Source organism: Nicotiana tabacum, chromosome 10 (assembly GCF_000715075.1).
Source record: "Nicotiana tabacum cultivar K326 chromosome 10, ASM71507v2, whole genome shotgun sequence".
NCBI lineage: Eukaryota > Viridiplantae > Streptophyta > Magnoliopsida > Solanales > Solanaceae > Nicotiana > Nicotiana tabacum.
The window spans coordinates 156,873,805-156,940,545 of NC_134089.1; the positions used below are offsets into that span (position 1 = coordinate 156,873,805).

The 66,741-nt window shown below is 36.9% G+C and overlaps 4 protein-coding genes and 1 non-coding gene across 9 annotated transcripts; 2 read left to right on the top strand and 3 right to left on the bottom strand.

Moving 5' to 3' along the window:
• The first annotated feature begins 12,343 nt into the window (after positions 1-12,343).
• LOC142165696 (small nucleolar RNA R71) lies at positions 12,344-12,450 on the top strand. Its single transcript, XR_012696344.1, has one exon. It is a non-coding gene; the product is annotated as a small nucleolar RNA R71 (small nucleolar RNA).
• A 12,010-nt stretch (positions 12,451-24,460) lies between these two features.
• LOC107807423 (eukaryotic translation initiation factor 1A-like) lies at positions 24,461-24,847 on the bottom strand. The gene has a single exon (XM_016631791.2). The coding sequence runs from the start codon at positions 24,845-24,847 to the stop codon at positions 24,461-24,463; it is 387 nt and encodes a 128-aa protein (XP_016487277.2).
• A 1,664-nt stretch (positions 24,848-26,511) lies between these two features.
• On the top strand, positions 26,512-30,749 carry LOC107807463 (cytochrome b561 domain-containing protein At4g18260). The gene is made up of 4 exons (XM_016631862.2): positions 26,512-26,632; positions 26,829-26,990; positions 28,866-29,014; positions 30,278-30,749. The coding sequence occupies exons 1-4, from the start codon at positions 26,630-26,632 to the stop codon at positions 30,600-30,602; spliced, it is 639 nt and encodes a 212-aa protein (XP_016487348.1). The 5' UTR covers positions 26,512-26,629; the 3' UTR covers positions 30,603-30,749.
• Positions 30,406-36,543, bottom strand: LOC107807435 (putative pentatricopeptide repeat-containing protein At5g09950). 5 transcript variants are annotated; one of them, XM_016631855.2, is made up of 3 exons: positions 32,437-36,543; positions 31,897-32,208; positions 30,406-30,461 (listed from the first exon to the last, which is right to left on the bottom strand). In XM_016631855.2, the coding sequence occupies exon 1, from the start codon at positions 36,402-36,404 to the stop codon at positions 33,225-33,227; it is 3,180 nt and encodes a 1,059-aa protein (XP_016487341.1). In that variant the 5' UTR covers positions 36,405-36,543; the 3' UTR covers positions 30,406-30,461; positions 31,897-32,208; positions 32,437-33,224. The 5 variants fall into 5 exon arrangements, with proteins under 5 accessions (XP_016487341.1, XP_016487332.1, XP_016487325.1 ...); XM_016631846.2 differs by having other exon boundaries at positions 32,433-36,543; XM_016631839.2 differs by having other exon boundaries at positions 32,329-36,543.
• Positions 36,544-46,674: 10,131 nt separating this feature from the next.
• On the bottom strand, positions 46,675-55,204 carry LOC107807432 (phytochrome C). Its single transcript, XM_016631804.2, has 4 exons — positions 52,711-55,204; positions 51,142-51,958; positions 49,780-50,076; positions 46,675-48,270 (listed from the first exon to the last, which is right to left on the bottom strand). The coding sequence occupies exons 1-4, from the start codon at positions 54,749-54,751 to the stop codon at positions 48,060-48,062; spliced, it is 3,366 nt and encodes a 1,121-aa protein (XP_016487290.1). The 5' UTR covers positions 54,752-55,204; the 3' UTR covers positions 46,675-48,059.
• Positions 55,205-66,741: the final 11,537 nt, after the last annotated feature.

A 66,741-nucleotide genomic window follows, 5' to 3' on the forward strand; every position in this document is an offset into this window, starting at 1 on the left:
ATTAAGGCATTTAACAGCTAAAAATATCACATTGCGTGCAATGCACCTAGTAACAATTAATAGTTCTAGAATGACTTCGAGGGTCACAAGGTCACTTGGCATCATCCCAATTTTGTTCATTTCAATCTTCTCTTTTCTTTCTTTTCTAGCACTTTTTGGCTTGCTCATTTTCCTTCCTCTTTTTTGTTCTTCTAATTATCACTCTTTTTTTCCCTCTTACTCCTCACATCCCACAATTCATTCTCTTTTTTTTTCTTTCTCTTTTTTTTCTTTTTTTATCTTTTAATAATAAAAATTCGATCGAACCCTATGTAGGTTGCCTACGTATCATGACGCCGCATGAATCAGATCTTTGCGTAGTTCGGGAAGAACGAAAATAAAGTAAACAAACCAACGGTCTCATTTTCTTTTCTTCGCCTTTTCTTTTTTTTACCTTAATGACTACTCTGATTAGAAAAGAGAAATAAAAGAAGCAGATCCTTTTTTTTTATTTTTCTAGATTAATGTTTTATAACCTATTCTAAGCTCAAGCTTAGTGAGAATATATATATTTTACAAATACTCTATGAGAAATTATTAAAGAAAAATCCTAGAAGAGAAAAATATTTTTTGATTATTTTTTTCTTAGGAAGGAAATCTAAAGAATAAACCAAAGAAAAATATTTTGAATTTTCATTTGATATCCTGCAGAAAGATTTCGACACGAGAGATGAACACAATAAAAAATATTTTTTTGGATTTCAATTTTTGATTACTTAAGGAAGAAACTTTATAGATAAACAAAAGATAAAGTATGTTTTTTTTTCTTCTATGTACAATATCCTAAAGTTCTAGTAGAACTAAAAGAATTTTTTTTTTCATTTTTCGTTAATTTTCCAAAGAAGAACCTCAAAAGAAAATCTTTTTGGATTTTTAGATTTAATATCTTAAAGAAAAATTTTAAAGAGGTACTAAAAGAAAATTCTCTTCTTCTTTTTTTGAATTTTTAGTCTTAATATACTAAAGGAAATATAAAAGTAATTTTTATTTTGAGTTCTAAATATTAACTTCCTAAGGAAAACCACCTCAAAAGAATTATTTTTTTTTTATTTCTAGAATTAGTATTCTAAAGAAAACATCTAACAGAAATATAAAAGCGCAAAATCTCTTTTTTTTTCTTTGATTTTTGATTTATAACACATTTTTTTAAAATACAAAATAGAAAATACAATAACCAAAGACTCGACATTACTGTACAAAACTAGAAGGTAAAAAACGACATAAATGAAAAACAAACTCAAAACATAAAAATAAAATTAAAAAAATCTCCTTAAGCAATTCCTAAATGAGCGATCCTGACTAGATGGTCCCGGGGTGTCTGTCGTGCTCAAACTCCGGTAAGTAGATCCACAACTGTATGAAAAACTTTAACCAACACTATGTGAGACAATAACACTCCCTATTAGACACATGCAAGACATGATTGAGGCTATTTTTGTAAAACGGCTCATGTGGCCAAAAGCTGTGCAAAATTTGGCTAAGACCCCGCAAAGCCAAGAACCTAAGACTTACTAGGAAGACCGGACCCTATGTGGGTTGCCTACGTATCTCGCCCCAAAAGATGAGAATCAGGTAAGTGTAGTTCGGGCATTGGATACGAGCGAGAATTAAAAAAAAATAACTAATTTAGAGAAAATATATTTTTTGTCTTTTTTTTTTTAAAAATGATGAAACATGTAAACTCTTTTTGGATTTTTTTTTCTTTTTCCTATTTTTTGATTTTCTAATTTTCGTAAAATGGTGAAAGAGTGCAAAACCTTTTTTTTTGAATTTTCAAGCTCTCTTTTTTATCTTAACAAAAATGTGACAGAAAACATAATTGGGCCCTACTCACTTTATCTTCACACTTCACCCTCTCTTTTTTTCTTTTTTTTCATTTGCCCTCAGCTTTCATTGGTCCGCCAAACGACCCTTTTACCCTTGAAGATTGCAACATGTAGCACATTAGGATGCATCAGGATGGTCTTTTATTTTTGTGGTATACCTGTCCTAGACGGACCCAACCCCTGTGTTGAGTCCCCAAAGTCAAATGCACGTGATGCAAACAGGCGTTCCTACTCGGGATCCGGCATGAGGCTATGTATACTAGGTTTAAAAACCTGGGTTTATTTGTTCTAGACCTGGCTTACCTGAGCGGACAGCTTGAGCGAGGGGAGGGGCGCGTACCGGGAATACAGAAGCTTCACCGGTTTTGTGACTTGTCCGAATCTCGTTCTAAAATTGGGATATGACTCTAACAGAAGAGAAGCTACATGAAGTGCACCCTTCTCAGATGATTTAGAAGACTCAGAGGGAGGAGGGTTTCGTAACAATTTATATACAGTTCAACAATATCAAAGCGGTAAAAGAGCGGCATTTAGCACATTAGGTTCAAACATATAAAAAATCAGATAATAAATAAAGCTAATTATAACAAATATTCTAAGCTCGAATTCTGAACCCTGAACCAGAAGTTCTGGATTCTTTTCCCCAGCAGAGTCGCCAGAGCTGTCACACCTCCTTTTGCCTACCCCGAAGGGGTATAAGAGTATTTTTTCCAATTTAAGTGACAATCGAAACGGGATTTATTTATTTATTATTCAGAGTCGCCACTTGGGATAATTTATGGTATCCCAAGTCACCGGTTTAAAATCCCGAATGGAGAAAAAATTGACTCTATTTTATAGTCTGCAAACACAGAATTTCGGGTAAGGAATTCTGTTAACCTGGGAGAAGGTGTTAGGCATTACGGGGTTCCGTGGTTCTAGCACGGTCGCTCAACTATTATTATTGACTTAATTATCTGATTAATTACACATATTTAACCTACGTACATTTTTTAACTTTCGAACCGCTTTTATTTGTTTAAGGAATTATTTCAAGGTTATTTAAAACACATCGCAAACCACGCTACATGAAATGCACCCGTGGTCCGCAACACGTTTTATTTTATTTAACAATATTGGAAATTAAAGTCGGGTCACATGAAATACATGCCCGAATTTGGATTTATGTATTATGACCATGCCACGGGAACCGTACTCATGGCCACAATAATTTATTAATCGCGCCTAAAGAAAGCTACGAAAAGCAATTACTGCAACTAAAGAAGAATTATGTCAAACTTGATATAAGTGAACAATTACTGCAAATCCAAACCTGAATAAAGTAAAATCATCATAAGGCAATGCCATGGTTTGTCATTTTTATTAAACCATATGCAAACATTCTGCTAAAAAAGGTATTATGACTACAAAAACTAATTATAAATTTCACCCAAAGTCAAAGAGCACATGACATCGTAGAAAGTTTTTTCTTCGTAGTGTATTTAATATATGTCCAAAATCAGTTGGTTTCTTAATGCATACTTAGCATTGTATCTTTATGATATCAAATATCATCTTACAGATCTTTGCAATTCAAAATTAAAATGGAAATTACCAATTAATTAACAAATCAAACCAGCACTCACCTCGCAAAAAATAAACCGAAAATCCAAAGCAAGGGCAGATTCAAATAGAACCGATTTTGATTTTGGAACTCTACTTGTATGTGCTTTATATAGATGAATTTAATCTAAAATTACATCAACTTGAAGACTATGGAACTTTCAAACAGAAAATTTGCCCTTGACCACGGAGGGGACCTCGCCAGCAACCTCGAAACTCGTCTGAACTTGGGGGCTTTTTTTTATTTGACAGCTGACTTTTGCTACTTTCTTGGCTTGTTTTTGTTGCTGATTTTCAGCTTTTCACGCCAGAAAATGGGCTGGAACTGGGTGGCTTCTTCAGCTACATTTGAGGCTAAATTTTTGGGGTTTGTTTTGGATGGTTTTTCTTTTCTAGCTGGGTTCGAAATGGAGGGGTGTGGGTTGTTCGTGCTTTAGCACTCAAGCAGATGAAGGGTAGGGTCGTTTGTGTTCTGGATGCTGTTTTTGGTCTTTAGTACCAATGGCTGAAGCTTTTCGATGGAGATTTTATGAAGAAGACGACCAGCGGGGGAGGGGGGTTGGGGTCTCTTCTTTGAGAATTGCGGCTCACTCTTTAGGCGTTAGATCCAGCTCTTTTTTTTTTGTATTTTTTTAGCTAATCCTCCCTCTATAGTGTATAGGTTTAGGTTAGTTTTGTAGGATTTTTTAGGTTAAGGGGTATGGACCTAGGAATTATGGGCTTGGAGATTATGGGCTAGGTCCAAAAATTAAGCTTAAAATGGGTTGTTTGAGCCCAAATTTTATTCTTTCTCCGTGAACGAGACTAAAAATACGATCTTATTTATTAATTAATCCTACTTAAGTAAAATAACTATTAAAATAAGACTGACCGTTAAAACAAAACTATTTTTGGTATTTTTTCAAGATTAAAAATGGCTACAAAACATTAATGAAACTATTTTTTTTGTAATTTTCATTTTCTTGTAATTAAATAAAGTAAAAGAGTCAAAATTAGTTGAAATAGCGATATTAGGCCTTAATTAAATATTTGCATGCTAAAATATAAAAAATCTTGGGGAGGATCAAAAATCACATGTCTACAGGTTACTTGGCACAAGTAAATTCATGTCTTGCTTGAGGTCTTACAGGTAGGTTACTTGGTACAAGTGTAATTCATGTCTGGCTTGAGGCCTTACAGATTTAGGCATGCCCGGAGGTCTTATAGCGTCGATGATGCCTCGTGGAGGGCTTATATTGTTGATAATGCCTCATGGAGGGCTTATATTGTTGATAATGCCTCATGGAGGGCTTTTGGGGCTCGAGGTTGCCGCTCGGGGTCTTATGGCCTCAGGTTTTTGATAGCTTGATGAGGCGACAATCGGTGACTGTCCCCGAGTCATCGAAAGTTTTTGGCTCTGGAGCCGTTCTTTGTAAGCTTGATGTTGCCTCAATGAGGACTTACGAGCTCGAATTTTCCGACCCGGAGGTCTTACCACTTCGAAGTAATTGACGTCAGTCCCCGAGTGTTCGGAAAATTTCTGGCCCTAGAGCCATTTCTTGTAAAACTAGCAGACTTCTTTGAAGCACGAAGTGTTTTTGGTGGTGAAAGACACTCCTTTGATTACTTGGTGTAAGTATATATGTTTTCGTCGTCAAGGGTTCAATTGTTCTTTGCGGACACGGTTCTTTCGATTGTTTGGCTCGATACATCATTTTCCTATTGAGACCCTCTTTGGCTCGTCTTGATTTCTTCGGGGAGATGGTCTCCCGGGGGGGATGCCCCCAGTATTCGAGGTTGATTGAAGAGAAACCTTGAATACTTGTTGAGTTCTCCTTAGGTAGCATATAGATGTTGCCTCGTTAAAAACCTTATCGATAAAACCCTTCTTGGGATAAAATCCGATTGAAGGAAAAAAGTGCAATGCATGCTTTAAAACCTAAGGTCTTCAAGCTGGAAGGAGCTTCGATTCTTCTTAACCGGACGCCTGCGTAAAGGTTAGTATAAAACGTAAATAAAAGGGGAGACGGTTATACCTTAACTGTGATGGCGCTCGAGCCTCGATGTGCTTCAACCGCTCTCTTCGAGGATGTGGTACGGTCCCTTGTTTGTTCATCTGGTGCAGCCGAGGATGTAGCTTGTGATTGCTACTTCGTTTTTTGCTTATCCTTTGGCTCCTTCGATGTAGAAGGCACGATGTCAGTTCCACATCGTACACTACGAACATCTCTCTTGCAGTATGTTGCTCGTCGTATACCATTTTTACTCCATCCTTTGTTGGGAACTTCATCATTTGATGAAGGGTTGATAGTACTGCTCTCATGCAGTGTATCCATGGCCTTCCGAGTAAGGCATTGTATCTCATGTCTCCTTCGATGATATGAAACTTAACGTTTTGGGCTGTGCTGGCCACGTTGACCGGGAGGGTGATTTCCCCTTTAGTTGTCTCGCTTTCCATATTGATTTCGTTGAGTACTCGAGAGGCAGGCACGATCTGGTCGAGCTGTCTGAGTTGCTCCACCACCCTCGACCTGATAATGTTGACCGAGCTACCTTGATCCACAAGCACACATTTAATTTGAAATGTATTCACAAGAAAAGAAATTACCAATGCGTCATTATGAGGTTGAGACATGGTCTCGATGTCCTTGTCGCTGAATGTGAGAGTGTCCTCGAGTATGTAACCTTGAGTTCGCTTTTCCCTGGTGATGGATATTTTTGTTCTTTTGATAGTGGGTTCCTATAGGATGTCGACTCCACCAACAATCATGTGGATGACATGTTATGGCTCTTCTATTCCATTTTTCTTGTTCGCCTCTCTTTCTCGAAATTTATTTTTGGCTCGGTCGCTGAGAAACTCTCGAAGGTGCCCTTTGCTAAGTAGTCATGCTACTTCTTCTCGGAGCTGTCTACAATCTTCGGTCCTATGACCGTGCGTGCCATGGAATTTGCACACCAGGTCAGGGTTCCTCTGCGACAGATCTGATTGTAAGGGCCTTGGCCACCTGGTGTCTTTGATTTTAACAATGGCTTATATGATGTCTGAAACATCGATGATGAAGTTGTACTCAGATAACCGGGGTGCCTCAGTCAGCCCTGTGTATCTGGCGAATCCGGCTCCACCCACGAGTCCTCAAGGATTCTGCCTTGGTCTACCCTTCGGTCGTTTTGGGGTATGTTACCCCTTGGGGCATTTCTTCGATATTCAGTGTATGGTTAGTACCTTTCCTTGTTTGGCTTTGGCTCCTTTGTCAGGAGCCTGCTAGGATATACTGAGCCCTAATGGGTTCCCAATTGGTCATCCTCAACCCTAATCATAGACTGATATCAGTTGTGGACATCTAACCAAGTCACGGCGGGATATTTAACCATGTTCTGCTTCAGCTGCCTCGAAGCCACTGAGCTTCGTTCGTTCAAACCTTGGGTGAAAGCCTGCTCTGTCCAGTCATCGGAGACTGGCGGTAATTCCATTCACTCCATTTTTATATCCCGCAATGTATCATTTTCTCTCTGTTTGATTTTTAAGACGTTGTACTTCCTTGTAGCGACCTTGATGACACCGACAAATGCCTTTATAAAAGAATCTGCCAGCATGGTGAACGAGTCTATCGAATTCGAGGATAGGTTGTGATACCACATCATGGCCCCTTTTTAAAGTGTTTCCCCAAATTTCTTCAATAGGACGGACTCAATCTCGTCGTTCTTCAGGTCATTTCCCTTTACGGCACAAGTGTAAGCAGTGACGTGCTCGTTGGGATCCGAGGTTCCATTGTGCTTCGAGAGATTGGGCATTCTGAATTTTTTCGGGATGTGCTTCGGAGCCGCACTTGATGGGAATGACTTTTGTATGAATTTCTTTGAATCAATACCTTTCAGGATCGGGGGTGCATCCGGGATTTGATTGACCCTTGAATTGTAGGTCTCTACCGTTTAATCATTAGCTTCTATCTTCTTTTTGCCTGATTCAATCCTCTTTGTGAGGTCCTCAAGCATCTTCATAATAGCGGGGTCGGTTGTTGACTCGTTGTTGCTTGATCTTTCTGGCACTTGTTCGGCTTGAGGGGCCGTTTTCGGTGCTGTTGTGCTTGGAGTTTTTGGTGGCTTTGCAGTTGAGCAATCGCCAGCTGTTGTGCCTGCAACATCTCAAAAATAACGTGAAGGCTAACCTCTTGTCCCCCCCCTCAGCTGGGGTTTTCTGAGCTTCTTGTTTGTTTTCTTAGCGTATACTCCTATTAGTGTGGGAGCTTATATCAACGTGTTAGGCATTGTGTGAGACCACATCCACAGGGATTGGTTCCGGTATGTCCCAGGGTTTCATGGTGGTACACCAATGCTTAGAACAACTACACCATTCTCTCCATGGTCTTCAAGACCATTGTTTTCATGTGCATTCACTGAGTTAGACATTTTGACCTGAAATCAAATGTTCTTGGGCAAGAAAAAGTGTAAAGAATAACTTGCACTTTTCAGTAAACCAGCACGAAAACAATCACTATTATTTTTAGCCTCACAGTGCGCGCCAATAATTGTCAAATACCTTATTGCAGAAATCTAAACCCTTATCACTAATGATTGCTCTAGGAGTGCCAAACCGAGCAATGATATTCTTCTTGAGAAAAGCCACCACACTCCGGGCTTCGTTGTAGGGTAAAGCCACAGCCTCAACCCATTTGGAAACATAATCAACGACCACCAGAATGTATGTGTTACCACATGAACTCACAAAAGGTCCCATGAAATCAATTCCCCACATATCAAATATGTCAACCTCAAGAATAGTGGTGAGAGGCATTTGATCCTTCTTTGAAATTCCACCTGCTCTCTGACACTAATTACATCTCTTTACAAGCTCACTTGTATCCTTGTACAATGTAGGCCAATAAAAACCACAGCTAAGCACCTTTGAAGTTGTCCTCGCCCCACCATCATGACCACCATATGGAGAGGAATGACAAGCATCCAGAATACTCATTTGCTCCTCTTCCGGAACACATCTATGGAACACACCATCACTACAAATTTTAAACAAATAAGGCTCATCCCAGTAGTAGTCCAAGCTATCCCGTTTAAGCTTCTTCCTTTGGTTAGAAGAGAGCTCACACGGAACAATATCAGTCACAAGAAAGTTGGTAACATTCACAAACCAAGGCATGATATTCACAGATACGAAGAGGAATTGCTCATCAGGGAATGAATCATTAATTTTGAGGCCATCACGGGGCCTACCCTCCTCCTCCAAGAGGGACAAGTGGTCCGCCACTTGGTTTTCATTCCCTTTTCGATCAACAATCTCAAGGTCAAACTCTTGAAGAAATAGAACCCATCTCATCAACCGAACCTTAGAATCCTTCTTTGTCATCAAGTAGCGGAGTGTTGCATGGTAAGTATTAACTATCATCTTGGCACCCATGAGATAAGGCCTAAACTTCTCCATTGCAAACACAATTGCTAGCAACTCTTTTTCCGTCACCGTGTAGTTAACCTAAGCATCATTCATTGTTTTGCTTGCATAATACACTAGGTGAAACATCTTGTTTACTCTTTGACCCAAGACTGCTCCTACCGCAACATTACTTGCATCACATATGAGCTCAAAAAGTAAGCTCCAATTGGGTGTAGTAATAATGGGAGTTGTTGTCAATTTGTACTTGAGAAGTTCAAAAGCTTTCATGTATTCCTCATTAAACACGAACTTGACATCCTTTTCCAATAATTTGCACAAAGGATTCATTACCTTAGAAAAGTCTTTGATGAATCTTCGGTAGAACCTCGCATGCCCAAGAAAACTCCTAACCCCTTGACTGAAGTAGGAGGAGGGAGCTTTGAAATCACTTCAATCTTAGCCTTGTCCGCCTTTATTCCGTTATTTGAGATCTTATTGCCGAGGACAATGCCCTCCTCGGCCATAAAGTGGCATTTTCCCTAGTTAAGCACAAGATTTGTCTCTTCGCACTAGGCTAGCACTTTGTCAAGATTCTTTAAACACTCATCAAAAGAGTCACCCACAACACTGAAATCATCCATGAACACTTCCAAGAAGTCCTCCACCATGTCGGTAAATATATCCATCATACACCACTAGAAGGTAGTCGGTGCATTACACAAACCAAATGGCATCCTAGAAAATGCAAAGGTGCCATACGGACACGTGAAGGTGATTTTATCCTGATCTTCTGGAGCAATCAAAATTGGTTGTAACCTGAGTACCCATCCAGAAAATAGTAGAAGGCACGCCTAGCAAGTCTATCTAGCATTTGGTCAAGAAAGGGCAATGGAAAATGATCTTTGCGGGTCACTTTATTCAGATTGCGGTAGTCCATGCACACCATCCATCTGGTGACAGTCCTGGTAGGAATCAACTCATTTTCCTCATTGGTAACCACAATCATACCACCCTTCTTCGGCACATATCGCACTGGCGAAGTTCAAGAACTATCCGAGATGGGGTACACAACCCCTGCATCTAACCACTTGATCACCTCCTTTTTGACAACCTCTTGCACAACCTTGTTCAACTTCCTTTTGGTGTTCCACAGAGCGCTTGGCATCATCTTCAAGTATTATCTTGTGCATGCAAAAGGCGGGACTTATTCCCGAAGATCAACTAGAGTCCATCCAATTGCCTTCTTCCTTCTTTGGAGCACCTCCAGTGTTGCATCTACCTGCACGTTAGTAAGACAAGACGAAAGAATAACATGTAAAGTTGAACTAGGGCCTAAGATTCATACATGAGGTGTGAGGGCAAAGGCTTCAACTCCAAAATGGGAGGTTCCTCAATTGAGGGCTTTGTTGGCGGAGTCTTTCTATTCTCAAAATCCAAAGAAAGCTTATGGGGCTCATAAGAATAAAAACCCATTCCATGCAATGCATTGATACACTCCACCCTATCTTCATCCTCATTCACATCAAGGTTCAACAATACCGGTTCTAAAGGATCCTCCACATTGATCATGTCACTAGCATCATCAACTATCACCTCTGTGACAATATCCACAAAGAGCAAACTTCAGTACTATTCGGCTGCCTCATTGATTTGCACACATGAAAGACAACTTTTTCGTCACCCACTCGGAATGTGAGCTGCCCTGCTTCTACATCAACCAATGCCTTCCTTATTGCAAGGAAAGGTCTTCCCAATATTATCGTCACCTTATAGTCGACTTTGCAGTCCAGAATCATAAAGTCAGCAGGCAAATAAACTTGTCCACGCGAACCAAAACATCGTCAATAATACCAAGCAGCCTTTTCATTGTTCTATCCGCCATTTGCAATCTCATTGAAGTAGCTCTCGATTGACCAATATCTAAAGTTTTGAACAAGAAGTAAGGCATCAAATTGATACTTGCTCCCAAATCACACAATACCTTTGCAATATCCGCACTCCCAATGGTACATGGAATAGTGAAAGCGTCGGGATCTTCAAGCTTTGGAGCCATCAAGTGCACAATTTCACTTACTTGATGAGTAATTTTGATGGTCTCACAATACATAAATCTCTTTTTAGTCACCAAGTCTTTCATAAACTTGGCATAACCCGGAATTTGCTCAAGAGCTTTCACCAAAGGAACATTGATCGACAAGCTTTTCATCATCTCAATAAACTTTTTAAATTGGTTTTCATTCTTTTGCCTTGCAAGTCTTTAAGGGTAAGGTGGAGGAGGCCTTGGCATGTGTGCCTTAGCCTTGGGCACTACCGTTTCTGGTATGTCTATTACGTATTCCCTAGACGGGTTCACGTCATCTTGAGTCTCTACCTCATTATCATGAATATCAATTCTCACTTTCGCATTCAAATTCTCTTCACTCACTTGCTCATCAACTATAGGAACATCATCATCTTGCACTTCAACCTCATCACTCACAACTTCCTTTTGCTTGGAGGTATTCACATCACCACCTCGACCGCTTTTAGTGATCACTGCCATTGCATATCCGGTATTGTTCCCACCCTTAGAGTTTACTACCGTATTACTAGGTAGAGACCCATTAGGGTGAGTGTTAAAAGATTACAAAATATGGCCAAGTTGAACCTCCAAATTTCGGATTGAAGTATTATGGGATGCCAACTGGGCATCAGAGTCGGCATTCTTTTTCATCATTTGTTCAAACATCATCTCTATCATTTCCATATCATTGTTTGACGAGCTAGGACCTTGGGACGGAAATGGAAGCGGGTTGTTTGGTTGTTGATACATCAGAGGTATTTGAAAGCCTTGCCCCCGATTCTCTTAATTGCCATTATTCCAACCCCCTTAGTTGTTGTTTCCTCCCCAATTGTTGTTGTTGCCACTCTAGTTGCCCTAGTAGTTCTGATTGCCCCAATTCTGATTGTTGTTCCCCCAGTTGCTATTTCCCTGTTGGTTTTGATTCCCCCAGCTTCTATGGGATCTCCATTGTTGTTGTTGGTTAGGAGAATTGCCCCTTTGTCCTTGGTAATTGTTCACATACTGGACTTCTTCACTTTGATCATCCTACCCATCATCTTGGTTGAAACCATCGTTACCCTACTCATATTGATCCGGACTACTTTGACCTTGTTGACCTCTTTGTCGCCTCTTGTTGACCAACATGTTGACACCTTCCATAGTATTAACTTGTCTAGAGGCTTAAACTTGTTGTAACAGAGCTTTTGCCAACTGGTTCATTGTTGTAGTCAACTCTGCTATTGCTTGGCCATGGTCATAGAGCTCTTTATGCAAGTGAATGACAGTGGGGTCACCCTATGGCACATTAGCTCGACTTTGCCAAGCTGAAGAAGTATCTGCCATCTCATCCAAGATCTCACACGCCTCAGTATAAGGTGTATTCATAAAATTTCCCCTGCTAACTAGTTCACTACACACTGATTGGTCATGTTAATTCCACGGTGGAATTTTTGCTGGATTATTGCTTCGGTCATGTCATTGTTCGGGCATTATTTCACCATTGCCCTATGTCTCTCCCAGATCTCATGAAATGTTTCATTAGGTTCCTGTTTGAAGGCCAAAATCTCATCTCTCAATGTCACCATATGCCCCGGCAAGAAAAACTTAGCTATAAACTTGTCCGTCAACTCATCCCACATAGTGATGGAATGGTTGGGAAGCCTTTCGAGCCGGTCCAAAGCTTTCTCTCTAAGTGAAAAAGAGAACAATCTCAATCTCAATGCATCCTCCGACAAATTCGTTTGTTTGCTTCCCTAGCAGGTATCCAAAAAGCCTTTAAGATGTTTATATGCATTCTGATGGGGAGCGCCTGTGAAGTACCCTCGCTGCTTTAATAATGTCAACATTACATTTGTAATCTAGAAATTTCCCGCCCGGATCCGGGGTGGGACAATTGCACTTGCGTATCCTTCATTTGGAAGCACCCGAGGAGTGACTCTTGGAGGAGCCAGAGGAGGTTCTGGAGTGTTGTCATTAGCTTGGCGGCCTCTTCTTTGACCTTGAGGTACTAAAGGCACCTTATCTTCACTATTATCATCTACATCCTCCCCCGGGAGAATATTTCTAAGAGTATCATTGTTTGCCATTTTGTACCTGAATTGATTACTCACACAAGTTAGTAAAATTGAAGGAAAGAAAAACAATACACAAAAACTAGTCAGATAGATAGCCAAAACCGTTTAGCTCCCCGGAAATGGCGGCACAAAGTTATTGGCTCCAACCCTATGCCATTATAGAATGGCAAGAGTGGTCGATGCAGCTTTTACCCGAAAGGTTGGGATCGAATCCACAGAGAGCTAATATCGGTTTGGAACTGGGTTTCTATCTAGTCTAGTTATGTGTGATGTTCTTAATTGCACTTCTAATCATGTTTTTTGATCACTGTTCTACTTTTAACACTAATGAAGAATGAAAGTAAGCTAAGTATGATATTTTTGTAAGGTTTTCTCAATTGGTAAAAAGGCACTAGGGACGTGACTTAAACCTAGGTGGGTATCTAAAAGGGTCTTAAACTTAGGGCAAACTTGTTGTAATTGGGTTCATGATATAACCATTGCACATAGTTACTCATTCTATACCTCTCGGCAGTTTGAGTGACTTTACCTTAATTGGATTTCTCAAGCCCAATTGGGTGTTTACACAATGCAAGCAAAATTGGCTCAAGTCGGGTATTACTATATCTAGGTTTAACCCTTTAATTGGGGTTATCAATCTCTTGAATTCACCATAATTCCTTGTTAGCTTGAATTTTCTAGACCTAGTCTCTCTTTCTCAAGAAGAGCCTAAGTCAAAAAGGCACAAATCAGTGTTTTCAACCACCAATTCAACAATTCAAGCATAAATCAAGCTAAATATCATTAACCCATAAATATTTAAGCCCTAAAATTGAAGAGCTATTAAATACCCATACTAGGGTTGGGTCACAACCCTAGCTAATGGGTTTAGCTACTCATAATCAAAAAAAAATCAAAGGTGGAGATCAAATATAAGCCATAGAAAGTAATTACAAGATTAAAATCTAAGATTAATTACTAAAGATGTTCTAAAATTACTCAAAAAATCTAAAAACGGTTGTTCACATGCTCTCCCAAAATAATAGATGCCATAAAAATCTGAAAAAGAACTATTTATACACAGCTAAATTTTTCGGACAAAATTGCCCCGACAGAGGTTCTGCTGATAGCGAAAAATGTGTCGCCTCAACGCTTGGACTTCTGCGGCCACGCAAAAGCAAGTGCGGACCACGATTCTTTTCTTTTTAGCTGGTTCTGAACTTGAGTCTGCTGGGAGCGAAAAAACTACCGCCTCAGCGCTCCTCCAACTGCGGCCGCAAAATATGAGCGCGAACTGCGGTCTTCAATTTTAGTTCCAAACTTAGTTCTCTGAATATCACTTTCGCTGAGGGCGAGAACTTGATCGCGGCCGCGTCAGAGACACTACTGCCGTGCAATTTCACTGTGGGCAGCAGTAACTTATTATGCTTCAGAAATACTTCTCTAATTCCTCAATCTGCTGAGAGCGGTATTAGGACTGCCTCAACGGTAAGCCCTCAGCCTCCGCTGTTATTTCTCGCTATCAGTGCCCTTTGATTTTAACTTTTAACTTGTGCAGGTTTCCCTCCTTTTTGAGCTAGTTATGACTTCCTTGTCTCTTTTTGACCAAACACAGCAAACAAGCACAATAAGTTAGCTTTTGGGAATACTTGTACACACTTTTAATCCAAAACCTAAGCAAAAAGGAGCATAAAATAGGCTAGAATCCCTAGTTATCATTAGCCTGAGCGGGGTCGAATTTCGTCTTGCAAATTTGAGTGAAGTCAATTTGGATTTGTTAATTCGATCAAGGTCGGATTTTGTCATACTAGTTTTGAGCGAAGCCATTTTTGACTTGTTATTTCGAGCAAGTTTGTCTTGTCAGTTTGAGCGAGGTCACTGTTGACTTGTCAATTCGAGCGAGGTTGAATTTTGTCTTATTAATTCGGACAAGGTCGAATTTTACTTTCTCTTGGCGATGGCCCTAGGCCACATGGGTGTGAATTCGAACGAGGTTGGATTATAACTCGTGATGAGTTCGAGCGAGGTCAAATGTAGATTTGTTAATTCGAACGAGGTCGAATTTTACATTTGCTTGGCGATGGCTAGGGGCCGCATGGGTGTGAATTCGAATGAGGTCGAATTGTGACATGTGATGAGTTCTAGCGAGGTCGAACGTTGATTTGTTAATTCGAACGAGGTCGAATTTTACTTTCATTTGGCGAAGGCCGGGGCCGCATGGGTGTGAATTAGAATAAGGTCAAATTGTGACCCATGATGAGTTGGAGAGAGGTCGAATTATGACCCGTGATGAGTTCGAGAGAGGTCAAACATTGATTGGTTAATTCAAACAAGGTCAAATTTTATGCTTGGCGATGGTCGGGGGCCGCATGGGTGTGAATTCGAGCGAGGTTGAATTGTGACCCGTGATGAGTTCGAGCGAGGTCGAACATTGATTTATTAATTCGAATGAGGTGAAATTTTACTTTCTCTTGCTGATGGTCGGGGTCCGCATGGGTGTGAATTCGAGCGATGTCTAATTGTGACCCGTGATGAGTTCGAGCAAGGTCGAACGTTGATTTGTTAATTCTAACGAGGTCAAATTTTACTTTCGCTTGGCGATGGCCGGGATCGATGGAGTGGTAAGAATGTTGCATGTGGTCTTGCTTTTATTGGAGAATATTACTCATTGTTGCATAATTTATGCATGTGTCGGGGTGAGTCCCCGTTTATCTAATCTTGCTTCATTGGAGAATATCATGCATTGTTGCATAGTTTATGTGTGCGTTGGTGGAGTCCCAGTCTATCTAGTCCCTTCATTGTTCGGCCTGGAGGGACCGTGGATGGTACGGGCGATGAACTTATTGCCTGAGCTTCTGGGCACCCTGGGACTTGATTAATTCGAATGAAGTTTGGACGTGATTCGTAATACTTAGTCGGCCGAATCGGCATAGGATTGTCATGGCGAGCATACATGTAAGCTCTTCGTGTTCATGTTCTGCCTGTGTTGGAGAGATTGTACGTTCCATGGGCTCACCGCCCAGTCCCAGGTTGTGGAGATTGTTTCTTAATAATGCTGGCTTGTTCTATTATTTACAGTATGGTACGGTGTGGGGGGTTTTGCTCGAGCGTCGCCTGCGGGATGATATGGTGCGGAACATTTTCCTGGTGTGTTGTTTGGTGGCGTTTGTTCCTTGTTCGCGCACCTGGGAGAATGCTCATGTTACTATCCCAATCCAAAAAAAGAAAAATAACAAGTTAAACCCGCAAATCGTCTGTTACCTTGACCTGATTGGTTGGCGAGGGGGAGGGCGCTGTAGAACGACTCATTTTGTCCCGTACTCGAATGATGGCTTCAGGTTTGATAACCTCATGTTTAGCTTCGCCGTTAGCCACCGTACCTCAGCCATTTGACTGTATTACTGGTTGACCCTCTGAAATGTCGTAACATCCCATTCGTTGTTCAAGCATTTTGAATACACGACCTCGGTCGTGCCCGAGGTGCATGTCGTTATAGCATTATATGGATAAGACTTCGGCCCAAGTGACTTTTTTGTCATTCCTCTTCACGCGGATTCTCGTCTGGCCAGATTTCAACCTATACATAACTTTATTTAAGACTAAGGTATAATTAATATATTTTTAATTATCTATCTATCTATTTATATTGTTATAAAAGCATGAATAAAATGTCGAGTTAAAAAATAACCTTTTTATATTAAGCATAATAAGTCGCAACAAAAGGACATAACCAAAATTCTACATATTAGCCTTGTAATCCTATTAGTTTTAGAACATAATACTACATGTTAGGAATCTTACATGATTACCTTAGGAATCCTATTAGTATAATTACTTTCGAGGTTTTTAATTCGTATAAAATTGAACAAGTAAATATCTTTAGTCATGTAATCCTATTACTTTTAGGATATAATTCTTAAAAATTCCTATTACTAATTTAATTTGAAAACGTATTATAATGTTCTATTACTAATTTAATTTGAAAATGTATTATAATGTCCTATTACTAATTTAACTTTAGAATTTATTACATTGTCAAAATTCATTTAGAAAAAGGAGAGCCTATATTATATTTAATCATAAATACAATATTAACCAAAATAGCCCTAAAATACTAAACGGAAGAACTCATAGGGAAAGGGCATAACTGCAATAACCTATTTTTTGGACTATAATACCTTCTATGCTAATTTTTAATATTTAATATTTTAAAATTAATAAAATTTCTCTATTTAATTCTTATTAAAAAGATGTAGGAAGGTTTAATAAAATCAATTTTATAAGAATCCTCCATATTGGCAGTACATTACCACTCCATAATGTCTAATACCAAGAAAAAATAAAAGTAATATTAAATGGACTGCATAAAGAGTTGAAATTGAGACAAAAAAAATACTCCCACGATAATATATTTTTCTACTCAAATAATATTTTTGTAATCAATTTTTTGTGCAATATTAAAAAAATACTCAATTATTAAACAACAACTAAGAAAATATTTATGAATATAAATGTGTGAGAAAGAGAAAAAAATGGTTGGTAAGAATCAATACCACTAATGATTCTGCAGAATCTAAAAGTGAAATGTCATATTAATCTTTTACTATTTGAAAATAAAATTTATGGTGGATAATAATTAAGATTAAATATTCAAAACAAGAGCTGAACTAATATTAAGATCTGAATCAACATAGAATAAATTATTTTTTAATGTTAAAATCGAATAATTAAATTCTTTAATTAACTATTTGGCAAGAGAATTCAATTCAATTATTTTTTAAATTAATCATATGAAAAAATTCTTATTCAAGTTAAAAAAAATCTTAGGATACATAAATTTATCCATAGAAAGAGCGTTAGAATACAAAGTAAAAAGGTTAGTATATTATTAAGAATCAAAATGATATACAAGTGTTTGAGGAAGCACAATCAAAGCTAAATCCTAAACAAGAACAAACTTTCAAGACTATAATATAAAGATTCGACTCTACTATAACAGTATTATTCTTTGTAGATGCCTTTCAAGACTATAATATAAAGATTCGACTCTACTATAACAGTATTATTCTTTGTAGATGCCTCCGGCAGAATCGAAATATATAATATTTCTATATCATGTATTACCTGCAAATATCATATCGAGAGGCATGACAATGTTAGCAATAATAGCAAGTGGTGTACCAACAACGATGATTTTATTGTGAGGCCAACCACTTTAGATTTGATATACCTCTTCAAACAACTTAAATAACCATCACAAATATATCAAAGCAGAGCAATGGTGCTAAATTTATAAGAAAAGCAAAAATGATAATATGGGATAAAGCACTTATCGCTAAATGTCAAACGATCGAAATAATTGCTTGGAGTTCTAGAGATATATTGGATATTGCTGAACCGTTTGGTGAAAAATTAATAGTTTGGGAGGTAATTTATGTCAAGTACTACCAGTAGTTCCGAAATTGGCAAAAGCAAAGACTGTAAAAGCTAACTTACCAAAGTTATACTTCTGGCCTCAAATAAAAAAGATTCAACTGACAAGAAACATAAAGTATGAACATATCCAGTATTCAGTGCCTTCTTGCTTCGTGTCAGAAACAAAGAAGAGTATCCAATAAAAGATGATTTGGTTCTTTCTGAACACTTGGTTATCAATCCTAAGGGTAATATTAGTGCATTTAATAAGAGAAATATTTCTATCATTAGATTAAAACGCTATTTGTGCAAATCGCATGATAGAATTAAAAAAATATCTTAGCTAGCAGAAATGAATATGTTGATCAACTAAATGAAAGGTTTATTGCAAAATTTTATAGTAAAAACAAAATGTTTTTTTTTGTTTTTGACTCAGCAAAAAATGATACCAATAATTACTATCAACAAGAATACTTAAATATTTTAATACAAAATGGCCTTCCACCATACATGTTCATTGTCAAGTTTATTATTTCTTACATATGTTAGTGTCACCGTATGTATAACAGACTAAATTAAAATTGATTTTCCATTGTATATAGGTTGATTTTGAAGAAAAATATGTCTCTCATGCTACTGAAAAACTTAGATATGCCAAATAGTTTGTGTAATAACACATAGGTGGTATATAGAAGTTTTGACAATAATGTCATCCATGCAAAAATTATGATACCAGTCAATGTGCTTCTAAGTATATTCTTATCCCTAAATTCAACTTTCGTCTTTCGAAACTAAGGAATATCCTTTTAAATTTGTGTGAAAATAATTTTTAGTATGTTTATGTTTTGCAAATATAATAAATAAAGTACAAGGACAAACATCCTAAATATTGACTATATTTACCGCAATATATTTTCTTGCACAAACAACTGTGTGTTGCACTTTTAAGAGTGTCATGACCCAAAATCCACTAGTCGTGATGGAACCTAACCCAACCCGCTAGGTAAGCCAACTAATAACTATCCAATTCCAATAATCTTTAATAATATAATTAAATAAAAGAAATTATCTGAATCTTATACATTCCTGTCATGACCCAAACTACCATGTCGTGATGGCATCTATCGTGGTACTAAGCTATTTTTTTCCAAAAACAACACGATATTTCATTTCAAATATAAATTCAAGCTATTTAATAATAAAACTTCATAAAGAAATTCTAAACAATGAGAGTGCGGAAAGAAAAGTCCGACATCGGGGTGTCACTAGTCATGAGCATCTACGACAATTTTACCGAAATACTGAGACTAACACAGTCTGGAAAATAACTACAAAAAACTATAGGAAGATAGGAGGGAGAAGAGCAGAGCTGCGATCGCCAGCAGCTGCCTTGATAACTCCGAGAAGATTTACAACTAGAATAGTCAACAGCCGCTACCGGGTCCTGATACACCTGGATCTGCACACAAGATGCAGGGAGTAACGTGAGTACGCCAACTCAGCAAGTAGCAACAATAAATAAAGGCTGAGCAGTAGTGACGAGCAGTAAAGCATTTAAAGTTTATATCATGAAAGTTCAGTAAAATACAACATGCTTTTAAAATCGGGGTTTGAATCAAACCACCTCGTTTAAACCCAGTTCTGATAAAAATCATTTAAAGATATTTTTCAACAGTTTTCAAACAAAGGCTCAATGTAAAGGTGAGAAAAATGATGAAATCATAAACCTCCCCTCGGGCAAAAACATCACTCATATACAACCTCTCGGGCAAACCTCACAGTCACCTGTATACAGCCCTTCGGGCATACCTCACCATCACTCATGCCTCCCAGTCACTCAGCACTCGGCACTCGCACTCAGTAGGCACCTGCGCTTACTGGGTGTGTGCAGATTCCGAAGGGGATCCTTCAGTCCAAGCGTTATAACAAGACAAATCATGGCATAAATCAATCAGGCCATCGGCCTCACTCAGTCATGAATTAGTAAAACATGTTGCGACGTGCAGACCGATCCCATAAATATCCTCACAAATCAGGCCCTCAGCCTCACTCAGTCATAAACCTCTCAAGTCACTGGGGCTCTTAGTAAAAAAGGGTACTTAGCCCAAAACAACATTTATATGCATCAAACAGAGTAGTAATAACTGAGTTATGCAGTAAATAAGTATAGCCATGACTGAGTATAGATTTTCAATAGAAAATAGTAAGAGGATAGTAAGAAAAAGGCCCCTAAGGGTCCAAACAGCTCTGGCACAAGGCCTAACCATGGCATTCAGCCCAATTAAAAGGTGGGCCAGCCTGTTTGCGAACCTATGCCACACAGACCTACACGATCACAACATGCCTCATACGATCGCGTAGAGCAATCACCTCAGCTCCTCTTCAGCTCAATCTCTTCTACACGAACGCGACACTGGCCACGCGTTTGCGAAGCACTACATCACACACTTACGCGATCGCATCCCTAACTCTACGATCGTGTAGAACAACTTCACCTCTGCCCCAAATAAGCCTACACGATCGCGGATGCACTCATGCGATCGTGTATAAGGAAACTAGTAAAAAACAATACAGCAGCAAACAGCAGTCTCTTCAAGGCCAAAAATGTTTTGTTAACCACTCGAAACTCACCCAATGCCCTTGGGACCTCAACCAAACATACCAGCACACTCCATAATATTATTCAAACTTAGTCGAACCTTGGAATCGCTCAAAACAACATTAAAACACCAAATTACCCTCGGATTCAAGCCTAAGAACTTCTAAACTTTCAAATTTCACAAACGACGCTGAAACCTACCAAATTATGTCCGAATGACCCCAAATTTTGCACACAAGTCGAAAATGACACCACAAACCTACTCCAACTTCCAGAATTCCATTCTGACCCCGATATCAAAATTTTCATTGCCGACCAAAATCGCCAAATTTCCAACTTTCGCCAATTCATGCCTAATTCTACCACGGACCTTCAAATCACATTCCGGATGCGATCCTAAGTCCAAAATTACCTAACGGAGCTAACGGAACCATCAAAATTCAAATTCGAGGTCATATATACATAAGTCAATATCCGGTCAACTTTTCAACTTAAGCCTTCGCAAAAGAGACTAAGTGTCTCAAATCCTCTCTGAAACCACTCCAGACCCGAGACATCATAATTTAGCTGATGGACACAAAAAGAAGCAGAAATAGGGAAAACGGGGCTTTAACTCATGAAACGACCTGTTGGGTCGTTACAATTCCTCAAGGACTGGTAGTACAAATCATGAGTATCTAAAAATAGAGTTTACAAAGCTGGCATGAAGTAAATACATCATCTGTCTAAAAAGTACATAAACAGAGTTTTATGAATCTAAGGCTACCATGAACAAGAGGCAGCTACAACAGGATCGCAGGTACATCATCAAATCCAGCTCCCATCGAACACAGAAACAACAACAACCAACATATGCACGCAAGGTGCAGAAGTCTAGTATGAGTACAACCGACCTCATGTACTCAATTAGTAACAAACCTAACTTTAAGTTGAAAGTAGTGACGAGCTGGAGCATAGGTCGGGTCCAACACCAATAAGCAACAGCAGTTCATAATATTGTAAAGCAAGTAATAAAAAAGGTAACTCGGAATTTAAAATGCTCGGCTTTTTCATAATTCCTGTAAATAGTTCCGCTTTTTAAGTATATCAGTGAAAATTCAAATTCTTTAACGAAATCATTGAAAAATATAAGATAGTTTGAAAACTGTAATTTTTTTCAAAAATCCTTTCTACAATAAATAAGATGTTTCATTTTCTTTCCGGATAGCAAGTGTGAAATACCTCTCTATGCCCACATATCAATATGTGTGAAAAGTCATGAATGACGTGATACCGTACATCATGAGAAAAAATGCATCTCTATGCCTATATATCATGTGTGCATGCCAATGCAATATATCTCAGAGATGAACTCATGTACTCACACTCTCAGAGTACTCAATCTCACTGTTTCACACTTTTCATTAATCATGCTCAATCACTCAGTACTGTATATGGCCAATCCGGCCGAGGGAAGATCCATCCCGGAATATATACATCAACTGACCAATAGTCACTCAATACTAAGTAGGGGCAAATTCAGCCCGTGGGGAAGATCCATCCCCAGGTATATAAATGCTTCGGACAAGATCCATGTCCAGGGAAGATCCATCCCTCAATATAATCAATCGCGCTCACTGGGAGTGTGTGCAGACTTTAGAGGGACTCCTTCAGCCCAAGCACTATCATAAATTAGTATAACCATTGCGTCGTGCAGTCCGATCCCATATCTGTCACTCATAATCATCTCGATCCTATTTTGTTGTTCCGTACTTGTTGTCATTTTTCTGTAAAAGAAATTGACACCATCATAATTAGTATCTCGGTAAAGTTTTTATATCTTCAAACCGAATACAAACAACCGAGTAGAAAATCACAAGGATTTTAATCTCGGATTGAGTAGAAAGTCGCAAAAACTTTAATCTCAAACTAGAGTAGAAAAAATTCGAAGATTTTAATCTAAAAAATGGGAGTAGAAAATTACTACGATTTAAGTCTCTCAAACAAGAAAGTAAGATGAATACAGAAATAAAACTAAATTTCTTGAGCTTGTTATCACTTTGTGTTCAAAACCAGAAAACTAGAAAAACGTTAGTTTAAGAAAATAAAACAGAAAAATTTCGAGCCCATTACAATTTTTTTTTGTGTCCTTAAGTAATTTAATCCCCTCATAGTTGCCCAAGGTTTCGGATTAATTCTTTCCAGGATAGAACAGAATAATTATTCTATGGTAGTTGCACTTTAAATCACAGAACTTCGGCGAACTCAAATGGCAGAGCAAATCACATAAAATGCTTACGCTTTTGTTTTGAAAAAAATAATGCAGAATGCAGAAGATGGTGGGGAGAGATTTTCAGATTTTCGGTGGTGAAAAATGAGGCTGAGTGTCTCTATTTTATAGCCAACAGAGTTGAGTTCCAATAGGTGCAAAAGTGCCTGTTCGATTGAAGAGGTATCTCTTCGACAGAATTTCTGTTAAACGGAATGGCTGGTTGCGAAATTGACCTTTGGAAGTGCAGCGAATTTAATAATTTTTCGCCCAAAAATATTAAGAAAGAAAATATTAAATGACGAAAATAAAAACTAAATATGGTCCAAAAAATTATCAATCAATCATATCAATTGACCAAATCCAAATCCAAATTTGAAGCCGAGTCGAGCGACGATGACGGCACGAAACTTGCTCTCTTCTCAAAATTCGAAGCCAAAGCTGAAGTCGAGCGGTGACGACGGTGCGAAGCTTTCTCTCTTCTCAACTCTTTAAGAGTTAGAAGAAGTGCTTCTATATATAAGCACAAGAACTTTCCTCTTCCTATCCAATGAGGGTCAAAGTTGCTTTGTAAAGTAAACTAACTCAAAATTTCTTTTCCCTCCATTTATTTTCTCACCATTTTCCATTCACACCTCTTTTGTTTTAATTAACAAAACCCAACAATAGTTCCATTGGTTAGTTAGGCCATACAATGGTGATTCTCAATTACTCGAGCTTATTCAGCTGAGAAACTACCTAAATTTTTGATCTTATAATTCTTTAACTATCTAAGCTTTTGGTTGCAATTTTGCCACTAATTAAGGTCATCATACCAAGGTGGACGATTTTTGCTTGGATTAAATGTGACATTTTAACAACTTAGGGTAAATTGTCATCATTCATTCCCATGTGCCAATTCCTGCTGTATAGTGGACCTCCTAGCCACCTTTTTCTAAAAATAGTATTTAGGCCATTTTTAAGCAAATTTTATAATTGGAGGTGCTCTTTCATTTATTTATTTATTTTGTAATTTCCTTTCATAATATTTCGGAAATAACTTTTCTACCTTCTCACGAGACAATATGCATATATATTATCCTTCCCAAAATTTACTTGTGAGATTTCACTGGGTTGTTGTTGTCGTCGTCCTTTCATGGTATAATTCAAATCTAAGCTTGAAAAAAGGTAACTACATAAAATCGAACATATTTATGTATGTGAAAAAAAGGCTTAATCAACCTAGCCTAATCGGAGTTACAAAACCTTATCAATTAACCCGCCCTTTCTATTCGTTAGATGTTGGAGTTACATAAAGAGTGGCAACCTCGAAATCTTGGATCCACCTCTATTGGAAACTTACCATATAGCTTCAACAACGTTGCCTCATCTGGCATATACTTGTGAATTACATCAGCTTTGTAATCAGGGTAATGACGGAGGCCGACAAGGATAATGTCACCGGCGGCGATCCAAACCTTGTTGTGCATATTACCTCGTATGTGACAAAGACGTGTTTTACCATCAATACACATACCTTCACAACGTTCGTTACCGAGCATACAAAGAACCTGTGCATATTCCTGTCCGTCTTCCTTAAAGACAAGCTCTCTCTTTTCGTCATCAGCTTCGTTGTTTTCTCTCTTCCTGTTTTTTCCTCCCTTTCCCTTGTTCTTCGGCATGATTGGTTGGATACTGCCCTTAACCCTAGATTGAATGAAACCCTAGAAAACTGAATAAAGCTTTTCTTTTTTTTTCTTCCGTCTCAAATTATCCGTTGTATTTTTTTTACGCATCTCTTAAAAAAATATTACTCCCTCCGTCTCATATTATTAATTGTGGTTACTAAAAATAGTTGTTTCAAATTATTTGTCATTTTAAAAGTTCATGACAAAATTGATTACTATTTTTTTTCTTTTTTTATCCTTAATAATAATTATTGTTAAAAACTACAAACACCGTAGTAATGGATAACTTTGCTCAAATACCAATGAAGAAAGATTAAATATTAAGATATGAATAAGGGTAAAGTAGTCAAAATCTCATTCTAATTAATTTTTCTTAAGATACATGTATAAGAAAATCATGACAGATAATTTTGAGACAAAGCTAAGGGAGTAAATAGGAGAGATATTTGATTGTTTTACCCTTATTTATATATAATACCACTTCATTTAATATTTACTCATATATTAATTGAGATATTTGTAGTCTTGCAGAATAATTAATATTAAGGGTAAAATAGGGGGAAAAATAATTAATTTAGTCTTGAACTTTTGAAATGACAAATAATTTGAAATAACTATTTTTAAAAATCACAACACATAATTTGAGACAAGAGGGTTTTCTTTTTCATTTTTATATACGAGTTCCGTTTGGCTTTTTCCACTGGAGCTAGCGTCTCCTAGCCACTTAATATTGTAAATCTTCATCGACCACTCCCTAATATGTCCGCTTAATTAATTTACACATCTTATTAATTAAATTCGCCATAAACTGCATCACTTATTAGTTATGGATTCTAATTTTCTCAAGACTAGTAATGCGAATTAAGGATTTAGCAATAAATACATCCTGTGGTCCAAGCTAACTACATCCAAGAGACATAAAGCACGTATATACTGTCATAATGGAGGGGCCATATTATAAAGGGAAAATGATACTCTTACGATAATAGTCAAAAAAATATATTTATATATTATGTATATTATATATAAAAATTATATAAATTTTATATATTTTTTCAATTATCGAATATAAATAATAAATAATTTTTTTTTAAAAGTGAAAAATGTAGAGCTGTTCAGCAATCACGTTTCTTCTACTGTTAAATTCTCAAACGCTGTCTTTATCCAACTCAAAAGTGTAATAATGTGAAGATTATTCAGAACACTTTAAAGGCAAATCTTACATGTAAAATACGAATTTAACTTTAAAGTCGTACAAGACTAGGTTCAAGCAGACAATAACAATATATTATTAGTGGACTAAACTGTTATATATCGTGTCAGAACCACTCCAAATCCCACATAGTATGATGAGGCAACTCTTAGCGAGGACAGTGAATTCCTATGAGGTGATGTTTGTAATACTCTAGGCACATATTTTACATCGGTAAAAGATACGAGAGATATTGGACATATAAGAATGTAAACCTCAAATTTTAATGATCGATTTTAAAGTCGTAAGTCTAGACCTACATCGAACAATATCAATAATGGATTGAACTGTTTCATAAAAAAGAAAAGTCTGCCATAAGGTCCCACCAGGTTGAAATCACAACCTAACTCCCATGTCCCTACTTTCTTTTCCTCTCTATGAAATATATATACACCATAAACAACTAGTAATCTAAACACTATGCCCAAACATTCTTTCATTTGTGATTTGTCTAAAGCATTTCACTTTGACATTTTTCTTCTCAGTTTTTGTAGCATTAGCAGTACATATTATATGATCGCAACATGGTAAGTCCCATATAGAAATTGGTAGTTTTCATTGTTCACATGGCAATTTTCTTTTTTGCTCTTCTACCATTCATCTGCTCATCTCAAAATCACACACAAAAGATTATTTACCAACGCAGTTATAAACACATAATCCATGAGGTTATTCATACATTTATTATTATGCAGCAACTAATTATGTTATCTTAAATTTCAGTTAACTCCTGAGTTGTCATATCAAATTATGCTACATGGATTTCTTCTCTGGACTTCCATGGGTTTCTTGATGCCTATTGGGATTCTTGTAATAAGAATGTCATATAGACAAGAATGTAGAAGAAGGCTAAAGATTATTCTTTATATTCATGCTACTTTACAGGTAATTAGTCCTTTTTATCTTTTGTTTCACAGTGAATGTGAATGTGACAATGACGGAGTTAAAAATTTATATAAGGGGATTCGGAAAAATGTTAAAATGTCACATTTACCCCTTTTGCCACTATAATAATAGAACCTTCCTTATGTCAAAGGAATTCAACTATTTACATATAAATGTATATAACTAAAAAAAAAAACTTCGTTTTCATTCCGCTTTTTATAGTATAATTTTTCTTGAAGGGGATTCAACTGAACCCCTTACCAACACTTTTCATCCCTGTCCCTGGATGTGGTAAAGGTCGTAATTAACCTTTGTGCAGTCTTGGAAGAGTATACAATCAAACATTTTTATAACAATCTCATTTGTTCCGAATTTTTTTGACTATTATAGCTAAGTGATGTTATAGAGAACATATATTATAACATATAGCATAAAAATTGGGTTAATTTCACTGATGGTCACTCAACTATGTTTCAATTTTACTAAAGTCACTCAACTATTTTTTGTCACTTAAAAGTAACTAAACTTTCACATTGTCACTTAAAAGTCATTTTGGCTCAAACCCAACCATAAATATGACATGGAATAAAATTTAATGAGACAAATACAAAAATAAATGCCACATAAGCTTAAATGGATCATACCCACTTTAGATCAATTTCTTCCTTAATGTGATTTGACTCATAACCCAAATGCTTTCAATAAAAGAAAATATCAAATTTCACATTAGTTTAAAATAATTATCCTATACTACAGAATTCTTGCCTTTTCTGTTACATAATGCCCATTTACAACTATTCTATACTAAAAAAATTCTTACCTTGTTTGTATGCACATCCGAGTCGTTTTATAACTCTATTGAAGTTAAAATACTACTGTATCCAACTCACATAACATATTTATAATTTTTTAGTGAAATTATATAGTATTGTATTCATCTTACATAACATATTAATGTATCATAAGCATAAAAGAATAATAATAAAGCTAATAAGAGTCTATTTTCACAATGAACATGCAATTACAGACAACCTATTGCAATTATTTAGACAAAAGAAATATTGTATTTTTACGATAAAAATCCCTTCAAAAAATCACAAGACCTAATTTTATTAGGGATGTGTGTTTTTTCATCCTATTGAAACCCATTTGGGTTATGGTCAAATCGCATTAAGGAAGAAATGGATCTAAAGTTGGTATGATCCATTTAAGCTTATGTGGCATTTATTTTTGGATTTTTCTCATTAAATTTTATGTCATGTCATATTTATGGTAGGAATTTGAGCCAAAATGACTTTTAAGTGACAATGTGAAAGTTTACTTACTTTTAAGTGACAAAAAATAGTTGAGTGACTTTAGTAAATTGAAACATAGTTGAGTGACTATAAATGAAATTAGATTCCACAAAAAACTTGGCTTTTATAGTGAGTGGCTATTATATAGCGATATGTTATAGAAAAGTCTAGTTGTACTTCTTTTATTGGTATGACAAGTAGTATTATCTCAGCAGTTACCTAATGTCATTATTACAAATTTTAATCTTATTTATTAGATAGAAGTACCCCACTTTTCACCTCTAATGATACTGAAAAAGAGTAAGAGCTCAAGTGTGATTAATAGCAGTGATGAATGCTTGGTGGGAAAGTAAAGAAGGAAGAACAAATTATCATTTTTGAGTACTACAACTAGCTCTCTTAGTTTATATTATCCAGAAATGAGCACAAGTCAAGTTAATTATGAGGTTAGGTATAACCGTCTATTTTATCATGTGATACTTGATAGCTGACCACATTGGCTTTAGAAAGTCCATGTACAATTTTATCATTATGTAGTAGTGCATAGAATTTCATTACTATATTTTTGGTTATTTGCCAGGTACTATCTCTTCTTCTTGTAACAGCAGCAGCAATCATGTCAATAAGAAGCTTTGAAAACTATTTCAAAAATAATCATCAAAGGATTGGCTTAGCTCTTTATGGTGTCATATGGCTGCAAACAGGCACTGGCTTTTTACGGCCTGACAGGTAATGATGTGTAAGAAAAATTAACCTAAATAGCTGTCCATCCAACAGGGGCGGTCAACAAGTTTTGTGTCCTAAAGTCAAATTTTATAAGGGGTCTTAATTTTTTAAATCTATTTTTCTAGCTCTTTTTTAGATGCAAAATTATTAATAAGTTTTTATAATTAATTTCTCCTAATAAGTCTTTCTCAATTGACATTGTTGAACTAATCCATTTAACCTCTTTTGAGACATTGTTGAACTTAGGTAAGATTTTATTAATTTTAATTTTTGAAAACTTCTTTCCACTAAAGCAACGGTAACATGAGTTATTAACATTATTCCATAAGCAATATAGGCATTTGGAAAAGAATCAAATCTTTTTATTTGATTGAGTGTATCAATTTACTACTATTTTCTAATTGTACTATTTTCCTTAATACTTTTAATTCAAAAAAATAAATTTAAACCATCAATATAGAATTGATTATTATGCTTTAAGGAACATTCAAGATTAAAGATAATATTTTTTCAAATTTCCATCATCTAGTGATCTTAGTTTTTACCACTAAATGGAAAACCAAAAATATTTTCATATGCTTCGAATTGTTCAAATATATTTTGAAGTGAAAAAGTAACCTTGTATACTATATAAAAGTAATCAATGGTTAACGTAGGAGACATCTCTATTTTTTCCCCGGGGAATCCCATTGCTTAACTTTCAATTTGCCTGTGACCATCAAATGAAATGTGAATAACCCGTCCTCTAAAGGACTTATCGAAAGATCTGGAAATTTCATTATCAACATCGTCATCAAATTGTTACTTCCTATACATCACATGTTTCATACGAAATTCGGGTTCGATATTTATTTCAAGTGCAATTTTCTTTGCAAAAATCAGAGCAGTTGCAAATCCTTCTTCTCTATATTTGTTAAAGAAAGAAAACGAACTTTTTCACTTCACAGATTATTTTTAAACGTATACATAACCTATTAGGCGTAACAAAAAATGGGGCCTCCATAAATATGGGGCCTAAAGCAATTGCTTTACTTGCTTTATGATAGGGGCCCCTGCACCCAACCGCTTACACTAAAAATAACTTAAGGATGTATAACATATATAAGCCATATATAATATGTCAGTATATAATCTATGTACATACCAGATAAGAAATGTGAATAGTGAATCCGGCAGGCTATTTGTGTAAAAATTATGTATACCATAATTTCACCAGAGAGGTTAATCTCTGCAGTTTAGTACTGTTTTTTTGTTCTTTCTGTACAGGGGAAGCAAAGGAAGGAGTATATGGTTCTCAGTTCATTGGCTTCTTGGAATCACAGTTTCTTTACTGGGAATCATCAACATATATACAGGTTTACAGGCCTATCACACAAAAACATTGAGAAGCACAAGTGTTTGGAACTTGACTTTCACTGTTGAGATTGCTGTTATCGTGTTCATCTATCTCCTGCAACAAAAATGGCACTATATAATGCAATCAGGAGTGATTTTAGGAAATGAACCAGTACAACCAACGGATCAAGAAACATCATCAACATATGAGAAAAAGGAATTGTCAGCCATGCCATCATCATCTGAGCCATGCTAAGACTTCAAGACGGACAAATCAGTTTGCCTTTTACTAACAGTGAATTCTTTCCAACCTTGTTACAATTTCACAAACAAATATGAGAGTTTTTCTGCACTGTCAATGTAGAGCATCATATATAGCCTATAATATGAGAGATTTTGTGTTCATCTTTGTGCCTTACATTTTTGGTTTAAAATTTGTAACTAGCAAAAAGGATAATCCCCCTGCACCTGCAGTGATGATATATATGGAAAGTTAACTGATGTTTATATCTGTACTTGATCTGAAGATACACTAAATAAAACTGGCTTCACTATCACGAGAGGCTCAATCAACGAATTAAACATATACAGCATGCACGATCACAACATATGCAAGCTTGTTCGAACTACCTCTAGTTCTTGCGGTGATACCTAAAATGCAAACAGACACTCTCAAGCAAGTGAAATGTGTCCCCAGTGGATCACATTTTGCTAAGAATCACTTAACTGCTAAATGTAATACTGTAAATATGTGATGAACTGATGATAAGAAGTACACAGTTAATCTACAACAATGACCATACATTTCGAGAGTTTACAGGGACTTTCACAAACTTACATAGTTTCACTATTCGTGACAGAAACAGTGTGAATCTTTATACAAGGTATTTATACAAATCATGGAAATAGCTGCACATAACTGTCGCGATTGCAATTTACTAAAATGACAAGGGGTGGAAAGGATGACAAAACGCCCCAAATGTAGCAAAGAATACTAAGTTCATGCATATTTCAGTGTAAAAAGTAGTAGTAATATCGGAAAAAATATGAGATTAATTTTTTTTGGGCTAATAACTTATTAAGAAAGAGAAGTAAACAAAATGAATGCTATTGCAAACAAACGACAAGATATCCGTATATTAGCCATTTTATTTCAAAAAATAAAAAGGACAAGATATTGGTAAAACAACTAATCCTGTCTTAGCAAAAAAAATAACTAATCCTGTCTTTTTCCACGTAATTAACTTCAAACATGTAAGAGCTAATACTGAGTACAAACAGTGACAACATCTTTCTCTTTGCCAAAACATGCTTTTCCTAGAGTGAGAAATCTTGACTCAGTCATTCATCCTCCTCCTTGCATGTTATTGTGTCCATCTAAAATGTAACATTAGTTTGTAGCTACTTGCGGACTGAACAAGAGGACTTGTCCCGCACATGTAGCGAACAGAAGTAAAACCTTCTGGGTAATATAGACACACTTTTATCAAACATTGTGAGATGAACGAGAGAAGTTACCGCAAAGGAAAACATACTGCCCAGGAACATACCTGCCTTTAATCAACAAGTTGACCATGGACTTGTCCTTAACCATGTTGAATATTTTCGTTCATACTGCTGTCAACTTCTTCCTCGAGCTGGCAGCTGTATTCTCACGCGATCATCCCACAGTATTTATAGAATACCTTGGGTGTCTGTTTAACTTGACGACAAGATTAGGCTTCCCATGCACCAGCCACACAAAGGATGAGTTCTTTAGAGATTGAAAACTGGACTTTATACGATCTGTTGGAATTTGCACAATAAAATTGTCCAGCAAAACCAAAGGGCTTTAATGTGCAAGAGCACCTTTGATAAAGTTCCTGCACATGCAATTTTGATTTCATGTTGTCATTTGCTATAACTCTAGCAATCATGCCACAGATATCGAACGAATATGGAAATATGACAAGTAATTTAATAAAAACCAGAAGTATGGTTACGTTTTAGTAACTTCAGGTTGAGATCACCACCAGAATAAATAGTTCAACCCTTTTTTCTGATAAGGAAAAGAAAGTATTAAGTAAATAAATAGCTCAAGCCTTACAAACCAAATGCTTCCCTTCCCAGACTTCAGTCATGACACGCTAAGCCTTTCCCATTTGCTTCGTCTGTTGTGAAATGCCTCATTAAGCAACATCCCTTTCTCCAAGTTAGACTTAGACAACATTTGATCCACCACCAATAATTATTACATTAACAATTCTCATTAGATAAATGATGAAATCATTTTACTTTCAATAATGGCGGTGTACCGGCCAGCTTGTGCCCACCTCGACTAATTCACCGGGAAACATGCTACCTTCAACCAGTACAAATACATGGGTAACTCTGTCCGCCAAGCTTAGATAGATAAGAAGAAATCATCTATCATTATTTTTTGCTTCTGCTGGTATTTGAAGTTTTGAACCCTGATCTGCCAAGGCTCTTTCCAACTTCATTGACCATTAAGTCACTCACTTGGGTGCACAAAACAATGAATCAGCAGGAGTCTTTATAATAACTTGTCTACCAAAAACTTGGATACAGTTTTACAGTGGGTTTGATATGCTTAATTCTCCTTACCTTCTTCATGCTCCTTTGATTTCATGGTGTATTTACTGTCATTCTAGCTGATTCACGCCATAAAATATTTAAGAAATATGGCAAGTAATACAAAATTATGGCACACTTTAGTAACTTCATGTCGAGGTGCTCAGCAGAATCCTTGATGCAACACCCTTACACACTAACTACTTCCCTCCCCATACTTCAGACATGATATGCTTGAACCTTTTCCATTGGTTTAATGCTTCATTAAGCAGCATCCATTTCTCCAAGTTAAACAACATTTGATCTGTCACCAGTAATCGTTACATGAACACTTTCCATCAGAAAAATGATGAAATCTGTTGGAGTCTCGTAATACTATTTGTCTCCCAACAACTTGTGATATGTATTTGAAGGCGGAGTGACAGTCCCCACAAACTCGGAGGTTTTTCATTATTCTTATTGGCATATCTGATTTCCGTGTAAGAACAAAGGCAACTGCAAGTCTCTCGCTATGATAGCTGAGGAGTTCTTCCTTATTCTCCAGTTCAAGATCATACAAGGCATATTTAATTTGTGGCACATACCCTGCATCCCTAATCTTCTTGTGCAATTCCGTAAGTTTTTCATAAATTGCGTCTTTATCTGGATGTGAGTGATCACCGGCCACAAAAGCATGAACACCGTCTCTCATGTTAACCCAGCTGCATCCAGCTTCTTTCCTCGCCGTAGCTTCTCGCATTGCACGCCGAGCCTCTGCCACATCCTCCCATTTCCCTCCCGAAGCATACATATTTGCAAGAAGCACATAGTTCACAGCATTATGAGGTTCCAACTCTAAGAGTACGTGAGCAGCTTTCCTACCTAGATCTGTTTTACGACTCCCTGCTCGACCACAGGCTCCAAGCACAGTCCTCCAAATGAGTGTATTGGGCTTTAATGGCATTTTATTGATGAAGTCCTCCAATTTATCCATCTCACCTGCTCGTCCCAGGATATCAACCATACATGAGAAATGCTCAATCCGAGGTGTCAGACCATATTGTTTGCTCATGGAATCGAAGTAATCCTTGCCCTGCTCAACAAATCCCACGTGGCTACAAGCTGATAAGACACCAACAAATGTAACATGGTCAGGTGTTTGACCTTCCAGCTTCATTTTTGTAAAAAGCTCTAGTGCTTTATGTCCATGTCCATGCCGTGCATAACCAGAAATCATTGAGTTCCATGAATATATATTTCGTAGAGGCATTAACTCAAAAAACCTTGATGCATAATCTATTCTTCCACATTTGGCATACATGTCAACAAGAGCACTCCCAACAATAGTGTCAGATTCCAAACAGGATCTAATCGCACAAGCATGAACTTCCATTCCATGCTCCAATGTTGCAATTGAGGCACATGCACTGAGAACAGAGGCAAATGTGAAGCCATCTAATTTCTGACCCTTGTGCAGCATAAGCCAGATTAAATCCATGGCTTTTGGTAAAACCTCATTGTGTAAATATCCAGAGATCATTAGGTTCCAACTCATATCATCCTTCCTTTCAGACATCCGAGAGAATATGTTCTCACAGTCATCCATTTCCCCGCACTTACCATAGCAAGCAAGAAATGAATTTTCAATAGCATTAGCATCCATTCCTCTATATTTTAGCACCAGCGCGTGGATTTGACGAAGACCAAGAAGAGAAAGAGGTGATATTGCTGAAAGAATATTTATAAACGTCACATTGTTGAGACTCCATCCAGCACGCATCATCTGTATGAAGTACTCTATAGCTTCAGAAATAGATGTCTCAGAATCACCTAATGCACCGATAATGGTATTCCAGGAAACTAGATCATATTCTGGCATCAAGGTAAACAATTTCTTGCATTCAGCCACACATCCAGTGTCAGCATATAAAGCAAGAAGAGCATTAGACACTGAAACATCAAAATCTAGTCCTAACTTTACCCCTTCACTGTGCAGTTGTTCCCCAAATCTTATCCAATTCAGGTTTCCACAAGAACTCAAAGAACTTATCAATGAGTAATTTGACGCCATCAGACCTGTTCTTCTCATCATCTGGAAGATTGATATTGCATCTTCAAAATAATCATTTTGATCTAGAGCGGAGATCATAGAGTTCCATGATACTGAATCCTTATCAAGCATGGTCTCAAAAACAGAACGAGCAATCTGTATTTCACCAAATTTAGAATACATATTAATCAGAGCATTTCCAATAGCAGCCTTGGAGTCGCGCAAACCAGTTCGGATAACATAGCCATGTAGCTCTCTACCTCTTTTTCTCCCTTCTTCCAACAAAGAGAATTCATGAAAAGCACCGAAAAGAACAACGAATGAATCAGAATTGATTTTAACCAAGTCTCTCATCTCCATAAAAAACTTGGTCGCGACTTCTCCTTGACCAAGTCTCACCAATCCGACCATCAGCCCGTTCATGGACACTGCATTCCTTGTACCCATCTGTTTAAAAACCTTCATAGCATTATCGAGACACCCAAACCTTCCAAAACCACTTACCAGAGCACTTCCCACATACAAGTCTTTCAGAAGTCCAGACTTTTCTATTTTAGCCAGTAGCTGCTTCAGCAAAAACAAACCACAATTAACATGACTAGCAGCAGCTGTAATTAAGCTGCCAAAAGTGAACTCAGTAGGCTTAAAAATAAACCCCAGATCCTCTTTTTGCATATCAGAGAAGAGCTGAAACACAGAAACTGCATCTCGCTGAGAGTAAACTGAAATAATAGAATTGCAAGATACTGAATTCTTATTCTCTATCTCTTCAAAAACACGCCACGCATAATCACCAGTACCTGCAAAACTTCCATACATCGAGATCAAGACATTGGAAACAACCTCATTAGAAGCATGCCCTGTTTTCAAAAGCAAACCATGGATTTGCATACCCAACCTAAGCCCACAAGCACCTAAACCCTGGCAAGCTCTCAAAGCACTACCACAAGCATAATGGTTAGGAATAAACCCTGACGAGACCATTTCACAAAAAACACTACATGCCTCATCAGGCATCCCATTTTGGGAATAACCCGTAATCAAGCACGCCCACGAAACTAGATTTCTGTCCAGCATTTCGTCGAACACATCACGAGCAGAGACCAAATCACCACCTTTCACATACAAATTAATAAGGGTGTTACACAAATACAAATCTTTATTAACCCCATTTTTAATAATATCCAAATGAAGTCTATGCGCATCGAATTCAGAACAAGAGAACAGGTATTTTTGCACGAGAAATTCGCACTTGTCTGAAACTGTAGAAACAGAATAGGCTGGCTTTTGGTATGGATGAAAAGCTTTATCTTTTGTTGTGGTGATGGTGGGATAAGCAAAGTCATTCGAAAAAGACTGGAGAACTGAAGCTGCAAATGTGCTGAAAGTATAAGTGGGGATTGGACTTCGATGGAGTAGTAGTTTGTTTCGTGATTGTATAAGTGCTGCCATAAACATGGTGAGAAATTGTCACCGCTGATAGAGCTCGAAAATATTTTGCTGCCTCATTTTAACCTTGGCGCCATTTCAGCTCTGAAGAATTTCATTTGATGACTTTAAAAAATGGTAGCAGGTCCCTCCCACTTATTAATGTTGGAGTCCATCTTAATTCCATTAATCAAAAGAGATAATGACCTTTAGAACTTGTGGTAGTAGTAAATAATTATGCCACTATAAATTATTTTATTAAGAGTTAAAATGAAAATTTTAATTAAAATTAATACTAAATATATTAATTCTTTTTAAATAGACAAAGTATGTCACATAAATTGGAACTGAGGGAATATTAGGTTAGAGGTCATGACGAGATTGAGCACAATAATAAGGGGCGGATTATGAGGCTAGAAGGGGGTTCACCCGAACCTCCTTCACCGGAAAATGACAAAATATAGGGTAAAATTCCTTTTGTGCCTCTATATATTACTATATTTTAAATCCCACAACCCAAAAGCATAACTTAGTGGCTAAGGGGTTATTATATTTTCCACTAGCCATTGTCTTAGCATAAATCTTGCCTCCGCCAGAGATAACCTCTTTTCATTTGAAAGAAGAGCTACAATATCCTACTCACTCCGGTCCAAAATAAGTGATTTTTTGGCCTTTTTCTTATGATCCAAAATAAGTGATTTTTCCAGATTTCAAGAATGAATTAATTATTTTTTTCCTATATTGTTCTTGGAGTAAATAGTGTTGGAATATGTGTTAGGAGTGTTTATGTGAGATAGTAAAGGTTAATATGGTCAATTCTACTGCTAATTAATACTAAAATGTGGATTTCTTAATCTGTATGAAAACATCCAAAAAATCACTTATTTTGGACCGCAGAAAGTATCAATTAAAGCTCCCTCTTTCTTCAATTGGTAGCATTTACAAATGTTGTCGTGAAAGATGCATAATTACTAATATTAATAAGCGAGAATAGCAGATTTTTGTCGTCCACACAGGGGCATTTAGGGAATATGCAGAGTTAGCCAATTCTATGAGGCTTTTTTATTTTTTAGACAAGTGGCCTTTTTGGGTCCCAGTTGCAAACGCTCCTTTACTTTCTTGGAAAAAACGTAAGTAGATAAATAATATAATAATATTTACATACTCTTAGCAGGTAAATGCAATTAACATCTTATGGCAGATTAAGAGAGTTCTATAGTAAAACAAATTGCTATTTATAGTTTTACTACTACACTACATATAAGCACGGATAAAAAAGTTTTTTCGTCCTTACATCTTTGTGGGTAATAAAGGAATTTTATTTATTGGTAATATGCAGCTCTACACGTGTTTGTTGCTATTGGGTTTTTCCCTTCAAATTCTCACTTTTGCATTTTTTCTCTGTCTTAAGAATTCCCACATGGGTCTTTGTTATTGGTCTATATTAGTATTATGGTAATTTATTTATGAATCTTTTTTGCTCTTTATTAAATTATTTTTTTCGATGGTTAAATTTTTATATAAAATTTAACCAATATTTAAAAATAATTATTATTATATTGATAGAAGAATTGTAATTTATGGTATTTTCTATATAATTTTTGAATATCTAAATTTTAATTTTAAAATATTAAATTAATCAAACCTAATTTAACTACCAGGTTTAGTCAAATTACCTTTCGAATTATGAAATATGACAATTCTTTTAGGATAGAGAGGGTGTATTATTTGTCCCTATACGTTCCGGTAAAATTTAGGCAATTTTGGAGCCAAATTTTCTTTTATAACTGGAGCATTTATTAGGTCTTACTATATCTTTTATCCTTAAACCTCCAATATTTTTGCTTCTTTAGTGAGATCATATATGCTTATAAAAATTTGTCCTAATGTTATTTTCAGATATAGTTTTAAAATATTTTATTTTATTAATTTGCTTTAATTATTTTTATTAAAATTCTTGTAAGGTCAGTAGGTTAAATTGTGTAAAGACTCTAAACTAAAGTTATAAATATCGTAGTATAAAAGTTGGAGTAATTGAAGATTTTGTTGTGTTAGATAATTCTAGAAGATGAAAACACGAGTTTTTCTAATAAGAGTAAAAAAAAATACATTATTAAAATCTTAATGAGTTCAAGATAAACACAAAATAAGTTTGAAGCAGGGGCGGAGCTAGAGTGCTGGCTACGTGTTCGATCAAATTTAGTAGCTTTGGTTCAAACTCTGTTTTTATCTTAAAAATTCATTGAGTATGTACAGACTAAATAACTTTTTTTTGATTAAAAAAACTAAATAACTTAAAAGATTAGAATTCAGAACATAACCTATAATCCTTACTTTGCATTTGATTTAAAATAAATAATTTCGTCAACAATAAAAGCTAAAATGGTAAAGAAGTGAAATGAAGCTTTCCTTTTATATATTGGAAATATATTTATTTGGAATTTTATTATTATATGAGTCATTTTATGTGTTTTATAAATATTTATCTCTTCTGCTACTAATTTTTTGATGCACCTTATTTCATGTTCTTTTTAGAGATTGTCAAAATCTACGTCTTTACAGTTATCTTTACGAAAAATTATTGAATATTTAAAATTTGAAAGTCTTTTATATTATAGTTATTCTTTACGAAAAACATATTACGACTATGAGAAATTTTTTTCTTTGCATGAACAAGTCATAATTTTTTTTCTTTCTTATAATTTGTGTTAAATAAATTTGTTTCTTCTATAAAAGAGGTTTTACAAATATTTTGGGGATGAAGAGAGGAAAAAAGAAGATATTAAAACTATTTTGAATTTTGGTAATTGTATGAGGTTATATTTATTCCCATTGAACCAAGTACAGTTCTCATGTAATTAGTTTTTTTTTTCTAATTGTTATTTAGATCGGTTGGACAGCTCCTTTCATTTTTGTTTTGCTTCAATCGTAAGTACATCCTTTTCATTTTTTCAGATCTGTTGTGTTTAACATTTCCCCCCGAATATTTTGGCTCGTTGTATCGATTTTTATCATTAATTCAATTAATTGAGTTCTCCATTATTTTGACTGTTAGATCTAAGGGTCTCAAATGGATATTAGATCTAAGGTTTAAGAGAAATAGGGTGAGTTGGGAAATCTATCTATTGCTTGTTGGATATCTGATTTTTAGGTTTGAATTTATTTTCATACGTTTTCTTTTTTACCCTTTTTTCTCTACTCCACAGTCTAGTCGTACATTGTTATTTCTCTTTTTGTTTTGTCCTTTTATTTTTAACATTCCTTTTAGGTTTATTGGTTTTGTCCTTTTGCGTCCCAAATCTGCCCCCACACCCTTATATTCTCGTTTTCTTCTTCTCCTTTCTTGGTACATTTTATATTGTTGGGGCTATACCAGTGGTAGCGGTGATAGCTCCTTCTGGTTTTGGGTCGTGGTATTTTCTGTGTTTTCAGGAATTCTCGGAGTATTTGAGACAAGTTGGGCGCACGAGCACTGGCAAAGGAGAGCAACCTGGGCGAGTGTCAGCAAAGGGCGGTAGGAAGTGGTGCGTGAGCGTACAACTACATCGAGTACAACAAATTAGCCACATGTTTTGTTATTGGGAGTTGGTATCTCCTGTTTTACTGTTTCCCTTTTGGTGTTAGCTAAATTACTGTTACTTTACTTCGCAATAGTTAAATTTTTCAACTAGGATACTAGTTACCACTTGTTTCCTTCTAGTCTGATTTGTTGTCCGTTGTGCACTAGCGAGTCTTCTCTAGATTGTTGTAGGTGTAGTGGCTGCAGTCTGGGATGATAGAATAAGGGCATGTCCTCGGGTAGGGCAGAGTGTGGGGCTGGGGTCAGGGGGTGGGACGGGTAGCAGGGGAGGTAGAGGGGGCAAGGGAGCCTATAGGTTGAGAATCGGGTCATGGAACATAGGTTCACTAACGAGTAAATCCATAGAGTTGGTGAAAATCCTGCAGAAAAGGAAGATTAATATAGCGTGTGTCCAGGAGACTAGGTGGGTCGGATCGAGGGCGAAAAACGTGGATGGGTATAAGTTGTGGTACTCTGGTGTCCTGAGGGGAAAGAATGGAGTGGGTATCTTGGTAGATAGCAATCTTAGAGAGTCCGTGGTAGAGGTCAGGCAGGTAAATGATAGACTAATGACTATTAAGTTGGTGGTGGGTGAGGGTACTTTAAATGTCGTTAGCGCGTATGCACCGCAAGCAGGCTTGGATGAGGATATTAAGAGGCGCTTTTGGGAGGGGTTGGATGAGATTGTTCGTAGTATACCGCCTTCTGAGAGGTTATTCATAGGAGGAGATTTCAATGGTCATATTGGGTCATCTGCAGGTGGGTACACTGAGGTGCATGGCGGCTTTGGTTTCGGGGAGCGGAACGGAGGGGGCATTTCGCTGTTGGACTTTGCCAAGGCTTTCGATCTAGTCATTGCGAACTCGAGTTTTACGAAGCGGGATGAACATTTGGTTACTTACCAAAGACTCAGATTGACTATCTCCTCCTCAGGAGATGCGACAGAAGGTTGTGCGAGGACTGCAAGGTTATCCCAGGTGAGACCCTCTCAACGCAACATAGGCTTTTGGTGATGGACATTTGTATTAGGATAAGGAGGAAGAAGAGGTCAGTACAAGGACGCCCCAGGATTAGGTGGGGCGCCTTAACTAAGGATAAAGCTAAGGAGTTGGAAGGAAGATTATCGGCAACGGGAGCTTGGAGAAGTAGTGGGGACGCAAACACAATGTGGTCGACGACGGCGGACTGTATAAGAAAGACGGCGAGAGAGGTGTTAGGGATATCTACGGGCCACAATGGTGGCCACAAAGGAGATTGGTGGTGGAATGCAGTTGTCCAAGGTAAAGTGGAAGCAAAAAAGGCGGCTTACCTGCGGTTAGTAGGGAGCACTGACGAGGAGGAGAAGAGAGAGAACAGTCAAAGGTATAAGGTAGCTAGGAAGGAGGCGAAGATGGCAGTGACGGAGGCTAAGACGACAGTTTTTGCTCGTCTGTATGAGGAACTAAGGAACAAAGGTGGGGAGAAGAAGTTATTCCGACTCGCTAAGGCGAGAGAGAGGACAACTCGGGATCTGGACCAAGTGAGGTGCATAAAAGATGATGACGGCAATGTTTTGATGGGAGATGACCAGATTAAGAGGAGGTGGCAGACCTACTTTCATAAACTTCTAAGTGAAGAAGGGGATCAGGATATTATACTTGGGGAATTGAGGAATGCCGACAGTCACCATGAATTAAGTAATTGTAGGGACATTGAGATCGATGAAGTCATGGAGGCAATGCGTAAGATGAGAAGGGGCAGAGCTACCGGGCCAGACGAAATTCCGGTTGAACTGTGGAGGTGTGTGGGTAGAGCAGGCTTGGAATGGCTTACTGCATTGTTTAGTGTTATATTCAAGACTAATAGGATGCCTGAAGAGTGGAGGTGGAGTACAATGGTCCCGTTGTATAAGAACAAAGGTGATGTCCAGAGCTGTAACAACTATAGGGGCATCAAATTACTAAGTCATACCATGAAAGTTTGGGAGAGAGTGGTAGAAATGAGAGTGCGAAGGACGGTGTCTATTTCAGACAACCAGTTCGGGTTCATGCCGGGGCGATCTACCACAGAAGCTATCCACCTTATTAGGAGGATGGTGGAACAGTACAGGGATAGGAAGAAGGATCTCCACATGGTGTTTATTGATCTGGAGAAAGCGTACGATAGGGTTCCTAGGGAGGTCTTATGGAGCTACTTAGAGGATAAAGGGGTCTCGGTTGACTATATTATGGTGATTGTATGTTGGAGCTAAGACTCGGGTTAGGACAGTAGGGGCGACTCTAAACACTTTCCAGTTATTACGGGGTTGCACCAAGGGTCTGCGCTCAGCCCATTCCTATTTGCCCTGGTGATGGATGCACTGACTCATCATATTCAAGGGGAGGTGTCATGGTGCATGCTATTTGTTGATGACATTATTCTAATTGACGAGACACGAGGCGGCGTCAACGAGAGGCTAGAGATTTGGAGACATGCTCTTGAGTCTAAAGGTTTCAAGTTGAGCAGGACGAAGACGGAATACCTCGAATACAAATTTGGAGTTGAGCCGACAGAAGCGGGAGTTGAAGTGAGGCTTGACTCTCAAGTCATTCCCAAGAGGGGTAGTTTCAAGTACCTTGGATCGGTTATTCAGGGGATCGGGAGATTGACGAGGATGTCACACACCGTATAGGGGTGGGGTGGATGAAATGGAGGTTAGCGTCGAGAGTCTTGTGTGACAAGAAAGTGCCACCGTTACTAAAAGTTAAGTTTTATAGAGCGGTGGTTAGACCTGCCATGTTATATGGAACTGAATGTTGGCGGTAAAGAACTCACACATCCAGAAGATGAAAGTAGCAGAGATGAGGATGTTGAGGTAGATGTGCGGGCATACAAGGATGGATAAGATTAGGAATTAAGATATTTGAGAGAAGGTGGGCGTGGCCCCCATGGAGGACAAGATGCGGGAAGTAAGACTCAAATGGTTCGGGCACATTCAGAGGAGGAGCACTGATGCACCGGTGAGGAGGTGTGAGCGACTGGCTGTAGTGGGCACGCGGAGAGGTAGAAGGCGACCTAAGAAGTATTGGGGAGAGGTGATCAGACAGGACATGGCGCGACTTAGGATTACTGAGGACATGGCCCTTGACAGGGAATTATGGAGGTCGAGCATTAAGGTTGTAGGTTAGGGGAAAGTTGTGAATATCTCTAAAGCACAATATAGTGAGACTAGCCAGTTAGGAGTTAGACTAAGAATGTCATTGATCGTCTATTGATGCAGGGCTTTACCTGCTAGTTTTTACTATACCAGCCATCTATTTCGTATTCTGTATTTCATATCTCTTATATTGCTGTTATTTTATTATGCATTTTTATGGTACTAATATATCGTCTCCTGTTGCTTTTTTGAGCCGAGGGTCTCCTGGAAACAACCTCTCTACTCTTCGGGGTAGGAGTAAGGTCTGCGTACATATTACCCTCCCCAGACCCCACTTGTGGGATTATACTGGGTCGTTGTTGTTGTATTAATTATTTTACAATTTTGAAATATTCACGGCGTATTCAAATATTGAAAATAAAAATTATTGACAATGTTGAAAATAAAGATAGTGATATCAATAAATATAGAATTATCTTTAAAATCTCCTATTTGGTTAATTGAAAATTAATATTCTTAAGCATAAACTATATATGAAGTACTAATTAATTCTTGAGATTCCTTTGATTCTTCTGAAATTAAGCTTAAATCACCACATTTAATTAGCAAAACTCTTGCTACATGAGATTATGAATGCAATTAAAACTTAATATATATATATATATATATATATATATATATATATAAAATCTATTTCTGTCTATAACTAAAGAAATTATATTTTCACAAGCTCAAAAAAAGCTAATATTTTTCCTTTTATGATTGTCGACAAGTTGTAATTATTTTACACACTTTAAAATATATTATTTTATAGAATACCGAATCACTTGTATTTCTTTAATTTGCTATTTCTAATTCTCCGATCAAACTTCTTTCTTCTTAAATAACTTTTCCTTTAAAAATTATAAAATTATGTGACTACAAAACTTTTCTAATTATGTGACAACCCAAAGATTTTGTCGTCCTCACATTCAAGTTTTCAAAATTATTGCCCTTAAAATTGCCATATTTTACTTTATTAATTTTGCAGGTGTTGAGTTAATGATACTATTTTTAAGTCCTATTTTTGTAATTCTATGGGATTCTTACAGGAGATAGTACACTTATTCTTTCTACTATCCTTTCTCACCCTACATTAACCTTTTATTGCAGTAGATGCCCCCAAAAATTTCGTAAATAAAACTAACTTTTTGGACTTTCTTAAGTCTTCAATGGAGTTATGGTTCATCTTAACCAAAATATTTGGTTCTATAACTAGAATTGCTGAAGTACTATAGCTTATATGTACTTTTTACCTTTACAAATTCAATAAAACGTGTAACATCCAACTCCTATTCATCAGTCTATGTAATTTTATTGCTACATTAGCATAAACGCATCCTTTAAAAGTGAAAAAGTTCAAATATTAGCAAGAGGAGTAAACCACATTAAGCCCAATATTTTTAAACTCTATTTTGGTGTGTGGATATTTATAATTTTATTTTTCGGTTAAGAGGATCGTAGGAACTTAAGTAAGTTATTCTCATGGTATCAACAAAGGTATGTCTCCTTAGTCTTCTTTGCCTAATTTCAATTTGATTTTTATTTTGTTTCTTTTAAACTTATTCTTAAAGAAAAAAATTTCTTGGTAAGGTTTTTTAGTCTTTTAAATAGTTTTTGATTTTGTATAGAATATTTTGGTTTTTTTTTTTTCAAAACATAACTTTGTGCTCTTTTTTATCTGTTTCAAAGATCATTCCGAATTAATTTTTAGAAATCAAAATTGAACTTTTTTAAAAAAAAATATATTTTAAATTTGAAAGGCTTTAAAATTATATATATATTTGGACAGCTTATGCTCTAGAAATTATGAGAAGATCTTTTTTAAAAAAAAATTATTATTATCATTATCGTTAGATTTTGAATTTTTTGGAGTTTAAACTAAAATGACACATTTGTCTATCCTACAATATGTAGCAAAGGAACAAATGTCCAAAAGCAAAGATCTATACAACATCAACAAGATATTTTGATCATAAATATATGGGATATTGTTACCTTTAAGTAAGAATATGAACACCCCAGATTTACATTGATTATATCCGCTAGATGTCTACGTTAATGTTACCTCTAAATAAAAATAGAACCTTGCATTTTGAAGGTAGCAATCAATAAACTAAAGCCATGTGAGTTCAAAAATAAGGGAAATAGATTTACTTCTTTGTTGTGTTGATACGAGTTCTAAGCAAATCTCTTAAATATGATACATAGTATATCAATTCGGGATTCACAAGGAATACAAGACTGAAAACGTGCCGGTAGATTTGAAATTTATCTTGGTTATAATTTGAGTACACACAATTATTTTTTTATCAGGAGAAATAAGATATTTGGTGAAAACGTAAAAACATAATGCAAATTGCTTCTTTTTAATCATATGTATTACTTTGGGGTATTTGCATCTATACCTGCTTTTTGTGTCACATTTTAACTTGTGCTCGCTTTGCAAAAAAAATTACAAGCGTACCCGCTTTTTCGCATAACTTCAGCACACGGGGCTGAAGTAGCAAAGGCAATCACGCAAAACTTCAGCATTCTAATAGCCGGGCCTGAAGTTCAGCTCTAGAGCTGAAGTTTTTGTTTTGTAACTGGCGAACTTCAGCTCTAGACCTGAAGTTTTTGTGTTGTAACTGAGAAACTTCAGCTCTAGAGTTGAAGCTTTTGTCTTTGTAACTGGGGAATTCCAATATCAAGATGTTCTAGTTTTTGATAACTCACTCAACTTTAGTTTGCCGCTATTAGATTTTATGTAATCGGATCCATCGTTCAGTTCCATCTACTGTGTACTCTGTTAACTTTCATGTTTTAAATATATCAAAAGCTACGTTTCATAGCCAAAAAAAAAAAAACTCAAAAGAGAAAAGAAAAAGAAGAACAAACTCAATGTGCATCGGAAAGAATGAATTTGAAACTTACTGTTAAAGGCTGGGTTCCTTGTGCAGAAACATTCACGGTATCAAGTAAATTTCCAGCAATGGATGACGGAGTTGTGTTTTCAGACAATGAGGAAACTGGTTTTTAATGTTATAATAATCCAAATGAAGTCCTCAGTATATTTGCTTTAGCTTCATTAATCAAAGAGAGCAATGTTGAAGTCATCGTTATAGAAGAAGAAAAAAGAAAATGAAGGAGGAGAAGGGGGAGGAGAAAGGGAAATAAAGTTATTTAAAAAGTAGATACAAGTTAAAAGTTTTAAAAAAAATCGGTATAGGTTAAATGAGGGCGACCAAATAGGGCGCCCCGTCAATTTTTACTATTACTTTTTGGTCTTGAATTTGGGCCCGAGCTCAGCACGGGCTTACCGCGACTAGTAATAGAATAAAAGCACATCATAGTTACTGTATATTTCTTTTATACATCGTATTTCCACCACAATATGGCTGCAAGAAGTTACCTAGACTCCATGTCAGATAACAGGACATTCAGCCTATGACTCTGAGCCAATAACAATGAAAAAGAAACGGGAAAAAAAGCCTCTCTGACCTCCTATGGCAGTGGTAAGGTCTGCGTACACACCAGCCTCCCCAAACCCCACTTGTGAGAACTCACTGCGTTTTTGTTGTCGCTGTAAAAGGGAAAGAAAAAAAGACGAAAAAGAGATGTTTTTCATTATCTTTAATCGGAACTGCTATATGAAAATCATCCTGAATTGATAAGTTCAGCTAAAGAGAATGAGACTGGGCCAAAGCCACTGAAAACCTGGGATATCTCACATGAGCCAAACTAAATATACAACAGTTGCAAAACAAAGTAATAATACAGTTCTCCCATAGTATTGCAACATAATGGTATAGCTCAGGCTCCCAACAGTTGCTGACATTAGCGAGTCAAGTTAGCAGCACTTGATCTTGTATTCCAGCTGATAATGCTGAAAGCAGACCTGCTTCATCATTCAACTTCATCAATGGTCTCAATCTGGAAGTTTGATCTATTCCAAGAAATTTTCACTGCACAATGTTGTATAAATTAAAGAAAATAGGAGTATCTAATGTGTGTCCTGTACATTGTGCCAGTTAATTTGTTAGAAGAAAGATATGTTCTTTGACAACTAAGTTATGCTGGACTCTCTGGATGTGGAACTTAGACATCGTCAACCCCAAAGGCTAGCTCCTGAGAGGAAGATTTCCTGAGACCGTATAAGAAGACGACAATCCATACCCCCATCAACCAATCTGGGACTTGACACTCCCTCACACGCCCAATACTGGACAACTGGAGCGTGGATTACGAGGGCCAAACATTGAGCAACACAACAACAGTGACCAATGAATCTGATTCTGATACCATGTGAAGATATGGCCTTTGAGCCTAATTTAACCCCCAAAACCTAGCTCGGATGATTGCACAAGACCATGTAAGGAGTTCACAACACATACCCCCTCAACAGATGTGCGACTTGACACTGGAGAAGCCATGGAGAAAACTGGAAACACTTCAACCATGGAAATTCCTCCACCAGTTAATGCAATAGGCTTGGCAGAGCAAAACCCCGGACAGTAATATAACAATGTGCCTAAATAAATATCAAGATACCCCCGTCAAAGTATAAAAGAAGATCCTCTGCCCTCGAAATGCGATTTTTGCAATTAATGGTCCTGAAGGAGAAGAGACTGGCATGTGCAGCTTTTATGTAGATGACATGGAGGAGAATCGAAATTCTCCACTTCTAAAACCATCACTGCAAAAGGCTCATCGAGCAACAGATTAGCTGATTCTCTGAAATAAGCCTTTTCTGGAATCTTGAGCCAGTATGCCCCTGATGAAGCAAAGAGATCAGCAAAGAAATGCTCCACTCAGTTCTAGTGAATTCCATTTGCAAGAGCCTTGGTAAATAGAGAAGGACCACTAGAAATAATGAAATGTGACCATCAGCAGATTTTGGCTATCAGTTTGTGAAAATATTGACAAGCTTGTCTTAAGAATTTCATGTAAATATGTGTTGACTGCAGCAGGATAGTCGGGAACACTGATGCTAGTGGTTTCTCTGGTCTGTCAGTGGAAATTCAACTAAGATAATGAATGAGGATCTCTCCGCCTCCCGGAGATACTGGACGGTTCCATTCATGATTTTAACAAGTTTCTGGCTGATGTATAGGCCAAGACCTTCCCTTGATATACTCTGACTGTAGTAGAACATCTGTTGAATTAGCTCTTCAGGTACGTCTGGGGCTGGATGAGTGATTCTGCAATATAGTTAGATTTACGTAAAATGGAATCAGATCAATCTATCAAACTATAAAGGAAACCTTATATGAAGAATTAGGAAAGAGGGATGAGATACTTTATCATTTGGAGTGAGATTTTAACAAGGTATAAAACAAAAACATTACAAGTTCAAGTAGTTAAGAATCTAGCGTGCCCAAAATAAAAATAATAATATTTTGTACCCTCTGTAAGAACATATGACCACCTCCTATGACGAAAAGTTTGTAATGTATCTAAATTCTTTTAGTGCACCGTGGAAGCTGTGGGTTTAAATGATTGTATTTTGTCCCCTCATTTTTGGTTTTATGCGCAATGTTGAAATTTTGTTTGTCTACTTGTATACTTCTTTCTTATTTTCACAAAGTGATCAATTTTCCCCTTCAAATAGTTAGGATGGTCATACGGACGCGAAAGTACAATAATTTGGAAGAATATAGATAATAAATTGCAGCTCTATGAAATTTGGATAAATCGAGAGATTTTATATTTTTTTTCTTTCTTCTTTCTTTTATGGAGGGTACTCTAAACTTGTCCCTTCTCCCTTTTTTTTTGGCCGAGGGTCTATTGAAAACAGCCTATCTATCTCCACAAGGTAAAGGTAAGGTATGCGTACATACTACCCTCCCCACACCCCACTATATGGGATTATACTGGGTATATTGTTGTTATTTTTATGACCGAGAAATCCGTTGGCAGCCGACCCTTTGGGCCAACCCGCAGCCTTCACAACTCGAGGACACTTAAATACCTGAGTTAGTTCACTTGGCACATCAAACCTGCAACCTAAGACACAAGTCAAGAGGAAAATGTTGGATAGTATGATAATGTACGTAATATATTCCATTTTACTAAAAGGAGATGAAAGTATCATTCCAGATAGTTTCAAGATTCAAAATCAATGGGCAATCAGTTAAAACTGCTATAAAGCATAATCGAGAACTCGATATCTGCTACTTCTAGGTAAATACTGACCGATCAGCGAAAAGAAATTAGAGCAGATTGCCCCTACTTAATATGCTCATTAATTTGACACCATATTACGTTAAGAGAGTCAAAAGATTGACGTGCAATACGGCATTTTAATGCTGTTTCACTAGGCCAAAAGGCATTATTTAGCCTTTTTATGCATCGGTCACCTCCAATTCAAGAGAGAGGAAAAAAAAGAGCTCCAATTCAAGAGAGAGGAAAAAAAGAGTGGAACTTGCCCCACTTTGTCACAACAAAACTTAAAGTCGAATTATTATAATTTACTTTGTTTAAACAATTTAAGCAGCACGAATAATGCTTTCCCATAAAACAGCAAAAGATGCATAGTAAGAATCATGGAGTACAACCACCACCCTGACAACCAAGCCAGGATTACATTAATATAATTAGAAGTAATTACTTCCTTACAATCTAAAACAGGCATGCAAACTTCATTTTATTAAATGACTTGCATGCAAGATAATCAATAAATCCAAATCTGAGAGATAAGAACTGATTACCGGAATTCAAGATGCATGACGTGCATCTTGGTCCCTATACGTTCCTTTCTTGGAATTACTCTGAGCACCACAGAGGAACCTTCAAAAGGAACAGTAAAAAGGATAGCTGTGGTCAAAAAGTCAGAAAGGACTTGTTGAAGCCTCAAACTGTCACCAATCAGGTACAAGTGTGATAGTTCGACAGGTGAATCGCATGTGACCTGAACCTTGCGCTCCTGACTTAGAATCATAACTTGATTGATGACCACTGTAACAACTTCGCCAAGATTGAACTCAGAAGAGTTCATTTCCATATAGCTGAAAAAAATATTGCAATGATCAGGACTGGTCCAAAAATATATACAGATAACAAATATCGGATACCTCTCCAAGACCAGATCTAACACATCTAATATATGCTAAATGATTCAATAGATGCAAATTAGTGTGACATTAAGATGCCATAGTGCAACAAACTCAAACATTATCATGAACTGCACTGTCTATTAATCATGGATTCCAATGTGTATTATCATATATGGTTTATTAACAGCTACTTCAGATTACTTTCCTGATTAACAGTACAAATTTTCACATTTTAAGGTAGCAATCATCCATCAAATTAACGTCATGGATCCCTCACATTGTATATTCCAGCCTCAACTCTATAACTTCTTGCTAACCCATGAGCTTACTCCCCCTGCCACTTCTTCCTTTGCTAAGTGATGGTAAATCAAGTTATTTAATTGATGCATCACCATATATGTTTCCTTAAAAAGAGAGAAAATGTATCTCTTAAGACGACACCAAATTTTCAATTCACAGTTTTGTACACTGTAATTCTCTGTTTGGAAACTAAAGAGCAGATCAGTTTCATTTTTGGACTACTATTTCCATCCTAGTTTCCCTTCTTGTACTTTTCTCTTCTCTTCCCTATAGGTTAAGAGCCTTCAGCCTAATAGTGACCACATAGCAAAAATTGTGGATCATTTGCTTTTAAAATTATCTAAGGGAACTAAGCACTCGTTTCTTCATTCGTTTCAATCCATCTCTGCCCTTCACCATAGAGATACATAAACTAACATCAAGAAGAGAGAAATACATCAAAGACTTCTGAAAAGCAAAGATCTGAAGAACTGACCGATCAGCTTTCTTAGCAAACTCACTTATCAAAAGATAAAAAAAACTTCCTTAACAATCTCCTGAATGTCATGCGCACGATTTGTGAAAAACAAGCAGTCAAGAATATCCCTTTGCAAGTCATGGAAACTACTGCTATGATCCTGATACGCAGAAATACTAGTGCAATGGCCTGAGCATAAAGCAGATATTTCTTCTTTAAATAAATAGTACAACGACAAAATGGAGGTCAAATTATCATACCATTCCTCAATGCTATCAATATCGGTGTCATCAATGATCTTGGCTAGTTGTTCTTGACACATTGTGCTTGTCTTCAGCAAATGACTTTGATCATTGCTTAAATCAGAAGATTTCATCAGATTCTGAATGCACTTTATCCCATTTAAAGGGTTTTTTAGTTCAAGACGAACATAAGCCAACTTATTTAGACTACTTTCAGCAGCTTGTTCTGACATCTTCTGCACATGCAGTGCATATTGAAGTTCTGGACTAGGAATATGCAGGAAGCACAAGACCCCAGTTACCCTACCATCGGCATCAATCCTTTTATTTGCAGATATTAAGGCTTCAATATACTTACCCTGTTTATCAAATAACCCCAAAAACAATTTCTCACCTTCCCCGCCAGCAATTACCCTATTAAATAATATCCTGAGCTTGATTAGTGTGTCTCCATCTTTCACCCTGCAACCGAAGTTATTGACTGTGAAAACCTCACCAAGAAGCATTTGATCAATGACCTCCTCCCTCTTCAACCCAGTCAATTTGTGCATAGCCTCGTTCCATTCCATGCATCTTCCATGTTCATCCATCACAAAAATTGGAGGAATTAGAGGAGATGGGTTGCGGACAATTCCAACATAATCACCTTCAATGTGGCTATATTTGTCCTCAATCAGTTTTAACCCAGTAACATCTTGCCCGATAAAGCAAACTCCAACAATATTTTGTTTTATGTCTCGACTACAGCAGGCATTAGCCACTAACGTAATTGGTCCGACATTTTCTTGGCGACCAAATGTCCTAAGTTTGATTTCTACATTTTTCTCCTCCTTGCCTGCAAGTCAAATATCAAAGTAGATCATTTTCCAGGAAAAAGCACCAAAGAACAAAATAAGCACCTAAGTTATTGCATGGAAGTCAAGTGGCGACCCAGAGAAATAAGACAGGAAGGGAGGTTGGAAATGCTAATATGTCTAATATCCAGCGTTGAGGAAGAAGTAAAGAACAAGTTTCAGACAACATATCCAGCCAAAAGAGCGACAGACCAAACAATGCCCGACTGTGATGTCCAAAACAGTTCATCTAATTTAGACTTCAGTTTCTGACACTTCTTTTTGTTCTTCTTAGAGCTTCATTTCAGAGGTCTATATACATGAGGAAACAAACTCAAAATGGGACCAAATATGCTACGGCTTGATAAATAAACAATTTGACATAGCCAATGCAGCTTGTGCTAAAGTTATAATAAAGAAAACAACACAACTATTATGCCTCAAACAAGTTCGGGTCGGCGATATGAATCCCCATTCCTTTCTTTAATCTCAACTTATATACACCATTCCTATAATTTAAGAAAGGAACAACAACAGCAGCAACAACCCAGTAAAAATCCCACAAGTGGAGTCTGGGGAGGGCAGAGTGTAGGCAGACCTTACCCCTGCCCCGGAGGGGTAGAGAGAGCTGTTTCCGAAAGACCCTCGGCCCAAGAAGAAAGGAATAATAAATAAAAAGGCATGATTCAATTCAATCTATGCATTGCAAATATTCAACTAACAGAGTAAAACCAAAGGATAATCAGAGTATCACCTTGCAAAGCCAGGGAGAGAACACCTTCAATTGTGCTTGCTCCATCTTCAATAACCAAATTGACCAATGGTACGCCTATTGCTTTCTCTATAAGCAATCCAGTTAACTCAGAAATTTTCGAGTTCCATCCATTAATACGGCCTGAAGCATCAACTGCCAAAATGGGTATTGATGCTGTCTCAATAAGACGAACCATTTCGTTTGTGACAATACGAAGTTCATCCACTCTCTCTATACTGGTATCTGCAGCAGGGACATTCACAATCATTTTAGAACAATCAGCAACCTCATCTTGCAAAGATCCTCGCAATATCAGCTGCAAGGAATGGATTGCATCCATTTCCACATCCTCCCAAGGTACGCTCCGCCGCTTAACAACCTCCAAAAAGGCTTTAAATGATGACCTTGGGTGCATCTTTCTTCCGTCATCCTTGTCTCCGGGATCATGTTTTTCACCACCCCACTTGATCTCTTTAGCTGTGTGGGAGCGGAACCAGAAGAGAAAATCTTTTGAAGTTATTTTTACAACAGCCATTCCACACACCGCATCGCCGAGCACAGCAGCACATGGGTAGCCAGCTTCCATGAGGCTATCAGTGCTTAAACCTGTACTACTACCGTGAGATTCATTAAGCCATTCAGCTATATCTCTAATTTGGGACTCCGTTGGCGTAACACCAAGCAACCAAAGTTTGTTCCTATAGTAAAGTGCAGCCCCGTCACACCTTACAAGGTCCATAACATTAGGAGACTGGTTAACGATTCCCAAGGGGGCATCTCTTAGAAGCATGTCACAAAGAACAGTCTGAGTTCGCAGTATATGCTTTTCCCTAAGTTGAGCTGCCACTTCCACTTCCTTATTGATCTGAACACTGAAAACTTGAACCAAGAACTCACATGCGTACCTCAACGGAAAAGGAAGAAATCTAGGGCAAGTGTGATGGCAAACGACCAAACCCCACAATTTTCTTCCCATTTGCTGGTCACTATCCAACTCGTCATCTTCCTCACTAATCAACACCGACATGACCATAGATGCAATAGAACCCATATTGGCCATGTATTGTGCATGACAGCCGTGGGGAGCTCTTAATGCGGATCCACCAAGGCTCAGTGGCTGAGCCAGTCTCGGGTCCTGAATCACCCTAATTGGTGGAGCTAAGCAATCGCATATCATCCGAACCTTATTCTTCATGAAGAGAAATCTCGAAGCTTGTGGTATATCGGTAGCAGGGTAATGCAAGCCAAGATAAGGTTCTAGTTCACGCTTACGACATTCTGCAATAACTTCCCCATGTTCATCCTCGTGGAATTTATAAACCATAACACGATCATAGCCCGTCAAATGACTCACTTCTCTAACTAATACATCACATAGCAATGATATATCCCCACTTGGCAGAGATTGTAATTTTGCAATAGCTTTAGCAGCTAGCTTATAAGATTTTAATGCTCCAGCTGCAGTTACAGGGACATCATCTGGATTCACAGCCTCCAAATCTATTACTAACCCAACATCAATGCGGTGTAAAATCGCATAGAAAGGCTTACCCGAGTTTCTACAATGAACCAAAATAGGATTAAGCAAACTAAGTTCTCCAAAGCTAGCTGCTTTTTCAAGCGCGGAAGCACCTGAAGATCGAAAAAGTGTCCTGACATCAGTTCCAAAGGTCAAAGCCTCTAGCATTTCGATGCTCGGAACAGCATGAGGTATCAAGTCCAACATTTCTGGTGCGTTTTCGCTATAAGCAATGACAGTAAAGTTCTGCTCATCAATAGTAATCATACAGCCAAATGGCTGAATTAGACTTCCCCTTTGCATTTTCTGAAGATAAGCAGATACAGTTGAAGATGGAACATTGCTAGTGGAATTTGACAAGTTAACTGAATTAGAGTAATCAAATTGTTGTTCAGACTCTTCAAACTCCATGTGGAGTTTTGCATCAATTGGGGTTTGAGCAACAACACGAGCACCATGCCTAGACCTAGCTGAACTGCTCCTAGAGCAATTAGTCTTGCTTGTTGTAGATTTAGAAGACATTTCTAATCCTTTCTTTGCTTCAGTAACAAGAAAACATCAATATTGAAAGATGGAATTCCTCAATTCTCCAATGTTAGTACTTAGTACCCTAATCAAATAATATATGCAGAAAAGCCTAGAAGAATCAAGATTCTTGAAATGAAACAACCAAAATTGAAATAAGAGGAAGGAATTTACATAATCTTTATATCAAATAGAATCTACCATAGTTAAGAAAACACCACAAAAGAACAAAAGGTGATACCCACTTGGGGACTATTACTACCTCATACCAATCCAAGATTCCATCTTTTTTAAAGAATTTCTAGAACCCCATGTGGAGAAGGACCAAAGCTAAGAAGGAGTTCAGTTTTCCAACTTATGGTTCTCATTCTCAACCACTCAGAACCAGCCAAATGAAGCAAAATGGTTAGCTAAAAATAGAGTCTTTATTGCTTTACCCAAAAAAGCTTTAAATACTCAAGACTGGCAGCAGTTAAATTTAAAGACCAATCACGAGGAACCAAATGAAGTATATGTTGTATCTAAATATGAGCATTTTTATTAAATAAATATAAATAAAAAACTCTCCAAAAAGTCGTGTCAGTTAATATATAGTATATATATATTTTATTATCCAGCTACATTATAATTTTCCCACTATCCTTGGGTGCATGTGGTTCCGCCACTGTACACTACATACGATATAATCTAGGAATTAAGTGATTGGTCGTATTTTCTAAAAATAGTTACCTCAATTATTTATTATTCTAAAAGCCCAAGACGAAAGTAATTAATAATTATTCTTGAAAATAGAGATAACACATAAATAAAGTAAATATTCAATTGAGATATTATATCTTAAGATATAAATAAGGGTAAATTAGTTCAATATCCCTTCTACTTAATATTTTCTCAAGGAGCGTATTAAAAAACACGACAAATAATTTAAGACTAATTAAATATGTATTGCTTAAGTTACATATTATTAATTATAGTGATTATTTTATTATTTTGAAGTTTACCATGGAAAGTTACTTATTATACGTAAATTTATTGATAGTGTTAATTTATAGAACTTGAATTTAAAATGGTATAGGTGGCTCACTTCCTTTTCTTTTTAAATAAATTTTTTTACTGACAGCAAAAATAAGATGGTGTTTTCTTTAAATGTTGAAAAACAATTTCTGCAAAAATTTAAATACTCTTCTTTGCTGAAAACCATGGTTGAAACAAAATTTTTGTAATTTCAATTTTTTCCATTTGGATAAGATTTGCCGTGGTTTGCTTTGTAGATAAGGCACTTAATGTGAAAAAAGGAATTACAATATCATAATATTAAAAATTACCTGAAGGGAGAATTAAAAATTAAAAATTAAAAAAGATAAAGTAGGCATTTGCATCGGATATGAAACCAAAAAATGTCTATAGCTCAAAGTTGGGGTGAGAATTTAATTATTAAGGCAAAGTTGAGGGCAAAAATAATTTTGCCCCTAAAACTTTGCATTTTCCTATACGTAAAGGAATTTAAATTAGATATTTATTTTCAAGAATAAAAGGAAATATTAGAATATTAAGAAGCTATTATATGATGTCTTTATATTTCTGTTTTCGCTTGTGAGGGTACAAATGTACAACCACGTTAGAGATTGTAACGTTTTTTTAAATTTTTTTGAGGAAAATATACAAAAATTTCTAGAACATTGCTGACTTTCCTGTAGGGGTGTTCAAAACCGAAGCTTAGTGGCTTATTAGTATCAGGTTAACGGTTTAACGGACGGGGAACAGATTGAATTTTTTTTATTAACGGCTTATCGGATTTGGGCGGATTATTTAATTTTCTTAATGGATAATCCGTTAACCTGATACCAATATTTATAAAATTTATTTTTACTGCTATGGACAATTGTACGAAGTGCAAAGTGAATTGTACTGATTGCTTGGAAGTATCTAATTGGCCATTGAGTCTCTTTGACGCGTGTATTCTCCTAAATCCTAATCCCTTCCCCACTAGAGACCAATAATCAGTATTAAACTATTAACATTTACACTTTACACATTAGGTTCAATTTTAACCAAGTTATTTTTTTTTTATTTTTTAACAGTTTATTATCTTCTTAAACAGTAAGAAATCTGTTCAAATGATACTGTTGATGTACTATGTTGTGCACTTTTCAATCACTTACCATCCACTTTAATGTAGTATGAGAAGATAAAAGAAGTATTTGATATCCAGTGTTTGATTCTAGTAATATGGCCTCATGGTGTAATTTAGTTGACATATATGTATGAGAAATGTTGACTATATTATTGTCTCGGAGATGTACTTCCCAACACCGTGTTGAAGTATGTTAAGTTTCAATCAACTGAAACTAAATCGATAATTGCCCGATAATAGTTAAACTGATACCAATCCAGCTGATATCTTATCGGGTGGCTAGCGGATTAATACATTTAAAAATTGATAACCGATAAGTCAAACCGTTAAGAGTAAATAACCGTTCAATTTGCCCGATAAGCAGCCCTACTTTCCTGTGTCACCTTTTTGACAGTAATACATGATTGAGCGCAATAAATTATTTCCATATTAAGTAGATAATTTAATAACGTACTAGTGATAAATATAGAAAAAAGGACACAATATGGAAGTCAACAGCACACTTGCCGTAACTAGGAGTGTCAATTTGACCCCAAACACATTTGACTAGCCCAAGGATTGGGCCGGTCAATGACCAACTCATTTGTTGAATTCAGCTTATCTTGACCCAACTCATTTAAAGTTGAGCTAAATTTTAGTTCAAATTGATCCATGAATAACTTTGCTAAAATTTCTTAAAAATAATTATTTTTTATTTGATATGTTATAGGTATTTTTACATTCCTATACACTATATGAAATTATATTACCCTCCCTACTCAAGTTTTACTATAATTACATTTTATATACCCAATTACCATTTATGTACATTTTAAGGGAATTAATGATAATAATTAGTGTCCTAAAATTACTCTAACATATCTTCCACTCCCCCACATTTCTCTCTCCACATCTTATCCCCCTCCCCCACGTATCTTGCACTCACCCACAATTCCATCATTGACAACCATTAAAAAGCTTTGAATTCAAATTTGGGTTTTCAAAAAATATTATTTGTTTGAATTGTATGTTGTTGCAAAGAATTGAGAATTCTCTCTACGTCTCTCTCTATCTCTCAATCCCTAATTTCAGTAATGTAAAGCAAAGGAAAAGAGAGCAGCAATTCCACCATTGACAGTCATTAAAAAGCTTTGAAGCTTTGAATTCGAATTTGGGCTTTCAAAAATTATTATTTGTTTGGATTGTGTGTTGTTGCAAACAATTGGGAATATGGTTTGGAGTTTATATCTCAATTTTGAGGGATTTTGGTGAAGATTAGACTTGATTTTGGCTGAATTTCAGATTGAAACTCGAAGAAGAAGAAGAAGAAGAAGAAGAAGAAGAAGAAGAAGAAGAAGAAGAAGAAGAAGAAGAAGACATGATATACATTATATTTACGAAATTATAGTAAAATTGTAGAAAAATTGTATTTTGTTGTTTATGTATTTTTCTTTTCTTTATTTAACTATTGTATGAAAGTTGAACAACATTGTATTAAAATTATATTTAAGTTATATGATATTGTAGTTGTATATAACTAAGTAGAAATAATGTATGAAAGTTGTAGATAAGTTGTATAATATATAATTAGTTGTATGAAATTTATTTTTTCTATGTATAAATCAGATACAAAATATACAAAAGATATATTGTATAAAATTTGTATTTAAATTGTATGTTATTGTAGTTGTATTTAACTAGGTAGAAATAATGTGTGAAAGTTGTAGATGAGTTGTATTGAACAGACAAACTTCAAAGCCATTGTGGGTAGTGGGACATCCTTTACATTTCTCCTAAATCAAATGTACGATAGAGTCGTTAAAGAGGTAGGCTTACAACTATTTGCTGCTTATTGTACGCTGTATTTTCACATATCCTTTTCCGGTTACAGTTTGACAGGGAAGTGAATGCTACAAAAGTCAGCTTTGAAGGATATCCTTGGCAATATTGCTACAAAATCCAAGTAATGGAATATAAGAGAAAGAGAGATGTACTTTCTTTTTTCTGCCTCATTATATGTACCGAATGTGTATTTGATCCTAGACAGTTCTGAAGGGTTACCAAATATTCCTTCATTTACTCTGAAGTTCATGAGGAACGACACTTTTATAGTCCAGGATCCTGTATTTGTGATTTATGGCAGTCAGGTAAGTTCTTGAATATACTCCATCTGTTTTTTAGCTCAGAGATGAACTTTTTGGTTCTTTTGATTACATGTAAATTTGTGGTGCGTCCTATTTTTTTTTTCCTGATTTTTTTTATCATGCCAACTTTTGGTCCTTCACTTCTAATTAATTTTGAACTAATTCAATATCTTTATGTAGGGTGCTGTTGGATTTTGTTTAGCTGTGGAGCCTTTGGGCATATATATCGGAACGATTGGACGTAAGCCTGACTCTCTTCACCATGTGGTTTCTTCCTTCTGTATGCAACTGTAATAATTTCCACCTGCAAAGGAATGGGGTGAAACTGTAATGCAAAAGTGATATTTGCAATTTCCTCTCTCAATTTTTGGAAGTGCTAACAATCATTTTTCCTGTACAAAGAACTTCATGACGGGATATCGGATGGTGTTTGATAGAGAAAACCAGAAATTGGGTTGGTCACTCTCTGATTGTGAGTACCAATTGTGAGCACGTGATTTTTGCTTCATGAAAACTACTCCAAAAGAAATCAAAAATAAAGCAAAATTCTCTTGGTGTACAATTGTTAGGATTTGCGTGGCATTTTTGATAATTATTTGTGTTTTGCCCGTAAATGTTTGCCTTGTTGTAGTTAATTGAAAAATAAAAAAAATACATGTTGCATGCATATTTAGGATTTAATTATACATTTAGGAATTAATTAAACCATCATTCGGCTCTAAAAGGAAAATCACAAAAATATGCGTTTATTTCTATTTGTTGTCATTGGTTGATTTTTATTTTAAGGTTTTAATTTGTGTGTTAATTATTGTAAGTGTTAATTAATATTTGTGTAGTTTTATTTTTGATTTTACAATTTAATTAGGAATTGTTTTTAAATTAAATTAAAGAAGGGAAAGGAAAAGAGTTGAAAAAATGAAGAAAATTCGGACTGGGCCAGTTTTTAAAAGAGAGTTCAGGCCCAAAAGTCACACGCCCCGGCCCAGGTCTGTCAACCCAAAGACCACCAAACGACGTAGTATAGGGCAAGAGCTACGTCGTTTTGATGGTGCCCGGTCTAGTTAATCTCAGATAACCCCAAACGACGCCGTATTGGTGTCTCAAATCTGAGTCGTTGATCAAACTGGATCGAACGATCCAGTTCAGCCCCTGCATAATTGAAACGACGCCGTTTCAGGCATGTCAATCAAAACCATCCATCTCCATTGATCCAACGGCCCCAAGCTTCCCTCACAACCCGGTCCATTTCGACCCGGGTTGACCCAGTCTCTGAATAAGACCAAACGGTGTCGTCCCTTTTAAGTGAATTGATCTAGGCCGTGGATCGTGATTGATCCAACGGTCAAGATCAAACCACCCCTCCCCTATATAAACTTAATATCCTACCCCAGCCCCCCAAACCAAACACCCCCTTTTTGCCCTGTTCATCATCGTCTCAGAGACGAAACCCTTCCCCCAAACCCTAGCCGCCATAGCTCCCCTTCGCCTGAAACCCGGCGGCAATTACGCCGTCGGCCACCTCCTTAACACCATAGATCCACCTTAACACCCTGGTTACGAATCCACTACTCCCTTGGCTCGAATCAATCCCCATCTTCTCGAATCTTCATTTAAAGATTCGAGCCAAAACCCAATCCATGCCAAACCACCCCAAATTCATACCAGTTATTCCCCTGACCTCACTTGTAACCAAACCAAGCTTGGTTTGGTTCGAATCTAACCAAAAACCTTCAAGCCCCAAATCGACTGTATAAACCCTAGAAATCCAGAACCTTGGGGTCTGTCCAATTAAATGAAGGGTTGGGGTCTAATAGACCTTAGTCGAAGTGTTCTCAGTTGAGAACACTCGATTAAGGTCAGTTCGACCTCAAAAAGTTCGAGTTTGAGTTCGATTCAGGGTTGTCCATGTCCCGAGTTTTAGAGGTATTTTCCATTTCTTATTTGGCAGAAGTTTGTGTTTGTTTATTTTGTTTATCTGTTTAGTTTAGTTTTTTTGGGTTTTCAATTTCTTTTTTCGATTGTCTAGTTCCTCTCCCTCAGACCTTTTATTTGGTCGAATTTGTTTCTGTTCGTTGTTAATTATAGGCTGTGTAGTCGATTCGAATAAATTCGTCGATTAGTTTAGCTTTATTATAAATCCTTGTTCTTGTCATTGCTACTTGAATGGCCTGATTATCTATTTCTAAGTAATTGCTGTCAATTGTTGTAGGCAATCGTTTAATCAGTTATCATCGATTAAGTCTAGTTTTATCAGTAGTTTCGTAAAATGATTTAAGGTCGAATGTTGTGTATGTTTGATCTATGGACATTTAGCTTCAGGGCATTGTCAATAGGCTGACAATGAACCTGCATTCATGTTACCTGCATTCATGCTCATTTTTGGTTTAGTTTCAATTTCAGTTATAATGATTCTGTTGAGTTCTATGTTGTGATTCAAATTCAGTCCATGAGATTCAAGGGGAACTCAACCTTAATCATTCAGTTTGTTAAGAGAATTGGTTATAGCTGTTAATCAAATTAGTTTTGGTTAATTGTTAGTTAAACAGATTTCAGAATTAAGGTTTTAATACAGTTAAATAATTGTGTTAGGAGGCAGTAATATTAAGGGGTTTTCAGGGATGATTTAGGAATAAAATAGTTAGGATTATATTTTAGTATTACTGCTTTGTTAGTGGGGTATTAATTAATACACTAATGGGGAACAAAAGGGAATTGGGGGGCTGAAAATAAGGAAAAGCTTCCTTAGTGGGATTTAAAGTGAAAAAATCAGATTTTAGTGGAAAATTCTGATTTGAATAAGGAAAAGGGTCGGGCAGTATGTTTGAAAGGGGGGCAGATTTGTATAAAAGGGTGTTGGGGACTGATTTTTAAAGCGAAGAAAAAAGAGGGCAGAAAGAGAATTAAGAAAAAAAGAGGGAAGAAGACTGAAAAGCTATCTTCTGGATAATACTAGAGAGGAATTTTGGAGAGTTTACGAGTGAATGAAAGCTTAACTTTGAAGAAAGAGAAAACATTCATAGTTCAAGTTAAAAACCTGCTGGATTTTATCATCAAAATTCAGTAATTTTAGAGTTGAATAGGCTGAATTTTAAACACCTAAAAGTTTAGTAATTGGAGAAAGTTAAAAGAGAGGGTTGAGAGATAAAACAAAACTGAAAAGTGAAGTCTTTCTTCCACTGTTAAAAATCAGTGCCAGTTTGCTACTGTATCCTTGAAGTTTCAAGCTTCTTTTCTTTGAGTGTTTGAAAACCAGAAAATCTACTGTTCTATCGCATTTCTGAATACATTCTGTTTCTGCATGTGATTGCTGGTGGTATTTCTAGTTTTATTCCTGGGTTTCTGGTATATCTGTGTTGTTGTTTGGTACTTCTGAAATTGCAACTTGTGGTCCTGAATTTGTTGTTGGTTAAAACTGTTCCACAGGTTGTCTGCTGGATTTCTGCTGGTTTTAATCTGTTTCTGGGTTGCTGTTGTTGTTGTTGTTGTTGTTGTTGTTGTATGCTACTACATTTCTGCTGATCTTCCTTTTCTTTGCTTCCAATATCAGGTACATTTTCTAATCAATACTGATGTGGCTGTGAGATGTTAAAAATGAAATGCAATGCTAGGTTATTGGATGAATTATTGTTGTACCTATAGTTTAATAAGATATGTGACAAGTATTTATATAGTTTAGTTTTATAACTCAACTGGAATGCATGACGTAGTCTTGTATTTAACTGGAACTGTTTGGTTTTCAAACTATAGTTTGTAGTTGTCAATTACAGATTCCATGTAGTTAAATATGTAATTTGTAGAATGAACAAATAAGGTAAGGGATTAGTGGCCATATTTCATCTCCGGCTTTCTTTTGTATTTAAGACAGATTTTAAATAGGCAGTGTTTGATTCCGTTAGGCAGCATATAAGCCAATATTCGAATCCATGTTGATAACATTTCCTAGCCGTTAATTCCAATAGTATAAATCAATTTTAGGAATGTTAGTTTAAATCAATTTGGAGAATGGTTAGTTTGTTGTATCTTGACAATTTTGTATGCATTTGGTAATTTCAGCTTTAGTAGTTCGCTTATAGAATAAAGGCACGAAACATTTCTCCATTTTTACAAGTTCGAGTGTAAATTACCGTTATCATCTATCCTAATCCAATAACTACTTGTCAAGCATGTAATTAATTAAGACTTTTCTCGTTTCTTTTAGAGACAAATTTAATAGAAATGTAGTCGTTTTATGATTGCCCTTTAAAAATAAATGAGACGATCCTCGCCTCAATAAATGGTTAATAATTAATTAGACTTCAGATGGGCCGTTTTAGCAAGATTTCACGGCCTTCTCAAAAAATAATAATGTGCTAGTCGCTTTAGGAGAGCCATTTAATAATTTACTTTCTTAAACACGGGTGTACATTGATGTGACCCAAATCCAAATCTCAACAAAGTCGAAGTGTGTCGACGACCACGGGTGCATTGATTGTGACGTGGTTCGAGATACATTTTCACAACGTTGCAATTCTCTATAAAAATAATAATAATAAGAGTGGTTAAAGAATTAAAATTGGCACATAGGTTCAGCATGTACTAAAATCAGATAAACAAGCCGAATATGACAGTTGAGCGACCGTGCTAGAACCACGCAACTCGAAAATGCCTAACACCTTCTCCCAGGTTAACAGAATTCCTTACTTGGATTTCTGGTTCGCGGATTGTAATACAGAGTCAATCTTTTCCTCGATTCGGGATTCAACCGGTGACTTGGGATACCATAAATCTCCTAAGTGGCGACTCTAAATTAAATAATAAATCCCATTTTCGATTGTCCCTTAATTGGAAAAACTCCCTTTACGCCCCTGCGGGTGTAGGTAAAAAGGAGGTGTGACAGCTCTGGCGACTCTGCTGGGGACCGAACCCAGAATCTCTGGTTCAGGGTTCAGAATTCGAGCTTAGATGAATTGCTATATTTGTCTTTATTTATTATTTGATCTTATTACATGTTTTGGCCTAAATGTGCAAAATGATGCTTTTTTTACCGCTTTGATATTATTTGAACTGTACATATAAACTGTGCCGAAACCTTCTCTTCTCACCTCCGGGGATGTGCTTACTGGTTGAGACTCCCTGTTCTGTTAGTGTCATACCCTGAAATAAAAGAGGCTCGGAAAGTTTCTAAGCCGGCTGGCCTTTTGGTTCCCGGAAAGGAGCTCCTTCCTCAACTCGAGTTGTCCGCTCGGGTACACTGTCTAGAACATATACCCAGGTTGAACCTAGAATATCTTGACTCCATGCCGGATCCCTAGTAGGAATGTTTATTTGCATCATGTTGCATTTGACTTAGGGGACTCAACACAGGGGTTGGGTCCGTCTAGGACAAGCAACCTGAAATGAAAAAGACTATCGTGCTGCATCTTGTTTGTTTTGCACATTTATTTGCTTCGTATCTTCATGCTGACCGGCTTCTGAAATCGGGAATTTTTGAAAAAATTGTGAAAAAAAAAATTAATAAAAATATAGCAGTGTAGGGAGATAACTATTTATTTTTCGGAAAAATAAAACCAATGTCCAAGTAGTGTCAAAATCCTGCCGAAATTTTGGAATTTTTTTTTAAGAAAGGGGACTTGTTTACAAAGTTTAGTTTATGTTGGGCGAACTACGCCGGTTTGATTCTCACAGGGTGTGAGATACGTAGGCAACCCTCATCGGGTCCAACCTCCCATTTTGCAAAAAATAGCCCAAAAATGTCAAAAATTTTAATTTTTCGTCATAGAGTCGGGTGATGCCGTTTTTATCAAAAATAGCCGAATGTTCCCAAAAGGGATGCCGGAAGGCTGACTTTGTATAAACGGCCACTTCTGTCATTTTTTATTATTGATCGGTTGACTCACACAACCTTAAAATCTTCGTCCCTGAAGTGCTGAAAGGTCGTGCTCGGAAAATCGGGTCTTTCTTTTATGAAAAATAATCAATACGTTTGGAGTCAAATAAATTTTCTTTTGTTTAATCAGATTAATAAATGTGCAGAATGAGCACGACTCAAAATGAACCTTTTTCAATCACGAATAAAATCCCCCTCCAGTTGCGGCTGTGGTGGAATGATTTAGGCAAAGAAGGGCGAGACGAAGTCAAGAAACATCTGAAAGGTCTCACGGGTTTGTTGGGTATCAGGCCTCGAGGGGATATTATAAGGGCACTGGTCACTTACTGGGACCCGGCTCACAATGTCTTCCACTTCTCGATTTTGAACTCACCCCGACTTTAGAGGAAATAGCAGGGTACATCGGCAGTGCTGAGGTTCCGTTGAGGCGTAAATACCTGGTTGCTCCAAGAGCCGTAGCAGTGCACCGATTTTCGGACTCGTTAAAGATAGTCAGAACGATCCACAACCCAGACTTGGCAAAAGGTTTTTGCATTCTGAGCTTCATATACCAAAGATACGGCCACATAAGAGGATTCGACAAGCCAGAAAACAAGTTGTGCAGCAAAAGTAACCGTCGAAAGTGGGATGAACATAGACGGGTTGCTTTCATGATAACCTTCTTAGGGCTTTTAGTGTTCCCAAGAAAAGATGGGAATATTGACATAAAGGTAGCTGGGGTCGTCAGTACTTTGCTCACTCAAGATGACAGCACGCTTGCGCCCATGATTGTATCTGATATCTTCCGAGCTCTCACGGCCTGCAAAGCCGGAGGGAACTTTTTCGAAGGGTGTAACTTGTTATTGCAAATGTGGATGACCGAACACCTATGTCACCGAGCCCAGTTCCTGAGCCATGGATCTTCTGAGAAAACCTGCATAGAGGAGTTCTACACCAGAATTAATGAGGTCCGCCTACCTGAAGGAGTCTCGGCATGGACCTCATATTTCCGGACCCTCAACGCCAGTCAAATACAGTGGACACTGGGATGGTTACCGATCGACGAAGTCATATATATGCCAGCAGCTAGGCCCCATTTTCTCTTGATGGGACTTAAGAGCATTCAACCTTATGCGCCGTATCGGGTTTTGAGGCAACTTGGGAGGTGTCAGATAGTGCCGAAAGTGAGGACCTAAGCACCTAAGTGATTGAGATCAGTTCCGATGGCCAGTTTCCTGAAGCAAGGGTCCGCCAGATTTGGAGCCAATGTCAATACTTGGAGGCAAATACTTGTGTACTGGATCGGGCAAGAGGGGAAGTTTCACCTGGATATCAGGCTTGGTACAAAGGGGAAGTGTCATCTGGAAGGCCGGCTAAAAGACCTCACCTTCAAGAATTTGCCAAGTCCTCACAAGAGCATTGGGACTAGTTGGCAAAGGAAAAAGAATACAGGGCCACAATAGGCAAGTTGAAGTAGCAGGTCATACATCTTCAATTTGAAAGAGAAATTCAGACTGCGGCCGATGAAGGGGACAGAAAGAAATTAGCCCAAGAAAATGACTCCCTTAGAGCTCAAAACCGACAAGTCATAATGGATGCCGACAACCAACGGAGAAGCCGGTCCGATAAAAGGTTGATAGCAAGGTTAAGAAATCAGGTCATTGAAAGCCGAAAAGACTTGGAAAGATCCGAGGCTAGCATAGCAAGAATGCGGGCCAGATAGGCAAAAGGTACAACAACGCAGAAAAAACACCTATGGCAAGTGAGAAGGTATTATGAAGGGAGCATTGCAATATTAAGAGAAACAAATTCCACTCTCAGAGATCGGGTCTTTAAACAAGCCCGAGATGCTAGAACAGATAGGGAACGCTGCTATGATTTAATA

What these genes read in the sequence shown, in the direction of transcription:
- LOC107807423 (XM_016631791.2), bottom strand. Translation starts at nt 24,847, where the DNA reads ATGCCGAAGAACAAGGGAAAGGGAGGAAAAAACAGGAAGAGAGAAAAC.
- LOC107807463 (XM_016631862.2), top strand. An exon ending in ATATTCATGCTACTTTACAG is followed by an intron (nt 26,991 to 28,865) that starts GTAATTAGTCCT and finishes GTTATTTGCCAG; the next exon opens with GTACTATCTCTTCTTCTTGT. An exon ending in GGCTTTTTACGGCCTGACAG is followed by an intron (nt 29,015 to 30,277) that starts GTAATGATGTGT and finishes CTTTCTGTACAG; the next exon opens with GGGAAGCAAAGGAAGGAGTA.
- LOC107807435 (XM_016631855.2), bottom strand. Translation starts at nt 36,404, where the DNA reads ATGTTTATGGCAGCACTTATACAATCACGAAACAAACTACTACTCCAT.
- LOC107807432 (XM_016631804.2), bottom strand. Translation starts at nt 54,751, where the DNA reads ATGTCTTCTAAATCTACAACAAGCAAGACTAATTGCTCTAGGAGCAGT. An exon ending in TCTCTCCCTGGCTTTGCAAG is followed by an intron (nt 51,959 to 52,710) that starts GTGATACTCTGA and finishes TTTGACTTGCAG; the next exon opens with GCAAGGAGGAGAAAAATGTA. An exon ending in GTCATGCATCTTGAATTCCG is followed by an intron (nt 48,271 to 49,779) that starts GTAATCAGTTCT and finishes ACTATATTGCAG; the next exon opens with AATCACTCATCCAGCCCCAG.